This window comes from Puma concolor, chromosome E2 (assembly GCF_028749965.1).
Source record: "Puma concolor isolate L17-30 chromosome E2, mPumCon1.1.hap2, whole genome shotgun sequence".
Classification (NCBI taxonomy): Eukaryota; Metazoa; Chordata; class Mammalia; order Carnivora; family Felidae; genus Puma; species Puma concolor.
Window position 1 is genome coordinate 4,919,047 of NC_141681.1, and position 69,665 is coordinate 4,988,711.

Here is a 69,665-nt window from a genome sequence, read left to right on the forward strand (position 1 = left end):
CGGCCCAGAGCCCGACGCGGGGCACGAACGCCCAAACCGCGAGATCACGACCTGAGCCCAAGTCGGACGCTTGACCGACTGAGCGCCCCGGCACCCAGGCAACTCTTAAATGGAACATGTTTGCCAAAGTTTAAGGATCAAGAGATTTCACAGAGAGGTCCGGGTATTCTGCTCTGCTTTCCCTAGACAATTGGGCTTGGCACCCGCCATGCCAAGGTTCCTGCAGTGGGAATGCCGGTGAGGGCAAAGCGGACAACCCTGGATGTCAGCTCTGAAGCTGAAAGTGACCGCCAGGGGAGGGCGCAACAGAGAGGATCACCTTTCGCAGAAACACTGTTTTTGCAGATTGCAGGAAGATCTTAGCTCATTTATATTCCGTGCCTGCCCCCTGCAGGCGAGTGAGTTTGCGATCCCTTTGGAACCATAATGGGCCCAGGGCCAGGAATGAATGCATGCATGCATGCGTGCATGCAAGCATGCATTTATACCACTCCCTCAATTTTTGACGCAGTACATTAAACAAGGTGTCAAATATTGTCATTTGATTTCTAAAGAAACATGAATTAGCTTGCTGGGTATAGGGTGCGGATTTCAGTTTAAACAAATACTGTCACAGTATTTAGTTCCGGCGTACCGTTTTCCTTTGCCGCCTTTGCTGGGCCGAGTTGACCTCGCGGTGCTCAGAACCGCGGTTCCCTTGAAAACCAGCCCTTTACGCTTTCCGTCCAATAGGGGGCGACAGCAACAACGAATAGAAGGAGAACAATAGTTAAAGGCGAAATACAGTCAAGGTGCTTCCTACAGGGATGCTGAGCCCGTGGAGTCATATTCTGGATGGGAGCCACTTTTGCGGGGGGAGGAGGGGGAGATTACTTAATATATAATGCATTCAGATGGTTCAATCCCCATCCGCTGGTATCTGGCCTCCCACTCATTTCCCTCACAGGTATGACTTCTTTGACCCTTGTGCGCTCTCCCAAAGGCTTTTAAGCGTGTCCGAACAAATAGAAATATCTATTTACACCCCCAACTTTACCCCAAAAGGGAGCAACACCGTTCTGGACCCTGCTTTGTGCGCTCATGACGTATCGGGTTAGAATGTTCCATATCAGTCCATAGAGAAGGTCTCTCCCCACCCCAGACTCCCCTCCCTCACCTCTTTCACGGCTGCATTGGTTCTCCTTGGCAGACCTGTGTCATACTCTATTCACCCAGGCCCCTACCGATGGGCATGTTAGGTCGCTCCTAACCTTTTGCGGCTGGAAATAAAGTTCAGTGAATAACCTTGAACAGATTTACACACACGTGAGCCTGGCTATAGCAGCGGCTGTAGCCCCACCTGCACAGGAGAATCACCCAGGGGGACTTTAAGCATCCCAGCCCCCTGGCTGGACCTGAGATCAATTGCATCGGCACCTCCGAGTGTGGGGTCAGGGCACCACGCTAACTCCAGGGTCCAGCCAGCCCTGGGCACCACTGACCTCTAGGGCAACTTGACTGGTCAAGAGCACGTAGGCTTGTAAATCTGCTAGACATTGCCAAGTGGCCTCTGTTGGGGGTTATGCCCACGTGCACCCCCACCAGTGTGGACAGGGGCTGAGTCTCCCTAGCCTCACCACAGAGCAGGCTTGTCCAACTTTGATCTTTGCTGACCTGCTAGTTTATTTTGAAGGGATCTCTGTCCTGCCTTAATTTGGGCTGAAAGGGAGCATATGTTTGAGAGCCATTTAATCTATCTGGTCGTGGCCTGGGCTGGTTTTTGCTTTCGTTTTTTTGCTTAGATTGGCTTCTGTATACATCAGCAAGATGAATTCTTTGTGATTTGAGTTGCAAATACTGTTCCCTGCTTTGTCTTTTGTTTTCACACTTTGCACGAGGCACTATGTGTCGTTTATGTTGTTTCTCCTTGAAGAGCACTCTTTATCCATATAAATGTGTCCTTGTTTTGTTCTAGGTTTGGATTTTGAGTCAAGCCTGAAAGACCTTTCTCATTTCAGACTTCTTCCCGGGCTTGCTTCGGAAACTTCTGCGGTCTCCTTTATTTACATTCAAAGCCGTGATGCTTTCGGATTGCCCCTGATCAGTGGTGCGAGGTACGAATCCAGTTTTTTGTTTCTTTCCAACGGTCAATTGTATCATTACCTTTATCAAGGAGTAAGATAGGAACTGCTTTGGGCTGCCTCAAACTGGAATTTGTTTTTGACTTTTTATTTATAGCAACACCTGCTCCTCCTTTTCTTTTTTACCTGCCTTGACACTGTTACTAGTCTTTGTGGTCTGGCAGGATAAGGAATGAATGAGTGAGTCAGCCAGGGAGGGAGGAAGACCGAATGAGTCAGCTTTTGCACTCAGAGGAACCCAAAGGGGGAGATAACCAGAATACAAATAACCAGAATACAAAGTAAACAGTGATCCCACCAGCGTTCTGGAAGCAATCCACTTGCTATCCCCTCCTATTTGAAATGCTTCCTTCTTTCCAGTCCCTCCGCACCTAGAACCCAGAGTCAAACACGGGGTGGGGTCAGTTCCTTTGGTCTGCTGCGTTAAGTCACCCGCTTGGAGGTCCCCTTTGGAGGCTAGGAGGTCTGCAGCTCTGCGGCCTGGGCGGGGGGTGGGGGGTGGGGAGGAGGAATAAGGAAGAGGGAGAGGCAAGGAGTGGGTGGGAAGAGGAGGGCAGAAGACAAGGGAGGAGGGGGAAGGGAGGAGGAAGAGAGAATAGGGAGAAAGGAGAAGGGGTAAGTGGTGGAGATACCGGGGAGAGTTAAAAAGGAAGAGAGAAGGGGGAAGAAAGGAAGGGAGGGGAGGTAAGAGAAGAGGCGGAGGAGGGGTTGGGAAGTGGGAGGAGCAAGGAGGGGGAGGGGAGGAGGGGAGCAGGGAGGGCGTAAGGAGGGCTTCCACAAGGAAGGGGAGGAGGGAGGAGGGAGAGGGAGTAGGGAAGGGTGAGGGAAAGGAGAAAGAGGGGTTGGGGAGGAGGAAGTGGGAGAACGAGAAGGGGGTTGGGAGGGAGGAGGGGGAGAGAGGAGCAGAAAGCCCCTCCTCCAGCCCCTGCCACGGAGTTGCGCAACCCGCCCGGACTGGGATTGGTCGTAGGCGAATCAAGAGGCCCCGCCCCCACGGCCCAGCGGCCAATGGCCGGAGGGGGGCGTGGCGGCGCGGCCTGGATCCCAGCGCGCGCCCTGTGCGCCCTCGGAGCCGCCGCCGCGCTCGCAGCTCGCAGCTCGCCCCTCGCAGCCCGCGCCGCTGTCGCCGCTGCCACCACCGCCGCCCGCCCTCCGCGCGTCCCCGCCGCGCTCCTTTCCCTGCGGCCGGCCCGGGGAGCGCTCGGTCGCTCCGGGCAGAGTGTCCCTGCTGCGACCCTACGGCGATGGCCACCAAGATCGACAAAGAGGCTTGCCGGGCGGCGTACAACCTGGTGCGCGACGACTGCTCGGCCGTCATCTGGTGAGGAACTTTCCATTGCTCTCCAAGCCCCGCTCCCCGGGCTCGCGAGGGGCCTGGTGCACTGAGCCGGCTTCCAAACGGGACGGATTAAGGGTCATGCCGTGCTGTCTCCCGCAGCCTTAACCCAGGACAGCGTGGAAAGCCAGCGCTGGCTTCTCCCTATTCAGAGCATCCTTTAGATTGTCCTGCTGGAAGCTTGGCACCTGGCTGCTACCATCGCTGATGTGTGTATGTGTGTGTTTTTTCTTCTCCCAATCCAAAGGGTGACTTTTAAATATGACGGCTCCACCATCGTCCCCGGCGAGCAGGGAGCACAGTATCAGGACTTCATCCAACAGTGCACAGGTAGGGAAACGCGCCTTCGAGGGGGGTGGGGGGGGGAGATTGCTGATCTTTGGGGGAAATTGTCAACGCGGGAAAGAGGAGCTTCTGTGGAGGCCAAGCTGGGAGGAGCCTGGCCACCCCCACCGCGCCTCTGGCGCTGGGGGGAACCAGATTTGAGGATTTTAAAGCCTCGTGAAACGTGCTCCCTCTGGACATCCAGAGCAACCAGGGGGGACTGCCTGGCTCCCTTGCTCCCACAGTACCCTCTCCAGTAGAGATGGCTCCTTTGGCTCCTCTGCCCCCTGCGGGTCACTGGTTTTCCAAGGGTCAACTCAGTGTGGTTCCAGACTCGTCTTCCGCCCTCCCCACCTTCACCAGTCAGTGAGCCGAAATAAAAACAATCCTGGAACTTGCAGGAGAAAGAAACTCAGCTATATCCTCCTTTCTCCCGAGATCATTGTCAGTGTTTTGGTTATACGTGTGTTTTTTACTTGTAGGAAATAGAGTCAGATAGGACAGAGTACACGCCATATGACGAGTACAATTTCATTGATGTGAAATTGTAGAAAAGGCAAATCTGATGTGTGGTGTGAAAAGTCAGAAGAGTGATCTCCTTTTGGGGTAGATAGCCACTGACTTGGGAGGGGCACATGGAAGGCCGCGGGCTTTTGGAAATGTCTCCTCTTTCCGTCTGGGAGGTGATTACACAGGTGTGTACCTAGGTAAGAAATCATTGAGCAAAATACTTCTGATGTGTAAACTTTGTGCACTTCCCTGGGGGTGTGTTAAACCATTGAAAGGAAGGAATGCATGGTGTATATAACCACAGACCCCTCGGTAGAGGCAAAAAGCCCAGCCCCTTTGGGCATGGGACCCATTCCAGGTCTCTGGTGTCTAGCTTTGAAACAGATGTGCAAACAAAGGCAGTGTGGTCTGGAGGTTAGAGCAGGAACTCTGGGCCAGCTCAGCAGAGTGGGTGTGAATCACCGACTGGCCACTTCCTGGCTGTGTGACTGGGGGCAAGTTGCTTAACCTCTCGGGGCCCTGGTTTCCTTACCTGTAGTCTCAGGGGACTGCTGTGAGGGTAACTGAGTCAACGTGTGTAAAATGCTCAGGGCAGTGCTTGTACAAAACTACGCGGCCAACCGTAAAATGAAGAAAACGTACGAGATTGTGCCACAGGATCACGTGGCCGCGCCTTTCCTTCACTGTTTCCTTAAGCAAATGGTATTTTGCCTTTGGTTTAATTGAAAGAGTATTTCTGAAGAGTCTGCTGTGGGCTGGGCGGTCCTAAGGCGTACAGATTGCTTAAAAATTAAACCTAAAATATCAGAGGTATGAAATGCTGCAACAGCTCACGTTGAATAAGGCACCGAGGGTGTCTCGTGGAGAGCCGCTGGGGCGGGATTTGAACCCAGGCCCCTGACTCAGGATCCCTGCCTCTGTACCACCACTACTCTTCCTCCGCTGTGGTGGATGCTTTTGCAAGTAGCCTAAGTACAAACCCTTGGCTTTCCCCCCAATCTGGTGGACAACCAGGAGATTTAACAATATTTTTTGTCTGGTCGGATCTGAGGCTTTGTCCGACCGGCCAGCTTCCCTCCTCGCTGAATTCAGGAACAGAAAACTAGCAGTTTCTTTCCTCCCTTTGACCATCCATCACTTCCCACCCAGCCCCCCTCCCCCCGCCCCCCCCCACCCCCCCCCCGCCCCCCCCCCCCCGCCCCCGCCGCCGCTGCCATCAGACTGGGTCTTGCTTCTGAAGCTATTGTTCGCTCCAGCAAGTAGGAGAAGGTGACCCAGGGACGAAAGTGCATCCTGTCAATAGAAGAGACTCTGAACAGATGCTCGCGGCCATTGGAAGGGCTTGGTGCGGTCAGAGAATACTTCCTTCCTCCCCTGGGGCCTTGCAGGCGTGTTACTCTGACCCTTCCCCCAGTGGCACGGATGGGAGTGGGGAGTGCCTGGCGGGGGAACTAAAAATGCTTTCCCTGCTGCTCGTTGATCTTATGAATGGGCTGTGGGATCCGAAGGCTCCGTCTGCTTTGGCTGGAAATCTGCCTGCCTTCCCCAGCCATCTGTTGGACAAATGTATAGACGAGTTATGGTTGCTGTGTCTGCACTGGTTCCCCTCGGAAAACCACGGCCGTGTCCTCGTGACCCAGTGACAAAGGACTCAGAACGCACGGGCCGGTAGCTTTCTACACGCAAGTCGCTGCACTTGGCGTGCCTTGTCCCCATGACTGAGATCGTTCCCCTTCCACAGGTGAGTACCCCAAGGCCCAGCGCAGTTAAGTAACTTGCCCGCCGTCACGTAGTTAGGACGCGGCAGAGCTGGGACTGGAACCCAGGCAGGCTGGCTCCAAGTCCCATGTTCGTGGCCTCGTCTCTCTAAGGAAGTGGGTTTAGATTTTTTTTTTTTAAGTTTTATTTATTTAAGTAATCTCCACACCCCACGTGGGGCTCGAACTCACGACCCCGAGATCAAGGGTTGCTCACCCTTCCGACCGAGCCTGCCAGGTACCCCGGAAGTGGTTTAGATTCTCATTTTCAAGCCAGGAGGCTTCTTTAGTGCTACAGTAGGTTCCAGTTTGTTTGCAGGATACATCACTTATGTGATGCGGGGAGGGCTCTCTGTGGCCCTAATTCCCAGGCAGGTGTCTTGCAAGCCTGAGGGGCCCAGGCCGTGGGGACAGGCTCTCGCTCTGGCCCAGCCTTCCCCTTTCCAAACATCTAACAAGGTGCAAAGGGGACTTAGAAGCCAGAAGCCATCACTCCATCTCTCCCTCCAAAGGTGCTGGGGTGGGGTGGGGGAGGGGCGGTGGGGCGGGGCGTTTCCTCCCGGGGCTTTCTCTCCTCCCAGACAGCCCGCTTCTGGCATTCTCTCCGAACCAGCCCTTCTTTCCCAGCCCCGTGCCCTCTGGCTGCTGCCATCCTGCCCGCCCAGCTTCTGCCTCTCATCTCTCCTCACCCCCAGGCCTGGCCTCTCCTTGGCTGCGGCTGTTTTCTGGAAGGTTGCTCATCTTCCTGTTTCTGGTGGCAGGGTTTGGAGCCCTCTGTGTTCTGTACTGGCTCTTTGGGTGCTGGATGCACCTGCCCACCCCCCCCCCCCAACTGCTTTACTGCCTCCACTCTTGGCTTTTTGCCCCACACCTCAGTCCACGAGAGATGGTCCGAGAGCTCGCATAGTGGGGTGTGTTTTTTATTTCCACAGCCCGGAGTTAGAAAATCTCTAGAGTCACATCCCAACTGTGTCTCTTGCTTGCTGTGTGGCCTTGGGCAAGGACATCCCCTTCTCTGTGCCTCAGTGTTCTAGTCTGTGAAATGGGCGTCCTGGCGGTGCTCACCTCTGACAGTGACTGGGAGGGTTGGCCGAAAGAACACATTTAAAAGGAGAGCGCAGGCCGCCGATGGCACGTCGACTGTTGGTACTTTTTATGGGGTTTACTCTCGTAGCTCTTAGGAGGACGTTGTGTTTTCTGTTCTGAAGCTCCCGGTATGTACCTCAGCACCGTGCCCAGTGGGCCCAGAGCTCCAGATTAGCCCCAGTAGCCACTCGACCCCAGGGCGGCGTGGCACGCCTTGGACCTTTCGCCTGGGTCTGTGCGCAGTAACGCTCAGTCCATAAGCACCGACTGCGGAAGAGACGGTTGGCACAGCGGTTCAAGGTTTAGGCTGCATCGGGCCGGCCTGGCTTCCAGGTCGGGCCAGTCATGTGACCTGGGGCAGTTGCGTGACCTACCTGCGCATCCTTTGCTACAGTGTGGTCATTAGGAGGGTTAAGGAAGCAATTCACCATGCTGACAACGTCCTAAGCGTTCCTTAAGTGTTAATGACTGTGATTGTCATCTCCTTCATCTCCTTGGTGGAACTTAATTGGTGTGGCAGGAGCCTGTGTGGTCTGACAGCACCAGAGAGGTGGGAGGGTCAAGAAGCGATGGGGAGGAAAGGAATAGCCAGCTGTGCTGGAGGGCGGGGGGTGCCCCCCACAGAGCCTGGGGGAGCCGAGGGGAGCCACTTGCCAGGCCGAGTGGATGTGTGATCTCTCTGATTGCGGCAGAGAGGGCCTGTGGATCATGGGTACGCGACGATCAGTGGCTCAAGCTGTCTATGAAATCACGTTTTGTTTTTGTACTTGATAAGTAATGTGTGTCCCTGGTGGAATATTGAGAAAGCCAGACTAAGCAAAAAGAAGACAATAGAAACTGGATATAGTTCAGATACGCTTTTATTACTCGGAAATGGGTTCATTAATTCGTGTGTCCTTCCTTCCTTCCTCCCTTCCTCCCTTCCTCCCTCCCTTTCTTCCTTCCACGTATGTGAGTGTCTCTTCTGCAGGGTCCTGTTCTGGGCGCTGAGGATAAATATAGAAACAGAGAAGGTCCCTGTCCTCAGAGAGCTCATGTTTTATTGTCATTGCCCAGCCTTTAAAATGGCTACGTAATGTTCTCTCATATAAGTGTAACATTGTTTAACCAATTCTTTGTTGATGGACCCCAAAGTACTCTGTCGCAAGCCCGTTTTATTTTGGAAAGGATCCAAGCACCTGGGAATGAATCCAGTTTTCTGTGGGTGCGTATTTTAGAGCCGATCGGGTGCGAGCATCGATGGTCAAGCCAGGATATCTTGCCTGGACTTGTAGCCTTGAGGTGCTGTGTGACCTTGGGCAAGACTCCTGCATTTTGTTTCCCCCTCTGTAAGAGGGGGATAATGACTGCACCGCTTTGTTGTGAGAATACATTGACGTGATATATACAAAGCGGCACTTGGTATGGCCTCAGGGCTCAAAACTATGGTTGTTGCTAATGTGGAACCTTCTTGGAAGGTGTCACACATCAATGGATAGGTTGAAATAAACTTGGAGGTCAGTGTCCGCGTGAAGCTTGATTGGGGTAGATGCCCTGTGATGTTGGCTAGATGAGGGTCTGGGTGCAGATGATAGTCCCACGATGCTTTGTTGACCCTGGAGTCTTCAGCTCAAAACCTCACTCACAGGGAAAAGCGGGGTTTGATATTTTTGTCCATACTTGGACGTCCCATCCTTGGGGTGGGGGGCTTTTCTCATTTCAGAGTAATCCCCGCTCTGCCAGTGTAGTTCCGGGGAAGCTGACTTAACTCCGTACTGCCCCACTGGGAAGACGCTGGCCACTCAGAGTAAGCCGTGTCCTCTGTTGGCTGATTGGTTCGGGGTTGGGCCCTCGTGACTCAAGTCGAGCCAATCGGCTGCATCCCTGATACTTTGGACAGAGTTGCTGGGCGAGCCCATTTTGCTCTGGGATTAAGACCTGTTAGCATAGTGAAGGCCTGGAGCTTTTGGGACCCTTGCACCCTGTGGGGACTCGGGAGCAGAGCCAGAGATGGGGAGCGGGTCCTAGAGGGCGTGGCTTAAACTCTCAGGTGCAGCCACGCGCCTGGAGCTCTGTCCTGAGGCCGTTTGCTTCCAGGGGCCAGTTCAATTTCTTTTCCTCAAGCCAACTTGAGTAGGCTCTTTATCATTTCCATCGAAAAGAGCCGAGGCCATAGCCCCCAGGGTAGATGGCTGGGCGGGGCTGAGGGAGGAGAATCCAGGCTGGCCCGGGAATTCAAAAGCTCTCCTATGAGGATTAGGTGAGGTATCCGGGCATTTTTAGCTTGGAGAGGCACCTCAGGGGACTTGAGTGTTGTCCTTGGTGTTTGAGGGGCTGCCGTGTGGCGTGTGCCCACTTCACTTCTTCACACCCCAACCCCACGTGGTAGAAGGACCAGACAGTAGGAATTTCAGGGGTAGATTGTAGGTTCACGTGAGGAAGGACTGTCCTTGGGTTAGAATGGGCTGTCACTGAAGGTAGTGAGACCCCCATCGTGGGAGGTATGTCAGGAGTGGTTGCCTGACCACTTAGCACAGATGTTTAAGAAAGGGTTTGAAAGGGGCCATCCGTGACCATGCACTCTCCTCTTCTGGTCTGTTCTGCTCCCAGGAAGAGAAACAGAATGCATTAGTATAGGCGCCGGATGGGGTCAGCCCTACCAGGGGCTGAGAGCGGCAGTCGGGTGGTTTCTAAGGAAAATGGGGCGTTTATAGTTAGAGAAAATACTATTTATTCTGACACTTGCCCAAGAACAGTAAGGCAGGCTTTATTCAGGGGGACTGTGTGACAGGTGTAGGGACCATTACCATGCGGGTTTGCAACGGGGGAGGGGGATCAGGCTCAGTTCTGAATACGACAAGAAAAAGTCCGAATTTATAGTCAAGAAGCAAGATGGGGGCCAGTGGATGGGGGGTGGCCAAGAGGAAGTGTCAGGGCTGAGGGCGATTCTGGCCGAACTGCTAAACTTAGCAGGATTCTTGCTGAACGCGAGTAACGCACAGATGAACACAGAAGTCCGAAAGTTGAGACCTAGGTGAAGAAGCGTTCAGAAGGCCAAATTAGAATTTGGTCAAGGACGGAAACTTGGCTGCTACCAAAAGAAAGCGGACGGGGCGCGAATAAGACAAATGCCCTTGTCTGGGGCCTCTGCGTGTCCAGCTGCACAACGCACGTACAATTGGCGGTCAGTTTATCGTGCTGTTCTGCACTTGGCTGTTTCCTGACCCCCTTGTGGCCCATGCATGTACAGCCTCCAGAAATTTCAGCCAAAAGGTCAGGAGAGAAACGTCTAGTGAGTCTAAGGGAATAGGAGGTCGAAAGGAAGCTTTAAATCTGCAGCAGTGCTGTGAACGTGGCAAAGCGCTAAGCAGTCTGTCCGCCCATCGAACGAATGATGACGGAGCACCTCCTTTGTTCCAGAGACAGCGTTGGGTTTATGATTTTTAGGCGGCACTTTGAAGGCTAGTGAGCCACTACCTGCACGGCTCTCTGCGATATACAGTGTCTCGTTGCTTTGTTTTCCCACACGTGTGTCGCGGAGGGGTTTCGAGCCGCACTGCCTTGCTTCCTTGTGTCCTAAGGTGCATGGGCGCGCTTGAGATGGCTCGTCTGGGTTGCCTCTGGGGTGATAGTGGTGCCTGCTTTTGACTTTGTGGTCTTTCCCCTTCCATGGGGAAGGCTGCTACCTGTCCATCTGCCTGGTAAGTAGCGTGTCCTTGTTCAGAAAGAGTCTTCGATGAATTGAATTGAATTGAATTGAATTGAATTGAATTGAATTGAGTTTTTGCTCCTTGAAAATCGCTGGGAGTTGGTGCAGACTTTTAAAGTTTTGCTTGTGGAGCGACTAGGTGTTCCCTCCGCCCCCTCATCTTCCATCATTTCTCCACCTGTTACGTTCTGGGGACTGTCCCCTCACCCCTAGAGCACGGCACCCCACGCATAGGTCTTTGGTAATCTGGTCACCAAAATTAGTGGCCGTTTCTTTGTCCTTATTCCACTCCGTGTTCTCCCAGCTTTTGTCGGTGAGCACGACTCACTGAAAAAACACGTTTCCTTCCCTCTGCTTCCCCCTGCAAACACACATACTTCTCCTTTTATGTCTCTTACCTCCTGTTCTCATTTTCTGCTCCTGCTCCTCTTTTCCCTTCTTGCCCCACAAGAGTGGGCGTTTCCCACCCTTGATCTTGGCTTTTCCTTCTGCAGGGAATGGGGTGAGCGCCTGCTGGGTGCCACGCCCTTTGACTGGTGACTGCGTAGCCCAGGGCCAGGTGGCGTCAACCCCTCTCCCCTTTGGAACATCTGGTGGCTTTTGCCCGTAAGGTCCAAATGCTTAGCGATAACACAGAATGCCCCTTACGAGCCCTCCCATTGCTCGTCCCCAACACAGAGGGTTCTGACCCCTTGATTGCTCAAAGGCCAGGCTCCGTGCGGACGCTTTGCACATATTGGCACAGATACTGTTTCGTATCCGTGAAGGATGTGTGTGTGTGATGAGTAACTAGGAGTTTCCCCGTTTCACTGATGAGGAGTCTGACCATTTCCTTGAAGAGTCGAAAGTTGCTTGCTTGAGATGGGAGAGTAGGTGGCCTTGGACCCCAGATCTGTGTCCAAGGAGCTTTGTCCTCCCGGAGGACTTCTATACGCCTGTCAAGGCCCAGTGGAAATGTCCCCTCCGTGCAGATGGCCTCCTTGCCTCCGTGATGCTCACCACATTGTGCGGGGTGAGGGGTGCCTGTTTCTTCAGCGCTGCAGCAAGGGCCTGGAGAGAGCGACTCGGGCCGGGGTGGTGGCCTCCTTGGTGGCGAACCCCTGCCCCCCCCCGTGGTTAGCCGGTCCCAATCTCTTTTCCTTACGTGGGCCCAAGTCGCAGGCTGCAGCACTCAACAGCGCCTCACGTCGTCGTCGTACCCACGTCTGTCTGTCGTCTGACTTTCCCTGCTGGAGGCTGAGCTCCCCCCGGGGCGGAATCCTGGTTGCTGTCCCGTCAGCACCTGGAACAGCACCTGGCATTCTCATCTGCTGCTTGTTGAGTAGAGGAATGACAGTCCCCTGAGATGTTTGAGAGCTGAGCTACCCCCCCCCCCCCCGGAACGCACGCTGTGCCCCTGCTGAGGTTGCAGCCCAGTGGCCCGTATGGACATCTGCAGGTGCCAAGGCTCCCTGGCCGCTGCCTCTGCCCCCACTGGCTTCTGGCTCCGGTTTCCTGCCCCAGGGCCCTTACATGGCTGCATTCCTCGCCCACCTGATTTTATGTGCTTGGCTTTTCAGATTCAGCTCAGTCAGTGGCCTCAGCAGGGGCAGGTCCCCCGAGGCCTGTGTCTGACCTGATGGCGGGGCTATGCCCTCAGCATTTTGTGTTTTATTTCACCAGCGCATTTTGAAATCAGCCTGCCTTACGTCCTGAGTTGGTCCTGGACTTGGTTTATCCTCCTCTACCTCATTTTTCCTGTGCCTTCTGGAACAAATTCCCACAAACCGAGTGGCTTGAAATAACGCAATTTTATCATCTGACAGTTCTGGAGGTCAGAAGTCCAAAATCTGTCGCACCGGGCTAAACTCCAGGTGTAGGCAGGGGTGTGGTCTTTCTGGAGGCCCCAGGGGAGAGTCCATTTCCTGGCCTTTTCCAGCTCCTGGAGGCGCCTGTGTCCCTCGATTCAGGGCCCCTCCTCCACCTTCGAGGCCAGTGAGAGCGGGTCGCGTCCTTGTCAAGCTGCTGTCTCTGTGGTTCTGATTCTTTTGCCTCGAGGCTCCTGATTACGTTGGGCCCACCTGCATCATCCAGGATGCTCTCTCCTATCCAGATCCTTAACAATCATCTCTGCAAAGGCCCTTCTGGGTCAGATGCTATAGTCGTGGGTTCTGGAGATTCCGACGCGGACATTGTGGCCAGCCGTCTTGCCAGCCGCTGTGGTCTAATGATTTCATCTCATCTACACCGTGGCCCAGTGTGGAAGGTCCCGCTGTAAGTCCCACTCCGTAGGTGGGAAAACTGAGGCTCAGAGATGGGAAGGCCCTGGCCCAAGGTTGCACAGAGGCCCCGCTCTGTTCCTTCCCTGGCGCCTGGGTTCCTGGCCACCACCCCCTGACGCCCTGCTGCTTCCCTACGCTTGCAGCTGAAATTCTTTTCAAACAAGCTCTTATGGGGGCGCCTGGGCGGCTCCGTCGGTTAAGCGTCCGACTTCAGCTCAGGTCGTGATCTCCTAGTCCGTGAGTTCGAGCCCTGCGTCGGGCTCTGCGCTGACAGCTCGGAGCCTGGAGCCTGCTTCTGATTAGGTGTCTTCCTCTCCCTCTGTTCCTCCCCTCCTCACACGTGCGCGCGCTCTCTCTTGAAAAAAACATTAAAAAAAAAAAATCTCTCTTAAAAAAAAACAAAAAAGCTTTTTCCTTCTCCCACCCCCCAGTTTTACTGAGAGATATTTGACAGACGTCATTAGCAGCGTAAGGCACAATGGTTTGCTTTCTGCGTGCTGCGGAATGATCACCACGGGAGGTTCCGTGGATATCTGTCATCTGATGGGGGGGTGCAATAAAGCGAAAGAGAAAGCATTTCTCTTTGTGATCAGAGCTCTTAGGACCCACACTCATAATAGCTTTCCGCAAGCTCTTTTCTGGAACGCTCAGGGGCAGCCCTAAGGCCTGTGTCCCTGGCTGGTGGCACGTTAGTGGGACTCACAGCTCAGAGGTGATTTTTCTGGAAGAAGTGGAAAACCTGCGATGGTCTCTGAAGGACACCTCTGTGATTCAAATGCCTCTGTCCTTCCCAGGGGACAATTCTGACTTTGCTACTTCTGTCTGAAAGGATGTTCCGGGAGGTCATCTGATCTGACCCGGAGGTAGTTTTCGTCCCTTTTGGGGGGCTCTAATTCTACCCCGATTGTAGACTGGAGCGTGTTGTTCCTGGTTTCAGATAAAAGGCGGTTGCCGCCTCGGGCAGGCCAGGGTTCCCCCTGGGTCACGCTGGGCTCCTGGGGAACACTGAGAAGAGCCGGGTCCTGGGCTGTGAGCCCCCCTCCGCCCCCCACCCCCCAACAGAGGAGGGCCCGTGTTCACTCCTGCGAGCCCCGCAGCCCTGAAGACGATGCCCCTCGCCCCGTTCTCGATTTAGCAAAACCCACTGCCACGTGTCCGATTCTGAGAAAATAGCTTACTCTCTCCCTCAGCGTGACTTCTCGTTACTCCCATCCAACAAATACAAATCGAGGACCTGCCGCATGCCAGCCCGTCTGGCCGTAAGGGACATAAGTCACAGAGCTCGCGTTGTTTTGGGAGCACAGGGACCGATCACAGACAAGCTGGCAAATTGGGTCACTCCCGAATGCCCCAAAGAGGGTGAAAAGAAGCAATGGCCTGGAGGTGGCCCGCAGCGGGGCCACCGTCAGCCAGGGTTTGGTCACGGGAGGCCTAAAGAGGAGGGGACGCTGAGGCAAGCCTGAACGCGAAGGAGGTGGACACTCGGGTGCCTGGGAGTGGAGTGGGCCCGGCACAAAGGAAGGCCCTCAACAATAAAAAAGAAAATGGACGAGGGGTTTGAACAGGCTTCTCTCCCAGGAGCCTGGCAATCCCACTCCTTAGTATCTACCCGAGAGAAACGCAGTCACGGGTCTACGTGAAAACTTGCGCGCGAATGTTCACAAGCATCGTTCACGAGAGCCGGGGAGCGGAGACCGCCCGGCTGACCGTCGTCGGATGCAGGATAGACAAAACGCGTCTCTCCACGTGGTGGGACGTTACCCAGCCGTAGCAAGGGAGGAAATCGCGATTTGTCAGCGCCGTGACGCTGTCGAGCCTTGAGAACATGATGCCAAGTGAAAGAAGCCAGACGCGAAAGGCCACGCGTTGTGCGATCCCATGTGTTTGAAGATTCCAGAACGAGGCGCTAGAGAGCTGGGGAGTAGTTGCTGGGGTGGGGGGCAGGGGATGAAGGAAGACAGACCACCGGCAAGTAGGAGGTCTCCTTTTGGGGCTAATGGAATGTTTTGGAATTAGACCTAACGGCCAATGAATTGTGCGTTTAAAAGGGGTGAATTTTATGATATGTGAATGATGTCTCAGTTTTTGCAATGTGTAGAGGCAAGGGGGTCCGGGGGGCCCCGTGGGCCGCGGCGATGACTCTGGGTTTTACTTGAGCATTTTCTTCCTATGCCTTTGTTCTACAGCCTTCTGGAAGTTTGCCTCGGTCCTTCTCGTGGAGAATCCCCTGCTCAGCATGTTTCACTCTTGTCACTGTTCCGTCTGTTGCAGACCTGCCCGTCCCCACGGCGACCCTCCACCCCCGTGGGCCCCTCGGATGCACTCAGCGCTGCCCTCCCTGCCCCCCCCCCGCCCCCCCTGCACGTGCCGTGTGCACTTGATGTCCTGGATTTCCATTCTCCTCGCCATTTCCATCGGCTCCGTGATAGTTGACCTCTTGTCATCGCTGTCTAGCGTTTTTTCACCGCTGGCTCTGTGCCAAGGCTCGCTTCTGAGGCTTTCGCTCTCCATTCTGGGGAGGATTGATATCCAGGGACATAGGTCCCGTGGCTGTGTTCTTGTCTTCCCGAGCCCGCGCCCAGGACGGAGCCGGTGCCCAGGGCGTGTGTATGTCATTGCCGTCAGCCCTGGCGTCAGAAATGAGCATTTAAAGAAAAGTAGGGGTTCCGTCTCGGATATTCATAGGGGTTAATAAATTGGTGAGTCGGTAAAAGTGAAATAAGTCAGCTGTGAACGTGTGGGCGAACTTGAGGGCTGGAAGGTTACCAGCCGTGGGGATCGGTGGGGGTGCAAACGTTTTGTGAGTTCTGTGCCCGGCCCCCAGGGGCACCGGAGTTGGAAGAGCCGCACGCCGCAGCCCGGAGAGCTGGGGATCGGAGTGAGAAGCCACTGGGCCGCAGTCACCCAGTGGAAAGAGGCAGAGCCGGGACGCAAGCCTGGGGCTCCTGGCTCCCTCAGGCTGCTGGGGTCTAGGATTTGCTTGGCTCCCCGAGACCCAGTTGAAACGTCACTTCCTCTTGGAAGCTCGCCCTGATCGCCACTCCCCAGGCAGAATGATTTTCCTGCTTTCTTTGACGTTCCCATCCGCCCTGTGGAAACTTGTTGCTGTGGCATTACCTGCCCTGTGTCACACGCTCTGTTTTTGTTTGCCGGGCTAGAGTGTACGTCCTTTGAGGGCAGGGATGGTGTCTTCTTCTTTTTTCAAAAAAATTTTTTCTTTAACGTTTATTTCTTTTTGAGACAGAGAGAGACAGAGCGTGAACAGGGGAGGGGCAGAGAGAGAGGGAGACACAGGATCCACAGCAGGCTCCGGGCTCCGAGCCGTCAGCGCAGAGCCCGACGCGGGGCTCGAACTCACAGACCGCGAGATCGTGACCAGAGCCGAAGTCAGACGCCCACCCGACTGAGCCCCCCCCCCCCCGCCACCGGCGCCCCAGGGACTGTCTTCTTGAGCAAAGTCCCTCTTCACAGATTGTTAATATGTGTCCGCGATGACCGACGGCAAAAACAGATGCAAGAATGCAGAGCAGGGCACGACAGGGGAGTGTGGTGCTTGGACAGTCAGACATTCAGCGTCCCCACGGTGTCTCGCTGCAGGTGCTGTAGGAGTGGGTTCTGCCTCCGGGACCTGGTTGTGGCCTCTATTCTCTAAGTCAGAAGGTCCCGTCGGGTTTAGCATGGTGACTTCCATTTAAGGAAGTAAAACTAACCATCAAAAAAAAAAAAAAAAAAAAGCAGCAAGAAAGTTCCGGTGCCTTGTCATTTGGGGAGAACCTTCAGCTACCCTGACAATTTGGGTATTCAGATCAGCCCGCTCCCGGAGGGTTCCACCGAAGTAATCACCTTGCCTTCCCTCTGGCTATCATGCAGTCCATTTTCTCCTGTTTTCTGCCTAAGTGGGAAAGCTGGGTCACTCGCGTGTAATGGAACCGCAGTGAGTCAGGAATCCCTGGAGAAGTCTACTGCCTTGAGGGGCGCCTGGGGGGGCTCCGTGGGTGGAGCGTCCGACTTCGGCTCAGGTCAGGATCTCGCGGTTCGCGGGTTCGAGCCCCGCATCAGGCTCTTGTGTTGACAGCTCAGAGCCTGGAGCCTGTTTCGGATTCTGTGTCTCCCTCTCTCTCTGCCCCTCCCCTGTTCATGCTCTGTCTCTCGCTCAAAAATACACATCAAAAAACGTTTTTAAAAAGCCTCCCTTTGACGAATGGGGGAGCAGATCTCAGACGGCAGGTGTGGACCCTCTGTATACGGACCCGCAGCACAGAGCACGTAATCAAATCCGGTCTCCATGCCTGCTCTGTGACGACCGAACCAAGATGTGAACAGGGGCCTTATTCCTAGGGCAATGGGCTTTCTTGCTTTCTTTCTTTCTTTCTTTCTTTCTTTTCTTTTTTTTTTTTTTGTGCTTAGTATTTACCCCCAATTTTTTGAGTGGGACAGGAGGGTTTTTTTTGTTGTGTGTTTAACCAATCGGGGCAAACAGTTAAGAACCACCTTGAAAAAGAGAGTGTGAGTCACTTTTCAGTAATGACACGTCTCCTGTCAAGGAAGGAACTTGTTCCTATCAGCCTCAGGCCTCAGTCCCCTTCCCGGGGGCAGCCACCAAGCCCCCTGTCCTCTGACTCCTAGAGAGGACGTTCTCCACCTCCCAGACCCTCGTCCGTTACTGCCTGGGCTCCCCTCCCTTTCCCCCACCACACCTGCCCCCCCACCCCCCACCCCTGTGAGCAGCCCCGTGGAAGGGAGGGCTGCTGTGGTCCCTGTCCAGCTGTCCCCCGGCCCCAGGCAGCAGGATGTTCAAATTCTTTCCCATTTCCTCCCGCACCCACTCCAGGGAGCTCTCTTGGTGGAAGCTGACAGCTCAGCTTTTTGGTGTGTGGGTTGTTTTCTTCCTTACATGAACCTTGTTTGCATAACTTCTTAGGGAGTCTATATAAGGTAAGGTCAGCTTTAGAGCAGGCTGCAATCATGTCGCGCTCTGGGGCAATTTCCTCCCCGCTTCTCCTTCCCTTTTCTTTTGACTCGCTCTTGAGAGCGAGTTCACTGTTGGATGGAGGTTACGAAATGACGCGTGTGCTCTCTCTGTCCCTCTGCTGGCCAGCAGATGTGTGTTAGTGCCCACGAAGTGCCTCGTGCCGTGGGAGATAACACCGAGTGGACAGATGTGGAAGTAGCTAAATAGATAAACCGGGCACAGAGCGTCTACTTAGGGGGTTACGTAGGTGGTGAGACCCTTATCGTTGGCTTATTTGTACTTCTCATGATTGTCCGCTTTGTGTTTTGTGTGAAATGGAAAAGAATTGTTCAAAGCGTTTATAAACGATCCTCAGTCTCCTCTGGGTTCTATCCCTTTCCAGCCAGGGCTGGCTTCAAGGAGAGGCAGAGGGGAAGACTAGGGTCCCTTTTGGGAGAAGGTGGGGGCCCTTGGTCAGTGTGGGCCCCATGTTAGGGTCACCCTGCTGAGAATGCTGGGTGGGGTGGTCAGAATCTGCCTCTCAGGATTACCTGAGCTGAAGGGAGGGGGGGGCGGGGATTTCAAATCAGTGGGGGGAGGGCAGGAGAGTCCCTGAGAGCTTGGTGGAGATTCTGTGCCATTCACAGTTTTTGGGAAAATACGGAATGGTTCATCCTGGTGGCCGTGGCGATGCCAGCGAAGTCTGACTCCTCCTTCCTTCCTCCCTCTGTTCCTGTGCCCTGTGTGGTCATCTCCCCTCTTTGTGTTTCCTTCCACAGCCGCCCTGCCTTAAGTGCTTAGCATCACACCCCCCGTCCTCTTGCCATGTCTACTCTCGCTCCTGACTCCTTCCTGCCAGTCCAGCCCCAGACAGAGAGCGTGAGAGGAGGAAATACAGGAGCAGGTGGTGAGGGGTGAAGGTGGTCAATGGGAGAGAAAGGAGGGAAATGCAAGGCCCAGAAGGGGGTGAGAGGGGAGAGCCCAAGGCAACGAGGGGCATGGAGGAGAGAGCCCAAGGTGACGACAGCGGCATTTCTGGGCGCTCACTCTGCACCAGGCCGTGCCCACGAACTTGGCAATGGCGGCCTCACGTTGTGTGTTAACTTGCTAAGTACATGAAAGCAAAGACCTTGAAGAGAGAACTGGAACATGGAACCGGGTGGACCCTGCCCGGTGTTGCTCTGCCCTGAGCTGGTGGGGCCTTAGGGCTGGTGGGATCTCTTTCACACTGTGAGGCTCTGTAGGCCACCCACAAGGTTAAGTTCTTCTGAGTGTGGGGTTTATTCACACCATGCGAGGGCCGTCTTTTCGTGGCCAAGGTTCTCGCTGGGTGAGAAGGAGTGGGTGTTCACAGCCCCACATTGGGGATGATGCCTGATGCACAGTCAGTCTGTAAATTATGATGATGCGAAGCCAGGCCATACAGGAAGCTCCTTCTCACGATCACTTCCTCAAAACAAGAGAAGTGTGGGTGGGAAGGGAGGGGGTGGGCTGGGCTCGGGGCACTGAAGCTTTTCTGCCCTTGAAACCTCCTGCCACCCCTTTCCCACCAGCGCTGGCACGAATGCTCCTCCCCTCCCCCACCCTCCCTAGGTCAGTGGTTCTCAAGCTTTGGAAGCACCCAGATCCCCCAGGGGCTCGGCTGCCACTCCCCATTCCCAGAGCTTGTGAGTCAGTAGGTCTGGGCTGGACCCGGGCAACCACGTGCTCATGGTTTCCTGGGGGGGCAGGGGTGGGTGCTGACTGGACTGGTCCGGGCGCCCCCGCTGCGAGAACCGTCCTCCGCTTAACCAGTGCTCCCACGGGCAGGGCCAGCGTTGTCTGGCTTCTTACCACTTTAGCTCTCTGAGCCTCAGTGTCTTCAGCTGTAAAATGGGCCCGGGAGCAGTGGCGACCTCACAGAGAGCTCGGCACGAAGCGATGTGCCAATACGCGTAAGCTTAGGACGGTACCCGGCCCGTCGTCGGCGCCCAGCAGACGGCTCCTGTTATCCTCAGGACCCTTGTTCATCTTATCTGCGCCCCCCGTGCTTAGCACTGTGCCTGGCACATAGTAGGCCCTCCGGAAATGCCCGTCGGAACTGGAAAGGTAGGGATAGAAAAAGAGCAGTCCCCCCGTGAGCCACGCCCGTCACGTGCCCTCTGTTTCCTGCAGCGCTGTCAGCCGCCTCATGACTCTGCACATGGGGAAACTGAGGCTTGGGGGCATTCGTGCGTCTGGTCCAGGTCACAGAGCTGGTATGAAGTCGGGGGAGCTTCTGTTGGATTCCGGAACTTGGACTCTTCGCCTGGGTGCTGGGCTGGGGAGCAGAAGGCTGAACGTGAGCGGCCGGTGTAGACGGCTGGGCTGAGGCCTCTGGGAGAGGGAGCGCGGGGGTCCGCGTGCTGTGGGAGCGTCTGGGCCCGGCTTCCCCCGCTGGGCTTGCCCACACCCTCGGCTCCCCAGTCTCAGGCCCCAGAGGCGTGCCACTGGCCCCCTGGGGACCGGCTGGCACCATGAGAGGGACGGCAACGTCGAGTACTAACGTTCTCCCGGCCAGTGGTCCACACACGTGTGCCCCCACACACACCACACACATTTACGATGAGGCTTAGCGCTGCCTTTCTGTGGATGCACCCACGTTTTCCTGTGCATGAGCGGGATGCCAGCGGGACAGAAGTGAGGGGTGTGGCGGTTTCCACGCCCCTGCGGTGCTGTGGCTGCGTGTGTGTGTGTGTGTGTGTGTGTGTGTGTGTGTGTGTGTGTGTCTCTCAGGTCGGCCCCGTGTGTCTGGAGGAGAGGAGGTGGCCCAGCCCAGACTACGAAGGACCGCCTCCCCCTGCACAAACCAGTCTGCGGTCAAGATGGGCTTAGAGCGGGGGGAGAGAGGCTTCGCGTCTGCGTGGGCAGCTGCGAAAACGTCGCCCCGACCAACCGCGTTTTCCCCGCGCAGGCTCAGCTGACTTCCCGGTGTCATGCCCGATCTGGAGCAGCAAACATTTGCAGGCGTAACGGGACTCTCGCATTTTCAAAGACGTCAGCAGTCTTGCTGGCCAGACCGGTGTCAGATAAGCCAGCGCCCAGCGGCCACCCGGGCAAACAGTCCCCCGCTGCCACGATGATGTAAATGACATTGGCCTGCGCTTCTGGAAGGTCCGCAGAGGCCGGGCTCCCCACGCCCTTGGTGACTGACTGCTCGTGGGCCTGTCTCACGCCAGGCCCCGGGCTGGCACTTGGGACAGGCAACTTTCCCACGTGGAGGCTCTGGCCGGCGACGGGGCGGTGGGGATCCAGCTGGAGCCACGCGAACCCAGACATCCCGTGTGGCTGCGTCCACTCGGGTCCTCAGACCCGCTGCCTCGTTCCCCGCACTCCGTCCTGTGGCCACAGCTTTAGGGAGAGGCTTCCGCCGTGGCGGGCCGGGCGGGCCGTCCAGCTTCCGTATTTAATCCCCGTGGGCGACTAGTGATGTGGTCCCCTGTTTGGGAGGATCCCACACATGCCTCAGCAGCTGGATGTGAGAGGAGCAGACCTTGGCCGTGGAAGGGACCCATTGGGCCACCGCAGGGGCTGAACTTGCTGAGGGAGAGAAGCCGGGCCCCAGAGGTCGCGGGCGGTGTGATTCCATCTACATGAAATGCCCCGAACAAGCAGATCCGGAGACAGAAAGCGGCTTAGTGTTGCTTAGGGCTGGGCGGACGGGGGCCGGGGAGCGACTGTCGTGGGCGAAAGGGTTTCCTTTTGGGGAAGAGGCATGTGTTCTGGAACGAGGTAGGGGGCTGTGATTGCACAACACTGTGAACGTACTAAATGCCACTGAAGGTATGCTTTAAAATAGTTGACGTGGTGACTTTTATCTTTCACTGTGGCTTTTTCTTTTTTTTCTTAAAAATAAAAAGGGGGGCGGGGCAGGCAGTACCCAAAACAAAAAACGGAGGAGGGAGCGGAGGCTCAGTGTTTGGGGATTAAGTCAGGGTCCGCGAGGGTACGAGATAGAGGTCTCACCCCCACGTGGGAGCCCCTGGACTCCTTCCTTTCCTCCCGTGGCCAGTCTGTCACCAAGCCCTGTCGATCTGACCATGCGGTGTCCCTGAGACTGTCCTTGTTTGTCCCCCTGGACCTCTGTAGGCGGGTCCCCCAGTGGGTGTCCGCCAGGCTCCCGTGGCCGGTGGGGGCAGTTCCCCAAAGGAAGGGGGCTGGGCAGGCATGCCCAAGCCACCCAGGCCTCGGCCTGCAGCCCCCTTGGCCAGGATGCGTTACCATGGGCACATCGCATGACCTCTGAGCCTCATCTTCACAGGGTGGAGTGCATGTTGATGAAGAAGACGCTGACGTCCCCTCCTGCCCCACTGCCCGCCTCACGGCATCATTATAAAGACCAAATGAGGGGCGCCTGGGTGACTCCGTGGGCTGAGCGTCCGACTCTTGGTTTCGGCTCAGGTCACGATCCCAGGGCTGTGTTCCGTGTCCCAGGTTCTGTGTCCTTTAAGAAATCGGCACCGTGGAGCCTCCTGACTTGGCCTCTAGTGTCTGGGTCAGGAGTCCGTGGCCTGCAGAGGATCGTGTTCCTTGGCTCCCTTGTGACAGGTGGTTGCCCCTCCAGACAGCTTCTTGGCCAACTTGTGCTCAGGCTTTGAGGTCTTAACGAGGCAGAGAACTTAATCAGCCCCAGACTGTCGTAAACCTATATACGCTGTGTGGGATTCAGCACAGAAGCACCTGGAAAGTCTAGGAAGGAAGATGCCTTGGGTTTTAAGAAAAATACAGGAAACTAAAAAAAGGCCTCAGATGTGGTCCTTTGGCCAGCAGCATTTGTGTCACCGGGGAGCCACTTAGAAACGCAGGCCCCGGGGCCCCACCCGAGACCCGAGGCCTCGGAATCTTGCACATTAGCAGGATCCCCGAGCGATTCAGATACACACGGACATGTCAGAAGCACAGCTCCCCACTGTTGTTGGGAACCTGAGGAATCCGACAGCCGGCAGCTAAAAGCCCCGCCAGGATGGAAAAGCTGATCGAGCAGCTAGTAGGAGAGGAGCCCCCTCCCGCCCCCGCCCAGAACAGTCCCATGCGGGCGTCTCCAGCCAGGGATTGAGATGAGCTCTCCGCGATCATCGCGATTAAAATATGAACCGTTTGGGAACCCAGCTGAGTAAGGATCTATGATTTCCTCAGTGAAAAAACACAGAATTTCGGTGGAAAACACAAAGAGGGGCTTCATCAAATGGGGACCCCGACAATCTAGAAGGTCATCGTCAGCCAGGGGTGGTTCCGCCCCCCAGAGGACGGTTGTTGTCCCTGGGGCGGAGGGGTGATCCTGCAACTAGCGAGTGGAGGCCAGGGATTCTGCTCAGGACGGTCCCCACCGTAAAGAGCGAGTTCCAGCCGTGAGCTAGACGTGGCCCGCGGTCCTGGAGCCGTATCCCACAGCAAGATCGGGGCCACGCGATCCCTCCCAACTCCCACCCCTCAGCTCAGTTCCTATTCCGAGCAGGGCCTCCGGGGCTCAGAAGACTTGAGGAAGGCCTCCCTACATAAAATCCAGAATTTGAGCCCTTCCCCGAGCGCGTGAGGGATGGGCGGGGGGGTGGGGGGTGGAGGTTGCAGGGGTCGTGGCCACAGAGGCCTGGGTTCAGATCCCAGCATGGCCTCGAACTGCCCGTGTGGCCGTGGGAGCGTCACGTGTTCCTTCTGAACCCCCGTTTCCCAGCTGTGAATTCGGCCTCGGAGGCTGTGGTGGCAATGCTGGGCTAAACGAGGGAATGTTGGGGGCGCCCGGTGGCTCAGTCGGTCAAGCATCGGACCCTTGGTTTCAGTTCTGGTCATGATCTCCCGATTCGTGAGATCGAGCCCCGCGTCGGGCTCTGTGCTGACAATGCTGAACCTGCTTGGGATTCTCTCCCTCTCTGCCCCTCCCCTGCTCGTGCCCTCTCCTCTCTCTCTCTCTCTCTCTCTCAAAATAAATAAACATTTTTTTTTAAATGAGGGAACGTTGGCCGAGGTCCGTGTTGAGCGCCTGCCACGTTGCCCTGGGTGCCTTCCGGCTCGTGGCTGCTCCCTGGGGACACCGTCTTGGGACGTTTTAACTGAGCCCCGTGCCCTCTCCTTGCTGTTCCGGCAGATGACGTCCGATTGTTCGCCTTCGTGCGTTTCACCACCGGGGATGCCATGAGCAAGAGGTCCAAGTTTGCCCTCATCACGTGGATTGGTGAGAACGTCAGCGGGCTGCAGCGAGCCAAAACGGGCACGGACAAGACCCTGGTGAAGGAGGTAGTGCAGGTAATTGGCTTTGTGCTCTTTCCAAGGTTGGGCGGGTCACGCCCCACTCAGGGTCGCCGTCCCCAGGGACAGAGCAGGCCGGGTTGGCGCCTGTGACTGAAAGCAAGCTGGGCCACATCTCTGTGCCGCCAAAGCCACCGGCGAAATGTCACCGCAGTTGTATGCAGGGTGCGGGCTCAGGACTTGACCACAACGTCGTGGAAACATGGCGGCCGGGGGCCCACCTTTGAGGTGGGGCAGGCGGTTCATGAGGAAGGGAGCTGGAAGGATGAAGAAGGGGGCTGGAAGGACGACCAAAATGGGGACCTCTACCTGCTTGGATCGCGGGTGATCATGGTTGGCTCCCAGTGGTGGCCATGACGACCCAACGGGCACCTTCATGCATGGCCTCCCTGAACGGTGCCTGGCACACAGTAGGTACTCAATAACACTTATCCCCCAGTCCTTGCTAGATCAGCAGGAAGAGGGGGAGGTGGGAATACCCTTGGTTTTGTCTCCGAGCTCCTGACACTTCCCCTAGGGGGTTTCTGTTTCCAAGCGGACACATCACAGATCAGTACTGGTGGAAACTTCCGAGGTGGTTCGTTTGGGGCTAAGGCTTGGGGTCACACTGAGAAGAGAAAATCTGAATTCCAGAAAGAGAATCCAGGGGAAGGGAAGCGAAGGAGTGCGCTCTCCTCCCCGGAGTGTTCTCCGTCTCGCAAAAGGGTTCCTCAAAGCCCACGATCGGGACATGATGGCGGACGGACGGGTATCAGCTTTCCTTCGGAGGGGATGGAAATATCCTTGAACTGACTGGCGTGAGGCTTGCACGTATCCACGAATGTGTGAAAAGCCACTCACTGCGTTGTAAAAACCCAGACCAGCAACACGCACAGAAACAGGCCGCACGGAACGCGGTATCGTGGGTCGGATCCTGGCACGGAAAAGCCAGTGGCATCAGAACGGGGCCAGGGGTTTCGTTAACGGTAACCCGTCAGTGTTGGCTTCTCAGTTGCGAGAAACGTACCGCAGCAACGGAAGACCGTAAGCCTCACGAAAACAGAGTGGGATGTGTGGGAGCTCTCGCACTGTCTCCTGCCGCTTTTCTGTGCATCTAAAATCATCCCTCGCGGAAAACTTTGATTTAACAAATTATATTAGGAAAGAGAAAAAGAAGGCCTTCCGTTGCATGATCGTGGCCCATTTCTTCCCACCGACCTCTGCGCATCCCCGCGGTCACAGCCCGCAAATCGCACGCGAGGGGGCATCTCCTAAATGATGTGGCTGCCGGCTCCGGGGTGCGCGTTTTTCTGGTGGCTGAGTGTTCCTTTGCCAAGTGCATCGTCATGGGCCGAATGTTCCCCTGGTGTCGGCCCATCGAGTTGCTGCCAGTTTTTATTTTCATAGATAACGTTCCAACCACCCTTTTCATACACACGGCTCCTCTGCCTCCCCCGCTGACTTATGTCTTTGGGGTACATGTTCAGGAGGCGGGGTTCCAGAGTTAATAGACATGAAAATCATTTAAAATTTTTTTTTTTCAAACGTTTATTTATTTTTGGGACAGAGAGAGACAGAGCATGAACGGGGGAGGGGCAGAGAGAGAGGGAGACACAGAATCGGAAACAGGCTCCAGGCTCTGAGCCATCAGCCCAGAGCCTGACACGGGGCTCGAACTCACGGACCGCGAGATCGTGACCTGGCTGAAGTCGGACGCTTAACCGACTGCGCCACCCAGGCGCCCCACGAAAATCATTTTAAAAAGGTGCGAGGTGTCAGATTACCTTCTAGAACCAGGTTAGCACCGTGTCTGGGACATAGTATGTGCTTAATGTACGTCGTTGATTTCACATTCTGATCCACATTACTGGTTAATACCACTGGCTGCACCCTGTCCGGTATGGACCCTCGCTTTGGAAAGCCACCTGCTCAAACCAGGGCCGTTGTAATGGTCAACCGCCATCAGGGGTCTCCTTTATGGCGGCAGCCTGTTCCGTGGCCAAAGGTCTCCCGCTGAATTCCTCCTTGCACGCTATTCCTCTCCCCTTGGCGGCCCGGGAGAGAGCGCCTTGCCTGGGTGACGTCCAGTGGGGCAATCTTCTGAATCTCGCAGGGCTCCGTTTTCCTTTCCACTTAAAATAATTGGGGTAAAAATTCAATAACATCAAATTGCTCATTTTGCCCATTTTAGTTTCTTTTTTTTTATTTTTTAAAGAAATCTATTTATTTTTTAATGTGTATTCACTTTTGAGAGACAGACAGAACACGAGCAGGGGAGAGGCAGAGAGAGAGGGGGACACAGAATCCGAAGCAGGCTCCGGGCTCCGAGCTGTCAGTACAGAGCCCGACGCGGGGCTCGAACTCACGGGCTGTGAGACCATGACCTGAGCGGAAGTCAGACGCTCAACTGACTGAGCCCCCCAGGCACCCCTCATTTTACCCATTTTAAAGCCTATGACTCAGTGGCCTGGAAGCACATTTCCAGCATTGAGCAGCCATCACCCCTGTCTAGTTCCAGAACTTTTCCATCACCTCCAAGGGAATCTCCGTCTCCGTGAGCAGAGCTCCGGGAGAGTTCCTTTTGGGTCTAGCACTCATCCCACTTTGGCTCAGTGAGCCAGTGACCGAGGGTGATTTGGGGAAATAGAATTCTTTGGTGGGGAGTTTCACTTGGGACTCTTGGCCATCATCCAGTGGTTGGCGAGCTCAAAGATGTGAAAGCGAAAAAGGGAATTGCCTGACTCTCTAAACTGGGAAGTGCAGGGTTACTGGGCTTTAGGTGTGGCTGGGTTCTGGGCTCAAGCAATAGCTTCCCCTCATCTCTCTTTTCTCTTGAGTTTAGCCTTCGGCGGCCTCTGTACAGCAGAAGTGGTCCAGGCTCTGGTGGTTCCTCTGGGTGTTGATCCCAAGGGAAGATAGAGCCCTCGGCGTCAATCATTCCCTTATAAAGGACCCTGATTGGCTCAACTCAGGTCACATGCACATCCTATGGGCAGGGAGGCGGGGCTTCGTGTTCAAGGGATGCCGATGAATGTCACTCGGGTGGGGGAGCTGGGGCGCCATCTTGACCTGCAGGTGCCATGTTGCATTTTGACCGTTACCTTTTGTGTGTTCCACTCTTGCATTTAAAAGGGTTTAGTATCTGAAGCTATCGCGATACGTCACACTTATCCTACAGTTTTAAATACAGCCATGGAAGTCCCAAAGGGTCAGTTATGCTGGCCTAATGGTGTCTTCCGACAGCCGCTAAAATCGGGCCGATCCTGGTGCGTGTACCAGCGTCCCCTCCCATCTAATAGAGACGCAGACAGATGCCGAGGGCCTTCCAGACGGGACACTCTGGATCCTGTGTCTTGTGGACTGTGTTACTTCCCCAACCGCCTCTTGCCGTGATTTCCACGGGAAGACTGAGCGTATTGACTCTAGGACTTAAGATTTTCGGTACACCCTTGGCTTGTACTGTCATGAAAGTAATATCCCCACGGCCTTGCACTTTGCACGAAACGCAGGCCTTGTAAACTGACACCGGGGCACTAGAATCGAGAAAGGTGGGTTCTTATGCTGCCTGCCTGGCCACAGGCAAGCCTGTCTCCCTTCCCGGGCCACAGCTTCCCCATGGATAAAGCGAAGGGTTGAGTGGGTTGATTTGCTGGGTCGTATTCTGCTTGGACGTATCCCGAAGTGTTTTCACTTTATTTTATTTATTTTTATTTTTATTTTTCTTAGTGTTTTCATTTTAAAAATGTGCTACTTGGTCGATGGCATCATACCTTTACAGGAACCTCATTTCGCTTTGTCCGGCGAAGGGGCGGAGCTTTTTGAGCTAGGCCCTGTGGGTTCAGATTTCAGCTCTGGGCGGCCTTGGGCACGTTGCTTACTTTCTCTGGGCCTCCCGGTCCCCTGAAGTCCAAAAACGGGAGTAAAATAGTATCTGCCTCTTGGACCACAGTCTCTGTCATCAACGACGCCGGAAGGTCCTGGCGCTGGGGCGCCTGCGTGGCGGAGACGAGCTTCCGGGCGGGTCGGGCCTGACAGTAGCGACGCCGGGGCTTGAGTCCGGGGGCTGCGCGGAGGGGACAGCACGCGTGGCTGCCTCGCCGCGGCTGTCGTCTGCCGCACAGAAGTGCGCGTTGTTCTGGCGCCTGTGGGGGATTACGGGGACAATGCAGCCACCATTGTCCGGGGCCCGCTGTCCGTGCTGGGCCAGGCTGTCTTGACTGGGAGCAGACTCTGTCACTGATGTGTCGTGCTTGCCTTGCAGAATGTCTCTATTCACGTGATCCTTTTATTTATTTTTTGATGTCCTCTGAACGTTCCGGAGCGGGAACAGCCAGAGGGCGCGTCTCCGCTCTCAGCCTGGGCAGAGGAGAGCGGTGTTGTTTCCCCCAAGGGGCGGGGAGGCAGGAAGGACCGACGTTTCAGGGACTCTGCAACCATCAGCTTAATGTGTATTCTGATGGCTCCTGAGCCCCGGGAGCGGGGTCGGCTTAAATTCTGGACCCCTTGGGGCGCCTGGGTGGCGCAGTCGGTTAAGCGTCCGACTTCAGCCAGGTCACGATCTCGCGGTCCGTGAGTTCGAGCCCCGCGTCGGGCTCTGGGCTGATGGCTCGGAGCCTGGAGCCTGCTTCTGATTCTGTGTCTCCCTCTCTCTCTGCCCCTCCCCCGTTCATGCTCTGTCCCTCTCTGTCTCAAAAATAAATAAACGTTGAAAAAAAAAAAAATTCTGGACCCCTTCCCACCCTCCAGATATACCTAACACTCAGACAGGAGGGAAAAGCCGCATATCGCAATCGTGTATTCTTTGCCGAACAGGCCGCTTCTATTACTGTCCCCATTTTAGAGATAAGGGGCCTGGGGCCCAAGGAGGCTGAGTAATTTGCTCAGGCTCCCAGCGCCTGGATGCGGTGGCACTCCATCCAGCGCCCAGACTGCCTGGCCCCGGAGCCCGGACGCTGTCACCTTGCCCTCCTGCACGTTTCCAAAGTCCTCAGCCCCAAGGAAATGTTCTGAGGCCACGTGCGGGTCGGAAACCCTACCTTTGCAGGATCACACGGCACATTAAACGCTCTGAGAAGTTGTGCAGGAAATAAACCTCTTAGATTTATTTTCAGACATACTTCATCTTCTTGATGGTAGAGACTTAAAAAAAATTCTGGAAACGGGATATCATGACTCAGCAAATTGCACCTGGCTGGCTCGGTCGGTGGAGCGTCCGACTTCAGCTCAGGTTGCGATCTCACGGTTGGTGGGTTCGAGCCCCGCGTCGGGCTCTGTGCCGACGGCTCGGAGCCCGGAGCCTGCTTGGGATTCTGCGTCTCCCTCTCTCTTGACCCTTTCCCACTCACGCTGTCTCTCTCTCTCTCAAGATAAACATGTTTAAAAAATAAATACATAAATAAAAATGCTGCTGTGTCCAACGGAAAAGATCATGGGCTGAAGGAGGAGGGAGACCCAAGGTGATACTCTAGCTCCACAACTCTTTGCTTTAGGACCTCGGGCAAGTAACTCTATCTTTAGAATCTGTGAAAAAGGTGTTATGAAAAAGAGAACGCAAATGCCCACAGAGCTGTTGCAAAGGATCCAGAAATGCAAAGGATGTAAAAAAAGTTTTCTGTTTTGGTGACTGGTGAACTTCTATTCATCCTTCAAAACCCTCATTCTTTATTCCATTCTCCTACCAGCCTCAGGCAGAATTTCTCCTTCACGTGTTTCTGCTATGATCCCATGAACTACGGGTCCCATTTAAGTATAATTAAAGGACCCTCGAAAGGAATCTCGAGGGCAGGGACCATGCCTGCTTTATTACAGAACACTCCTCGTACCTGGAAACGCACCCATGCGAAAAAGTAAAGAAACACATCTGTTCACACGGGCTGGCTTCGGACGGTGTCTTACTCTGCGTATCCCTAGGACAGAAGAACGTTCCTACATGTTCCATAACCGGTGTCAGGATTGGATTAAATTGTGGAAGCCAGTTACCCTCAGGGAGGGCTTTGGCGGTGGGGCTGGAGTTTCCAGAGGCTCTGCTTTCGTTGCAATAGAGAAGCTGGCTGGGTCGCCCGGGAGAAAGCCGCGCTCCTCCGTGGGACGAGATTCGTGGGGTCCCCGCTCTGCCTTCAGAGCCTCGGTGCCGCCCAGCACTCGGGGGACCGGCTCTGGCCGCTTCGTGGCCCTCCAGAGGATTTCAGCTGTTCGTTTTCACCGGGGAATGTGTGCGCTTCTTCAAGCTCGGGGTTTATGGAAAGGCCCTTTATTCTCGGAGCCGGAGAGGGCCTTCTGTGCCCCGTGCGTTTCACCTGGGCCTGGGCTCGGGCAAAGGGGCTTTCTGTGGCCTGTGGCCTATGTTTGAGACCCAAACGACCCGATCGGAAATCCAACGCCCCGGCAGCCCGTGAAGGGGGGTGGGTGGGTATCGCGGAGAGGGGCCGGGTGCGGTTATCACACCCAACATACAGATGGGGAAGCTGAGGCTCGGAGGGAGGAGCCAAGGCGAGCGTTGAGGCAGAGAAGCAGATGGGGGGGTCAGAGGCCGCCTTCAGGTTGGGGAGCCCCACGGCCCCCTCTGGGCTCTTGCTGCTAAGAAGTTGCAAGCTCCAGTCGGGAAGGGAGGAAGCTGTCCCACACCCGGAGCCTGGGGCAAAAATGGAAGCCGCCGTCACAAGCAAAGAGTGCTCCCCGGCGGGCTGGGGCCTGGGTGCCCCTCGCTAAGCCCCGGACGGGTCCCCGCCCTCCGCCAGCCCGTGGTGGCACGGCCCCTGCCTGGTCACCCTCCAGCAGCTGGCCTCCTGGTGCCCCGTGCAGCAATCCCTTCGGCTGTCACCAGCATGCAGTTTAACCCCCGTGGTGGGGACGGGGTCAGAACGCAGGCAGGTCCCGGAGCACCGAGTCCAGACGGTTCCTGTTCACGTGTGACACGTGTACCCCACGTTCTCATTGGGGTTCTGTGGAGCCACCTGTACTCTTTTTTTTTTCCCAGATGTTTTAAAAAATTTTTTTTTTCAACGTTTATTTATTTTTGGGACAGACAGAGACAGAGCATGAACGGGGGAGGGGCAGAGAGAGAGGGAGACACAGAATCGGAAACAGGCTCCAGGCTCTGAGCCGTCAGCCCAGAGCCCGACGCGGGGCTCGAACTCACGGACCGCGAGATCGTGACCTGGCTGAAGTCAGACGCTTAACCGACTGCGCCACCCAGGCGCCCCCCAGATGTTTTTAAAAAACGCTTATTTAAGAGAGAGAGAGAGAGCGTGCACAGGCAGAGGAAGGGCAGAGAGAGAGGGGGAGACACAGAATCCGAAGCGGGCTCCAGGCTCCGAGCCGTCAGCACAGAGCCCGACGTGGGGCTCGAACTCAGGAACCCCGAGATCATGACCTGAGCCGAAGTCGGACGCTTCACCGACTGAGCCCCCCAGGCGCCCCGAAGCTGTCTCTGCTCCTGGCGTCTTGTGTGTGTCGTTTGGATTTTTCCTCCCTGTTTCTTGTCCCTTCCCTGTACTGCTCCTCACTTTTGTATTTACCTTGTCATTTTCTGTCCCTGGATATGCTACCTTTCAGACTCCCTTCTGGAACAAGCCCCAGGCACCCTGGTTTCTCCCCCGTGGTGGTGCATCCCAGGGCCTTGTGGTTGTTAAAAACGGTTCAGAAGCACCTGGGTGGCTCAGTCGGTTGAGCATCCAACTTCGACTCATGTCATGATCTCGCGGTCCGTGGGTTCGAGCCCCGCGTCGGGCTCTGTGCTGACAGCCTGGAGCCTGCTTCCGATTCTGTGTCTCCCTGTCTCTCTGCCACGCTCTGTCTCTCTCTCTCTCTCTCTCTCTTACAAAATAAATAAACATAAAAAAATTTTTTTGAAAGTGGCTCAGCCAAAATGAAGGCAGAAAAGAACGATCAGCCGCGATCCCTCACCTCACGCAGAGATTTCTGATTGCTGCGGCTTCCCGTGGAGCCCTTGCCAATGGAACGCGTTTTACGAAGGTGATTAGTCATAGCAGAGGTACCTGTGTCCTCTTAACTCTTCGTAGGTGTGGTTTCATCATTTTAGCGTCTGTGTGCTGTTGTGTTCAGCGTAGTGCCCGTGTGCGTGCGCACGGGCACGCTCTCCCGGCAGGGATCTCAGCACGGGGTGAGTCGTGGCTCCCAGGCCCAGCCCAGCCCTCGGCAGGTGCGACCTTTGTCGGGCTACTTCCCTAACCTGAGTTTGAGCCTCCTCCTCTGAAAGTTCGGGACGAGCATCTCTGGCTGACGCGTGGAGTTGCAAAAATTAAATAAAATACCCTATCAAAGTGCCTGATGTGTATGAAGGGTTTGATGGCGATGCTATTTACTTATTCAGCTTTTGTCGAAAAGTGAAAACAGTCTGGTGTTTACGGACAACGAACATCTGTGCGTATATATCATAATTAGAGAAAAAAAATCTGCTGAATTATTTCCCGGGCAACATTCCCCCAAGTGGGCGTGGCTGGGGAACAAGAAATGACGGGCACGATTTTGACCGGGCGGAAATTGAACACCCCAGCCCGGATTGCACTGTGCTTGCCAGTTGGTCGACAGCTGGGGCTCTGGGTTAAGGAGGCTTCTGATGCAAAGTCTGGACTCGTGAGGAAAGTGCCACGATTGGTTATGTCTGCCGTGGATGCGGGAGGAGTGACGTGTGTTTCCCACATTCCTGATCTGGACGTAGGCGTAGTCAGATATCAGGCAGAGGGGAGTCGGGGCTTCTGTCAGTGTCCACGGTCAGGAAAGCGGGGGTCAGAACCTAGGCAGTCACCCAAGTTTTAAAATTTTTTTTTTTTTCAACATTTATTTATTTTTGGGACAGAGAGAGACAGAGCATGAACGGGGGAAGGGCAGAGAGAGAGGGAGACACAGAATCGGAAACAGGCTCCAGGCTCTGAGCCATCAGCCCAGAGCCCGACGCGGGGCTCGAACTCACGGACCGCGAGATCGTGACCTGGCTGAAGTCGGACGCTCAACCGACTGCGCCACCCAGGCGCCCCAATCACCCAAGTTTTAAAGAGGTGGGTGGCCCTGCCGGGGTCAGGATTCGAGGCATATGGACAACTGACCCTACTAGGTTTTGGCCCAGACCTACCCACAGCGTGTTCTAGGATGTCATGCCTCCTTGCCATCCGTCTGCGTTGGACGATTCCCTGAAAATCGTGCCCACCTGAAACCTGACTGCGTGCCTCTCTCGTGGCCTTTGTTTTCTCTCCCCCGCGAAGGAGGGTCACATCATTCACGAGATGCTCAGGTGACGTATGTGCCTTTGTTCCCGAACCTGCCCAACACTAGACTGTACCATTTTGGTGTTTGTTTTTTTCTTGTTTCTCTGATGACTCATGGCTGTTATAAGAACCTGTTCTTTTTGAGTCAATTACACTTTGCTGGAAGGATTTTGAGAAGCTGGGTCTTTGAAGCTCTTTAGAATGGTTGTAGGAGGGCAAGCGTGGGGGGCCCAGGAGGGGTTGCAGCTGAATGCCCAGCGGGTTCGATGCCGTGCATTTTCATCTGGCACGTGGTCCTTGGAGGGTGTCCTTTCTCCTAGCAAGATTCAGGCGGCAGGGTACCAACTGCTTTCCTTCAGCACCCTGAGGTCTTTGGTTTCTAATTAATCTCCACCCACTTGGGGGAAAGATACATGATTGTGGCCAGCGTGTGTCTCGTCTTGTGTCTCACACACACAGGAGGAGAGAGCCTATTCCCCACACGTCTATGCAAGGGTTTGGGACGGGCCACGTCGGGCCTTCCTTTTGAAGACGGGCCTTCCTTTTGAAGGCCAGGCTCTAATCCCATAGTTGGCTTTTCTGTGCCAGTTTTTTTTTTCCCTATTGCCCATCAGATTCTGACATCTGAGGTGGAATTTTGTCCCACGCGCTCCGATGGCTTAAGTGCAAACCCGGGATGGCTGGTGGGAAGGTGTCAGAAGAGCCTGTTGCCTAGCCCCCTTCTTTCACAAAGCTGGAAACCAGGGCCCAGAGCCATTGGCTGCTTCCCTTAGGGCTTTTTAGAGTCCTCTGCTTCTCCTTTTATGCTCTCAGACTCTCAGAGAGAGCCCTAGGTACCAGAATTTTGACTTCCCGGGACCTGGGAGAAGGTCTGCTGTGCAGACCTTCGTAAGCATGTGTTTGTTGTGTGAGTTGCATTAGCTCTCCTCATCTTTGGATACAATGAAGGTCCCCTCTCCTACCATGCCCTGCTCTGTAGGAATGTGCATTGCTGACATCACAAACCTCACCGTTAAAGACTCCACGTTCCTCTTCTATTCCCAGACCCTCCTCTGCACCCACATTGTCTGCACGGGTTAGCAACCCACCTTAGTCCTAATGTTCTGGGTACGAGACCTGACACTTCTACCCTGACAGGCTGTCCTCCCACAGCTCACCCCGTGTCCCACCCCAGCTTTTGGGTGTGCAGCTGGATTTGCTATCTTCTCCCTCCAAGGGCGAGGTGATGCCAGAGTCACTGCCTTGGTTATTCTCAGGAATTCCCCGGACTTTCCTCCACTAAAAGAAGGGTGGAGGTGAAGGAATCATCGTGGGTGAGAGAAGAGGAACGAGCCAGCTCCCTATGCCTTCACACTCGAGTGTTTCAGGAAACTTTGGATCTCGGAGTCCCCTGGCAATCTTGCAAACAAAGGTGAACCCAGCCAGGATCACTCAAACTATCACCTAACGATTCTTGGGTACCCTCATGGAGTGTCTAAGCCCTTTGCACACTTGTCGGATCCACCCGACCAGGAGATGGAATCTTGGGGGGACAGGGAAGTGGGGGGTGGGGAGTGGTAGTTCGGGATGGGGGAGGGGGGTAAGTCCCTGGGGAGGGCCGGCTGCTGGAGATTCAGATGGACAACTGCCCCTTGTTTGTGTTCGGGCCAAACCTGCGGCACCCAGCATGCTTCAGGATTGACGCAGGGGTTTAAAGCCAGCCAGTTGGGAGCTGTTTGAAAATGACATGGTTTAAAACCAAAGATAGGAAAACGTTTTAGTGTTTTTTATTTTTTTAAATGTTTACTTATTTTTGAGAGAGAGAGAGAGAGAGAGAGCAGGGAAGGGCAGAGAGAGAGGGAGACACAGAATCTGAAGGAGGCTCCAGGCTCCCAGCTGTCAGCACAGAGCCCGATGCGAGGCTCGAACCCTCGAACCTCGAGACCATGACCTGAGCTGAAGTCAGACGGTTAACCGACGGAGCCACCCAGGCACCCCAGCGCTTTTTAGACCAGCTTTGCAAATAGATTCTTGGCTGTGTACAGAGCCTGGTTCCTAACCTGTCCTCTATAGAGTTGCCTTCCTTGGAACAGACCATTGGAAGCTTCCGCTGGAAACAATGTCTGTCTTACATCTTTGAAATATGAACACGTATGCACTTGAGAAAAGTCTCAGGGACAAATGTGTCCTCAACTTGGTTATTGGTTTCTAAGCCATCCCGGAGTCAGATTGAGATGGATGGGCCTCTTCCTTGGAAAAGTCCTGCCATGGCAAAAAAAAAAAAAAAAAAGGTGGCGTGGGGTGGGGGAGTGACCCTTTCTGGAAGCTATCAGACAGGGACAGAGTGTTCTTAGATATGACAAAGAAGATCTTTCTAGAACCATAGGTAACCCTACCTGCAGACTGGCACCTTTTTTGCTTTGAAGTCTATGACATGTGGCTTTGGCAGCCTTGAGGGTATGACAGAGGCTGTCGTGGGGCGGGCAGTCTGGAGCAGAGGAAGGGAGAGGACAGGACAGACTAGGGTCAGGATCTGCCCCCAGGACCCCTGCCATGAGGCTGCTGTGTGCCCGGGGATGAATAGCTTCCCCTCTCTGGGTCTCATGCTGCTTTTCAATCAAAGGAGGGGGTGAATGTCGGAGTTAAGGTTTCTTTTTTCTTTTCTTTCTTTTTTTTTTCAACTCCAGATCAAGACGAACATTTCCAGGCCTCCAGTCAGCTCAGCTCAGCTATTTTATGATTAATGTTTCTCCTTGACTGAACACATTATTCTTTCAGACTCTTTCCTGTTCTAGCTAGACCTGCCCCGCCACCAACCACACGTGGCTGCTGAGCTCTTGAGGTTTGGCACATCTGTACCGCTTTGGGCCGTAGGTGGGCCATGTGCACCAGGTTCCCAAAACTTAATACGGAGAGAAGAACGTAGAAGGTCCCATGAGTGATTCTGTATGTCCGTAACCTGTTCAAATGGCAGTATTTGGGATATATAAAGTTAGATACAATCCTATGAGAGTATCCCCTGTTTTTTGTTTGTTTGTTTGTTTGTTTTTTACTGTTTTCACCGTGGATGCTAGAAAATGAAAATTTTCCTATGTGTTAGCATTGCTCTGGGCCCTGTGTCCTTCCTAGTGAGGACATGCCTCTGTCTCTTGCAGCTTCTGCCCCATGGGCTTATGGTTTTGCTGTTTCTGCCTCTTTTTGAAATGTCACAATGAAGCCCACCCCCCCCCCAGGGGCGCTGGTGTCCCCCCTCCCCAGTGGAAGGCCCGTCCTGAGGACTGCTGGAAAGGGACAGAGGTGGGGGAGGGAGGGGGTTGATGCAAGTTGGGTTTTAGATTGACTCAGACCTTCAGGGACTTTTTGTAGAGTCCACACCCTCAGGGGAAGTGTCAGCTCCCCTCTGAAGCCTCTGGGGGTGACGAGCATCCTGTGTGGGGGAGGCCTGTGAGGCCTGGTGGGGCCCCCTCCATGTGGCTCTACCCCCTCCCTCTCCTTTGGCCCCCCTGGAGGGCGGGTGCTGTTTCCATAGTGGGAGCGGATGGGGCTGCTTCTCTATGTACTTTTGTTCGGTATAATCATCGTTCTTACTAGCCTTTTGGTTTTTAAATCATGTCTCTGGTATGTAGCATAGGGTTTCGGGGGGTGGTTTTGGTAGTCTAAGACATAGCTGTGTTGGGGGAGGGTAATTTTGCTCATTTACACTTATTGTTATGTCGTATTTTTACTGGGTTCCATTATTCTGGATCGTTCCTCATTTTGGCCGTGATTTGGTTTGCCATATACCTGTGGTCTTAAGTTGGACGATGCATAGCTCCATTTACACTTTTACTGTAGATTTCTTAGGCCCTTATCAAACTTTTCTTAATCTAAATCTTCTAATGGCTAACAGACACAAACAGGAGTGTTCTTATTTCTTTAGATTGCCATATATAGCTATCACAAGGCAGGGGAACTTCGGACTTCCTGCTAGAGGCCTCTCGAGATGTTGGCTTCCTCCTCCTGGGTCTGCTCTCTGCCTCTCCCCCCCCCTCCCCCCCCCCCCATGCCGCTTGGGCTCAGGTTGAGAAACACGTTAATTCTCAGTTCCCCTTTCTGCCCCAACTCGTGTTCCCTCACTGTAGTGAGGACAGACGGCACAGGATGACGGAATGGGACTAGAGAGTGTCAGAAGGACGTCTCGTCCTTCTGGGCTACACGATCTCTCCAAACCCAACCCGTGGGTCTTATCTTAAAGGAACACAGCTAATCTACTGAGGGAGGATTAAGTGAGAAAATGTGTGAGCCTACACCTGGCACATATTAGTTGCTTGATAAATATTAACCTTCCCCTCTCACCTCCCAGTTAGTAGTCTTAGTTCCTTGGCCTGGCAAATGGTTTATCTTTATACTGTGAGACTCAACCTTGAGTGTTCCCCTGGTTTAGTCATTGTTCTTGGAGTCATGGTGACTTTTTTTTTTCCAGTAGAGGTGAAATTCACATAACCTAAAACTAACCGTTTTAAAACATAGAGTTCGTTGGTGGTTCTTCACAGTGTTGTGCAACCACTATCCCTGTCTAGTTCCAAGGCATCTTCATCCCCCCGGAAGAAACCCCGTCCCCATTACCAGTCACCCCATTCCACCCCCAGTCCTTGGAAACTGCCAATCTACTTCCTGTCTGTGTGGATTTGCCTTTTCTGGACATTTCATATAAAAGGGATCATAGAGTAGGCGGTCTTTCACGTCTGGTGTCTTTCACTCAGCGTGACGGTTCTGAGACTCATCCATGACGTTCGTTCCTTTTTGTGGCTGAATAATATTCCATTGTGTGGATAGACCGCAATTTGTCGGCGGACGTCTGGGTGGTTTCCACTTTGGGGCTGTTACGAGTGATGCTGCTATGAATATTCGTGTACAAGTATTTGTGGGACCGTGTGCTTTATTTCCTCGTGTAGAGCTCTGGGGGGTGAAATGGCTGGATCACACTGAAGTGTTTTAAGTTTGCCAATGCGTGACCGCGTCTGGTACCCGTAGGTGCTTAATAATGGCGGTAATTGTTAACACAATTTCCTTGTGGATTTCTTTTTTTTTTTTTTAATGGGGATGATTTTTCTGACCTTCAGGCTTGTTACTTGTACCTCGGTAAGTTTCTCTGTATTCGTCTCTTTCACCATCCTGAAATTTTCCTTGTTTATCGAAGTCTTGTGACCCACATACCACAACAGCCGTGGATTCGTTGATTCTTCATGGCTCGGAGTTATCGGATAAGCCGGGTCACCCGCTTCACGCATTCATGCCACAGGCATTTACGGAGTGCCCCACGTGTGCCTGGCCTGTGGGATATTATGGTTGAAGCCTGTGTCCTCTGGGAGCGGGGGTGGGGTGGGGGGGGGGACAGTGGCCGTACCCATTTAGCTCTTTGCTGTGGCTGAAACCAGCCGTTGCGGGAATATTCACACCATGGAAATGAGCAAAAGCTACTCACCACTTGTCTTTCTTCCTGTCTCTTTTTTGTTCTGGAAAGCCTGGTGTTCCAGCCGGGCTCTCCAGCCTCCTCTCCTGGTGTTCTCCTGACAAATTGGTCTTTCACAGACAGGGCAACTGAGGCCCGGGGAGTTGAAGGAACTTGCCCAAGGTCACGCAGCCAGAAAGTGGCAGAGCCAGAATTCAAACCCAGGCTGACTTTGGCCCCACGTCCTTGGCCTCGGGCCTACACCGTACCCTGATGTCACACGTTTTGTGATCTCCAGTCACGGTTTTTCTTTCTCTTGCCGAACCACGCTACCACGCGATTGTCGTTTTGATCATTTCTTAGCGTTTTAGGTGCCAGGACTCGCTCGTGTGTCGTCTGGGCAACATGTAGATCCTGTCCCTTCTTCACGGGAACTCTGTGTTTTATTTTGTTCTTTTCTTGCAGAATTTTGCTAAAGAGTTTGTGATCAGCGATCGGAAGGAGCTGGAGGAAGATTTCATCAAGAGCGAGCTCAAGAAGGCGGGGGGAGCCAATTACGACGCCCAGACGGAGTAACCCCAGCCCTTCCCCTGCCCCTTGCAAAGTCATCTGCCTGCCCCCTGGGGGAGGGGACCGCGGCCTCAGCCACCAGCCCACCAGCCCGCCAGGGACGGGAGACGCAGTGAGAGGCACGCGCCTCCCTGTCTGCCGCCTGCCTCCCCTTCCCCGCTTCCCTCCCGAGCCCTGTTGCGCCCTATCTCCCGAAGCTCGCGGAACATGTTCCTTTTATCTCCTCTTCCTTTCCCCGCTCTTTCTCGTTCCACGGAAAAATCATTTTGATCCCAAGGCCACGCACATCATCAGATCTGAGGCTCCCCCTGCGGTGAGCCCCCTTTCCTGGCATTCTCTTACACCGTAGCCCGCCTGGCTTCTCCACCACCACCTTGCGTGGCTTGGGGGCCGCGCCCGTCGGGGGGGCCGTCTCGGGAGCACCCTCGTTCATCCCACGCGTCAGGCTCGGACCCCCCCAGAGCGTGCTCCGGGGGTCCCTCACCCCTGCATTCAGAGTTGCCTAAGCTACCCATGCCCGGCAGTGACACATCGAAGCCTGACTCCGACCGAAGAGAAGAGACAAAATTTGCCTTAACGGTTGCCCAGCAGCGGCTCGTTCCTACCCTTTGGCCCGGAACCCCACTGCGCGGCGCGGAGCGGGGACACGGGTCCGAGTCCAGCTGTGACCTGGCATCTCTCAGGGTTCGCTTCAGGGGCCCCCAAGGTGATGAGGACGCCAGGGAGGGAGGCCGGGGTGCCGAGTGGGGATTCGGGCAGAGCCCGATTCCTCGCTTTCGGGGGGCCCCCCGCCGAGCCGCCGGTGGAACGGACCCCCGCCCGCGTGGCCCCAGAAAAGTCAGTGGTGTTCGTCCCAGGTCCACACCACACGTCCAAACGCAGTTTTGTTTTCAAAGGAAGATGAGATTGGCTTGTTTCCTCATGCGCCCCATTCTTTTTCTTTCCTTCCGTGTTCATTTCATCTGGGGGTAGGAAGTCTGTGCTGTATCGGGGCTGTGAACACCTGCCCTCAAACAGTTTACAGAAATAAATGTGGTTTTGTTTTTGTTTTTCAAAAAGAAACGAGTTTGCCTCATTTGTCTCAGGAAGCGTCTTCCCTCCCTCTAACAACGGAGGCAGTTGTCCTGTTGGGACCGAAGAGGCATTTATGGGGCTACTGGGGACAGAGGCACGTTCACATTCAGCAGTAGCTTAATTTTTTTTTTAATTTTTTAAAATTATTATTTATTTATTTAAATCTAATTAGTTAATTATTTTTAAAAGAGACAGAGCGTGAGCGGGGGAGGGGCAGAGAGAGAGGGAGACACAGACTCCGAGGCAGGACCCAGGCTCCGAGCTGTCGGCACAGAGCCCGACGCGGGGCTCGAACTCACAGACCGCGAGATCGTGCCCTGTAGTCGGCCGCCCAACCGACCGAGCCACCCAGGCGCCCCAGTAGCTTAATTTTTAACCACAACCTGAAGAACTAGATGCCATTTGTGTCCCTTTCATGGAAACTGAGGCTCAGAGAGACTGAGTGGGTCACCTGCGGCCGCCCAGCTAGAAAGCGGAGCTGGGATTCGAACCTCCGTCTCCCGGGGCCCCAGGCGCCGCCTCTGGGAGGGCGGCGGAGAGGCCCTGCGTTTGAGAGGGTGATGAAGCATCAGGGTTGTGACATTTGCCGAGTGGCCAGGACCGTCCACGCTGGCTTTTCAGGAAAGGCTGACGGAGAGCGCCTCCTCGGCTGGGCTGCGACAGCCTTTCGGAGGTTGTCCTCGAGCCAAAGAACCGTACTTCCGGGACGCCAGCCCCAGGGGGCACTCAGAATCAGGCCGGAGGAATTTCAGACACACAGCGGGCGCAGAGGAGCTGAGTGTGGGGCCGGGCAGGGCAGCACCCAAGACCGGCGCAGGGCTGAAGGCAGCCCGCCGCACCCCCTCCCCCACCACCCTGCCCCAGCCGCGACGGGGTTCGAATGCCTGCCCGTCTCCCTAAAGCTCAGGGGCTTTAGGCAAGTTACTGAACCTCTCTGGGCCCCAGTTTCCTCATCTGCAAAACCAGTAACACCTACCACCCACCGGGATGGGTCGGAAGGCAGAAGGGGCGGGAAGGATTCTGCCCGTGTCCCCGTCGGGGCTCCGCTCTCATGACGCCAGGCCCACTGCTAGGTCTGGTTAGCTCTGCGTGTCCCAGATTTTTCCCACACCCGGAACGGAGCGAGCCGAACTAGGTCTCCGGCTTCGCGGCACATGGGTTTTAACTCTGGTGAGAGAGCTGGGGACACTTACAGGTCAGGACAGGCCCCCTCTGGAAGCAAAGCCGGGCTCCAGGAGGGCAAGTTACGAGGGCCCTGGGCTTGGTCAGAGGCATCAAGGAGGGCTTCCCTGAGGAGGTGACGCCTGAAACCTGAAGGAGAGGAGCAGTGAGGTGGGTGAAGGGGGCCGGGGGACAGAGGCTCCGTGGGGATGTGTGCCCGGGGCAAGAAGCAAAGGGCAAAGCTGGGTTTATGTGTCAATGAGCTTGGATTTAATCTAAAGTGGCAGCTCCGGCCTTTGCTGGGATTTCAGAGGGCACCTGAGGGGAGCGTGAGGTCTCGAGGGCAGAGAGAGGCTTTGCCTCTGCGTCTCTTTATCCCCTGTAACCAGTGCCTGGCAGGGGGCCAGTGACACTGCCGGGGATGACCTCCAGCAGCTCCTGTCTCGGCAGAGGCCTGGACGGGCCCTGATTCCTACCCCCCCCCCCCGGGTCAGGGCCTGGCAGGGGGTAGGGATGGGGTTCTAGCGACTCAAGTCTCCGCCTCGATGCGCTCTGAAACCCTTCGCTTGGTCATTCGACAGCTGTTCCGGGTTCCCCCGAATCGCACGGTGGAAAACAGCCACCGTTTATTTTGCCCTTGATTTTGGGAGCCGGGGATCCCGGAAGGGCTCAGAGGGGCGGTTCTCACCAGCAGGGTGTCAACGTGGTGGTGGTCAGATCCGCCTGGCTGGTCGTGCTAGCCGGCCACAGGCCCCTCTCCTGTGGCCCCTCTCCTGTGGCCCCTCTCCCGTGGCCCCTCTCCTGTGGCCGGCGGCTGACACAGGCGGCTGTCCGGGCGCTCGGCGGGGCGTGGATGTGAGCACTCAGCCTGCCCCCCCCCCCCCCCTGGCCTGGCGGGGTCAGCGTTCTGGACTTCTTCCCCCAGAGCGAGCGTCCCTGAGGACCAGGGGGAGGCTGGGTGGCCCTCGGAAGTCACGTGGCAGCCTATCCATTGGATTCTATTGGGGCAGCGGTCGTGAGCCCCCCCACCCAAGTTCAAGGGGAGGGGACATGGACCTCACCTTTCAGCGGGGGGCGTGCCAAGGCCTGTGTGACCCTGTTAGCGGCCAGGCATCTGCTAGGGCAGGGGCAGCCTCCCGCTCAAAGACCGTGGAGGTGGGGGTGGGGCAGAGGCGATCCGCAGTCAAACATGTCACTTGTTGCCCTGGTGTTTCTGGGCCCTCGGGGAGCACGGCGCTCGCGGCTCCTGGCTGATTGATCCTCAGGGGAGGCCCCTGTTTCTCTACTTCACCCAGGGCTCCTGATCAACGTGGACCCTAGGGGCCCAGCCCCCGGGGTGCCCCAGCTGGGGCCAGGCCTCCTGCGGCCCCTCCCCCGCCCAGGAGGGGCTGTCCTCATTACTGTCACTCCACTGCTTCCCGGCCCCCCGCTTCTCGGTGAGCTGCAGAAGAGAGGCAAGAAACAGATGCCAAAAGGGCGGCTGTGAGGAGGTGACCGCTGAGGACAGGAGACACCTCTGCACTCGGGCCGAGCCAGGTTAGAGGCGGCCGGTGCCTTCACCTCTCCGAGCCTCAGTTTCCTCCTCTCTACAGCAGGACCGTGGGGCGTCCGACTCTCGAGTTTGGCTCGGGTCACGATCTCAGGGTTCGTGGGATCAAGCCCCACGCTGGGCTCTGGCCTGACAGTGCAGAAGCTTGGGCTTTTTTTCTCTTTCTCTCTCTCTCTCTCTGTCCCTCCTCCCCCCTCGCCAAAATAAATAAATAAAACTTAAAAAAAATAAATAAATAAGAAACCAGGACCGTGAACACAGTACTTACCTGTCTTCGTCTGCTGAACTCCTACACAAAATACCGCGGACCGGGAGGGCTTATAAAGAGCAGAGATTGATTTCTTACAGCCTGGAGGCCGCGAGTCCAAGGTCAGGGCACCGGCGTGGTCGGGTGAGGGCTCTCTCCTGGTTCTCACTGTGTCGTCACAGGGAAGGGGTGAGGGAGGGAGCTCCATGGGGTCTCCTACGTGAGGTCTAGTCCCACCTCACGACCCTGTCTCCTCCCCAAGGTGCCACCTTCTAACACCATCACGCTGGGCGTTGGGGTTCCGACGCGTGAATCGGAGGGACACACACTCAAGACCACGGTGTTCCCTCATGCATTTATAGGACAGCCACATGGATGTCCCGTCCGTGGGTGAACCGTGCCAACAGCTCAGCACAACGACGTTATCTTCGCGTTAAGTTGGCTACTCTCTGAGTGGTCCCAGAAGACCGTCCTTGCTCTGGGAAGGGCTGGGCCGTGAGCAGCTTCCGGCCGGACACCGAGGCACAGATAGAGCGTCCAGATCCTTCTATCCCTGCTGCTCGGCGGATGGGAAAACAAACACCTCCCGAGCTGTGTTTCTCCAGAGCAGGGAGACATCTGGATGGGGCTTGGGAGGGGCTCTCAGCCGTCCCGATGGGGATGGATGCCGGTGGTGGGAGCCGGCACCGGGTGAGGTGGGAGGGTTCCCATCCCAGCTCTACCGATTATAGCCTGTGTGACCTCAGGGAGGACACTTCACCTCCCTTTGGGGTAGCCAGGGCAAGGCACATGGCCAGGCTGGAGTCCAGTGGGGCAGGGATATGTCCCCAAATATTTGTGAACAGAAATACAGCCAGGCAGGATTTGAACCCAGGCCCATGCTGTGGGTCTGCCCCAGGAATGGAGGGAGCACCAACGTTCCGCCCAACAGGAAGAGGCTGCGTGGCCTCACGTGGGTCCCCAGCTGCCTGTTGGCCGGGACAGGGCCCCTTAGCAGGTGGTCCTTCCGGGCAGGGTGTAGTAGGAATTCTGGCAGCTGGGCTCCCATTCAACGAAAGAGAGACGGGGCGCCTGGGTGGCTCGGTCACGTAAGCGTCCGACTCTTGATCTCGGCTCAGGTCACGATCTCACAGTCACGAGATCGTTGGGCTCCACACCGAGTGTGGAGCCTGCTTGGGATTCTCGATCTCTGTCTCTCTCTCTGCCCTCCCCCCACTTGCGCTCTCTCGCTCTCTCTCAAATGTTTTTTTTTTTTTTTAAAGAAAGAGGGATAAATGCCAGGCATTCGAACTCCAATATGGCGCCATGGGGCCATGGGGCCATGACAGCGTGAGAACCATGGCCACTTTTTCCCTGTAGTTCAAGATAAGAGCAAAGAAAAACTGAAGGTGTCTTGGGGGAGACCGCATGACGCTCTACCTGGCGGGCCTCTTTGATGTGCCAGAGGACCCTTGAAGGCAGACCCAGAAGCATCTTCCAACGGGGACAATCGTCCGAGCCTGGATTCTGCTTGTCTTGGTCAGGATGGGTCGAGTCATAGCCTTTTAAACTGTAACCTCAGAGGGGAGCTTGGGGGGCCCGGTTGGTTAACCATCTGACTTTGGTTCCAGTCATGATCTCACGGTTCGTGGGTTCGAGCCCCGCGTCAGACTCTGTGCTGACAGCTCGGAGCCTGGAGCCTGCTTCGGATTCTGTGTCTCCCTCTCTCTGCCCCTCCCCAGCTCCCTCTCTTGCTCAAAATAACTTAAAAAGAAAAGAAAGAAAAGCTCCTCCTAAATTTAGAAGAGAGTTTCCCTCCCCAGACTACAGCTCCTTATCAGCCCTTTGCTAAAAGCCCCCTGGGAGGGGGGCTTCATTGCCCTGGGATCAAGTTTAAGTTTCCCACCGGGGGAATAGCAGGCCTTGTTTGTCTCTCCGGCCAGGACTCTGTGCACTTCCCTCCTTGGACCGCTGATCCGGCCGTCCTCCCCTCACTTTCCTGAAGGCCCCACCCCCTCCCCCTGGACAAGAGACTGGTCTGCTTCTTCTAGAAGGTCCTCTGTAGTGGGGTGAATAGCAGTCCCCGAATGATGTGTCCGTGCCCTGGAACCTACGCACGTGATCGAATTTGGCCATAAGGCCTTTGAGATGTAATTACATTAAGGATCTTCAGATGGGATCATCCTGGATTTGGGAGGGACTCCGAAACCAATGGCAGGTGGTCCTTATAAGAGGAAGCAGAGGAGACTTGAGACAGAGCCACAGAGGGGGAGGCCTGGTGAAGACAGAGGCAGGGATTGGAGCGACATGGCCACGGGACGAGGGACGCTTGGAGCCACAGCAGCTGGAAGACGCAGGCAGTGTCCTCCCCAGGGCCTCCAGCATCTGGAGGTCCCCCCACCCTGCCACACCTTGATTTCAGCCCTCTGGCCTTCAGAACCGTAAGAGAAGACGTTTCTGTTGTTTTAAGTCCCCAGGTGGTGGTCAAAGTGACAGGAGCCCCAGGACCCGTCCTTACCTCTTTTGCATCTGCCCCCTCCCCCATTAACTGTCACCCTCTCCAGGGCAGGGACAGCGTCCCCAGAGCCTCTCACATAGGAGGTGCTCGGGCGACAGTGAATGGGGCTGCACTGCCTTCCAGGCCATACACAGGACCCACCCCTGCTCCCATCTGTTCTGTGCTGAGCCAGGCAAAGCGGCGGGGAGTGGGGGGTGCTTCCCAGCTTCCTCACCTGGACGCTGGCTCCCACCTCTGGCTGTGTCCCCAGATGGCCCCTGGAGGCCGAGCACAGGCCTTATGTGTCCGTCCACCTATCTGGTGCACCTGCCCAGCTTCTCTACCTCCAGGAGCTTCCCACCATTACCCAGACTGCTCCTCCCTTCTGATTGTCCCTGGGGGCGCCTTAAGGTTCCACTGGGGAGGCGCCCAGGGCTGGGAGGCTGGCTCCCTCCCAGGTGGGGGAGGAGGGGCAGGAAGGGGGCCGGTGTTGCCCTGAGCCCCAGAGCCACACCAGTGAGTCTGGGGAGACTGGGAGACCAGGAGTGTGGGGAGGGGGCTTGCAGCCTGCAGGGGGGGACCCCATCCCTGGTCTGGGGGAGCTGCCCAGCAGCTGGGGGACAAGGGAGAGAAGAGGGCTCTTTGAACCGAGAGCTAATTCTGACACGGGTTGTTTTGGCAAATTGGAGAGAGCTGGGGCAGACCGCGACGCGTTCTTGGTTGGCTCGTCCCCAGCAGTCCCCGAGTCTGATGTCACTGGCGAGGGCACGCAAAAGCTGCGACGGCGTGCCCGGGCGACATGGAATGTGATTCCGCCGGTAAACCCCAGAGCATAAAGCGTAAAGGCGGGCATAAAAGGCAACTCGCAAAATGATAAGGATATAGGATGATTACACCCGAGCTACCTTCTTAAAGAGAAAAATGTACTGGTTGTGAATATATACGTATCGGCAAAACCGTATGAGACGCTGGGAGAATGAATAGTGAGCCCTGGGGGGCGGGGAGGGAAGGAGGGAGATGGGTCACAGAAGGATTCCAGCTGTATCCTTTTGGTTTCATTTATTTATTTTTTTTTTAATTTTTTTTAACGTTTATTTATTTTTGAGACAGAGAGAGACAGAGCATGAACGGGGGAGGGTCAGAGAGAGGGAGACACAGAATCTGAAACAGGCTCCAGGCTCTGAGCTGTCAGCACAGAGCCCGACGCGGGGCTCGAACTCACGGACCGCGAGATCATGACCTGAGCTGAAGTCGGACGCTTAACCGACTGAGCCACCCAGGTGCCCTGGTTTCCTTTATTTTTATTTATTTATTTATTTATTTTTAATTTATTTTTGAGACAGAGACACAGCATGAATGGGGGAGGGGCAGAGAGAGAGGGAGACACAGAATCGGAAGCAGGCTCCAGGCTCCGAGCCATCAGCCCAGAGCCTGATGTGGGGCTCGAACCCGCAGACCGCGAGATCGTGACCCGAGCTGAAGTCGGATGCCTAACCGAGTGAGCCACCCAGGCGCCCCTGATTTATTTTTAAAAGAGCTGCAGACAATATATACAATAAAAGGTCAGCATCCGTGTGGTGGACAGGTGGGGGTTTGGTAGATTATTTGCCCTCTTTTCCTGTCTGTTTGGAATACAGATGTTTAGAAAAAGTTTAAAAATTAATGTTTTTATTTATATTTGAGAGAGAGAGAGAGAGAGAGAGAGAGAGCGTGCGCGCGCGTGCGTGCGCACTTGAGCGGGGGAGGGGCAGCGAGACAGAGGCAGAATCCGAAGCAGCCTCCAGGCTCTGAGCCATCAGTACAGAGCCCAACGCGGGGCCTGATCCACGAACCGTGAGATCATGACCGGACCCAAAGTCGGACGCCCAGCCGACTGAGCCACCCAGGTGCCCCCAGCCTTTCAGACTTTTTCACACAGAGCACACATTTTTATTTTCCAAAACAGAGCTTACGCTCTGTTTATGTTGTTGTAACCTGCTCTTTCCACTTATTAGGACATGGCGAGTGCTTTTTCCCATCAGCAAAAACTGCCAGCCTATTGTTGCTGTCTTCTGGACGGTTGTATAGTCATTAGCAGGTGACCCCTGAGTGATGCAGTGCGCCACCTGCACACCAGTCCTCAGAAGCCCCACTCCAAATGTTGAACCGGTTGCCAATTTTTTTAAGATGCAAGATTTCACAGGCAAACCCAGCTCTCAACAATTCTTGACAAACCCAAAAAAGATCTGTAACGCCGGGATTACATGCTTGCAGAGCAAGGAGGCGCTGGGCCTGAGACGGCTGCCCGTACAGATGGGAGTGGGGGAGGTGCACTTGGCGGGGCCCTACAGGCCCCAACTTTTGGTTAATCCCCTGCCGTCTTTTTACAAAAAGTCCTTTCTGTTAACCGTCTGACCCCCGTAAGCCTCTGAGTCGGCCACCAGAGGCCTCAAGATGACACGTGTAGATAGGTGTTGAATGAATGAAGGGTTCACACTTCAAAGCCACGATAGGCTGGAAGCCGAAGATGCTTTCTATATTTCATTTAAATAGCCCAGATGGGGAGTTGCTATGGCAACTGCGGGACCGTATTACGATCGCTTCAAGAGTGATCACAGAGGGTCCTCCAAGAAGCAGCACCCCCCATCCCTCCCCCCACCCCCTGAGTCTTCACCTCCAGGGTGGCTAAGATCCCAGGTACGGTTTCACAGGGGAAGGAGGCTTGCTTTTAGAACGGAATGTTCTGGAAGGGAGCCCCGGGCCCCACAGAGTACTGCAGATTCTGGCTCCTCCCCCCGCAGGAAGGATTCCTTTTATGATTTGCCGCCCCGGGCATCCCAGGCTTTGAACATTTGCCTGCCGAACAGGCTGCATTTAGGAAGCACAGAGTTGTTCTCTCACTTAAAGAGAAAATGAGGGGCGCCTGGGTGGCTCCGTCAGGGAAACCTCTCCCTCGTGATTTCGGCTCAGGTCGTCATCTCCCGGTTTGTGGGATCAAACCCAGAGTCGGGCTCTGCAGGGCCAGCGTGGAGCCTGCTTGGGGTTCTCTCTCCTCCTCTCTGTGCCTACCCTGCACACACGTGTGCCTGCGCACGCCCTCTCTCTCTCTCTCAAAATAAATCAAAAAGAGAAAGAAAAAAACAAAATCAAAGATGAATTGTGCTAGCCGAATTGTGGTTGTCATACCGTTAATTAAATGCCATGTAGTTAAATAAGTGGGTTCTAATCCTGGCTCTGCCATTCAGTTGCTGTGTGACCTTGGGCCAGTTACAAACCTCCTCTGGGCCTCTGTTTGGTCACTATTTATTTATTTATTGAAGGTTTATTTATTGAGAGAGAGAGAGAGAGAGAGAATCCCAAGCAGACTCCATGCTGTCCGTGGAGAGCCCCACTTGAGGCTCGATCTCACAAACTGTGAGATCATGACCTGAGCCGAAACCACGAGTCCAGACGCTTAACCGACTGAGCCACCCAGGCGCCCCAAGTGTAGTCCCCATCTTATGAGTTTGCTGCAAACTGTCCATTATATGGCAAGGCCTTTAGCCCTGAACACAGTGCTTGGCTGATAATGGCAGCCACTCAGTCGTGGCCACTACAACTTAGATGACTGAGAACAATCAGAGTGTGAGTTTAGCGAGAGTTTATCTGCGCAGCCGCGGTGAGAGTAAAGCAGAGAAACCCGGCCCCCATTACTATACCTAAGGAGCACTGGAGTCATCCAAGAACCCTAAACTGGGCGCCGTGGCAAAGTGTTTGCCGCTGGGGCCGCGAACGTGGTGTTGGGCCTTCGAACCGGATTCTGCCCTGACTCTCCAGCCCCCCCATCCCCGGCCCGGGTCCCTGACCTCCTGGGGTGTACTGCCCCCTCCTGGGTAACCAACCGCCCTTGGACCCAGCACCCGTTCCAACTTCCTTGAAAAGTTAAAAATGAATTCCCTGGGGCGCCTGGCGGGCTCCCTGGGTACAGCACGCAACTCATGATCTCAGGGTTGTACGTTGTAACCCCACGTTGGGCACAGAGATTTCTTAAAAATAAAATCTTAAAAAAAAAAAAAAGAAAGAGAGAGAGAAAAGAATTCCCCAAGCTCTCGGCCAGGGCTCTCTGGGTGGGAATCTGGTGGTGTCCATTAGATGCACTCGTGTGAGGTTCGGAAGGCAGGGGCGGGGGAGACGGAAGCTGTCTGTCTGTGGCCTGTTTCCCCCTGACGCGCATGGCGGGTGCTGACGTCCGGTCTCCAGTTTTGTGGGTGTGTCGAGGCAGGTGCAGGGCAGCCGTGGGGGCTGATAGCCTGGACGGCAGCTCAGAGGGCGTGTTCTTGACTCAGTGGTCTCCTGCACCACTTTCTGATTCTTAGTCCTCCCGAGGGCGGTGGTTCCCCCGGCGGGTCAGTTCGGTGGCATCTGGGGGTCATTACGGCGGCTGGGTCCGGAGCTGCTTCTCCGCCAGCCATCGCTTCTGTAAGCACCTAATACCCTGTACTAAGTTGCTTTCTGCTAGAAATACTTTGAATCGTTTCTGCTTTCTGTACAGAGCCTGACTCAGGCCACCTGCCTGGGTCCCCACCCCTGCCGGCCCCTGGTGTGTGTGCCCCTCCCGACCTTCCATTAGTGGCTGGGTCTTGATTCTGAGAGCCTGGCTTTGATCTCAGGCTGCTGCTTACCTCCAGTGTAGACAACCCACTTCAGACTGTGACCCGCCTGCACACAAGCATTCGGTCCCTGCTCCTCGAGAAAAACGCAGTACCGGGGGAGTGGTTCCAGGTTCTTGCTACACTCTGATTTCTGGAATCTCGCACTTAGCGATGAGTAAGTTCAGGAGTCACTAAGGAACATTTCAAAACGACAAAGAACGAGCCTGGCTTGGAAATGACACCCAGTGTCATCACATCAAAGGGCCTGGGGGGGTGGACCGGTTTTCCTTTACGTGCCTTAAGAAATGTGGAGATTAAATTAGTGATTACATCGTGACCTTTTTCTTAGTAGTGTTTCAATCTTTTTAAACTACAAAAGTAATAGATTTCCGATGTAACTAATTCTGGTAGTTTCGAAGGGTATAAAAGAAAAAGTCTGGAAGAACACAGACCAAAGTACAAACTGTGGGCGCCTCAATCATCTGTATTCTTGTGGCTTTGTGATGTGCACAGACAGACACACACACACACAGACACAGGCGTGCATAGATAGAATTTTTTTGATACAATGAAATTACATGTAAGTGGGGTGCTTGGGTGGCTCCGTCGGTTAAGCATCTGACTCTTGACCTCGGCTCAGGTCACGATCTCACGGTTGGTGGGATCGAGCCCCGCGTCACGCTCCGTGCTGACAGCACAGAGGCTGCTTGGGATTCTCTGTCCCTCTCTCTCTGTCCCTCCCCTGCCCCCCCTTAAAATAAATAAACTTACAAAAATAAAAGAAATTACGTTAAGTGACGTTGTACACATACGTGAAGCCTTATTTTTACGTGTGCATGTGTATAGTTTTGCAATGTTCTATTTCCAGTTAATGCATCAAAGAAAATGTTCGTCGTCAGTTCGCATAGACGGATCTCTTTTTACTTAAATTCTCCTTCCCTTTCGAGATCATGGAGGTATCCCTACTTGACTGGTCCCCCGCGATGGACACTGTGGCAGGCAGAATTCTGTGACGCCCCCCAGTGACCCACACCATGCGTATCCCCCGGGCTTGGGTGCGGAGGACCGATAAAGGGGAAGGGGCGTTGCTCCTGTGGCTGGGGCGTGTTCTACGGCACCGCTGATTTTAAGAAAGGGCGATGCTCCCCGGTGGGCCTGACCTAAAAGAGTGAGTCCTCTCTGGCGGGGAAGTCCAAAGTGTCCGAGGGTTTGGTGCGATGGGGATACTCCATTGCTGGGGGCGGGTGGCTGAGAGAGACTCCTGGCCGATGGTCAGCAGGAAAACGGGGATCTCGGGTACGAAGCCATGAGGAAGCACATTCCGCCACCAAGCTGAACGCGCTTGGAACCGGCCCTGAGCCCCAGGCGACTGCACCTTGCTGGCCTTGGGGTTTCGATGCCCCGAGGACCCGGCCGTGGTGCTCGGTGCCGCTGACCTGCGCGGCTGTGGGGGCGTCCGTGGGTGGCAAAGGCTCGGGAGGGTCTGGTTTTAAGGTGGCGGAAATGTGTTCCCCAGCCGTAGAAAAGGAAGATGGCATTTAGGTTGTCCCCAGCTTTTGCTTCTTTGTCTTGAACTCCTTTGGTTACACGTTCTCACTCCAGAGTTTCTGCAGGGTTTTTAAGCTGAACCTTTAGATGATGACAGGAACCAGCAGTCCGGAAGCCCTGGGCTTGTGTGCGCCCCACCCGCTTCCCCACGCCCTCACCTGCACTGGGTCTTATGATTTTTTTTGTTTTTTGTTTTGGTGGTAAAATACACATAACATCTACCACTTTAACCATTTTATTTAGTTAAAAAAATTTTTTTTAAGTTTATTTATTTGGGGAGAGAGAGAGAGAGGCAGAGAGAGAGAGGATCCCAAGCAGGCTCCGCATCGTCAGCCCAGAGCCCGCCACGGGGCTCGAACCGAGGACCTGAGCCGAGATCAAGGGTCAGACGCTTGATCGACTGAGCCACCCAGGTGCCCCCATTTTAACCATTTTAAAGTGAATTATTCGGCGGCATCACACACATTCATCATGTGGCTCAGCCATCACTGCTGTCTGGTTCTGGAACTTTCCATCACCCCCAAAGAACACCTGCTACCCATTAAGCAGCCCCTCTCTACCTCTACCCCCACCGCCCCAGCCCAGACCAGCCAACTGTGCTTTCTGTCTCAAAAAACAAACAGGGATGAACATATCCCTGCCCCTCCAGTCCCCCCCCACCCCCCCACCCCCCGCCCCCACCTTCCTTGTTCTGCAGCCTGCTGATCCCAAGTGGGAGAGCCGCCTGTATCTTGTCTGGCCCGGGCCTCCTCAGGCCCTCCCCTCTCTGGACAGGGGGCAGAGTGGCGAGGGGACAGCATGGAGGGGTGGGGACTGCGGCCAGGGAAGAGGTCCTGCCCTGTTTCAGAGGGCGGCTCTCACCCCACATCACAGTGGCCGTTGTGTTCTCGGATCTCATGATGTTCAAAGGAGGGCCCGGATCGGGATATTTATGGAACAGGGGCTGGCATCTCATGCAGAAAGCACGTTCTAGTTGTTCCGGACGACATGGAGAAGCGGGGGTGGTCGGGAGCTGGGAGCCATTCTGCCCCGCGGGCCGGCTCCCTTGCCAAGGGAATGAATGACAGGTGCGGGAACAGCGGGTCCCAGGTTGCTGGAGGCTGGAAAGCCCCAGACAGACACCCCCGGCTCGGTCTCCAGGCCCAGCTCGTTCCTGCCAGGCTCTTTAAAGATTCTAGAACATTCTCTTCAGCTGCCTGTGTGCCTGGCTGTTTCCATAGCACTGCGGAGCATCTGAGGAAAAGCAAGCCTGGGTGTGTTGCTTTCCTGGAGTATCTTAAGGCCCCCTTTGGGCCGAGCACCCCCTCCCCATGTGACCTGGAGATGTCCCCCGGAGGGAGTTGTTGGCTGGATTTATGCTCGCCCTCAGCAGATGCTGTGGGAGGGCTCTGACCTCCCCAGCCGGGTGCATTGTGCTGAGTTGGCCTTGGGGGCTGGGGCTGTTCCTGGGCTGAAAGAGGGAGAGAGGAAACCCCACCCCTGCAGCCTGCAGCCCGCGTGGGCCTCTGGGAGGAGGCTGGGGGCACACCAGCTGTCGGGGGGGGGGGGCTGGAGAGCTCTGGGGGTGCAAGCAGGCCTCCCTAGGGCTGCCTGGCTGAGGGGGGACGTGCTGGTTTTAACAAGCCCACAGGGGCCTGAAAACCTGGCTCCCACTTGGAAGTTTTCCTAAAAGGCTCTTCTAGACAAAGGCCGTTACACCCGAAGGTCTGCAGTCGCATTAACTTAGGATCTCAGGTTTCATTTATGTGTGGGAAAGCCGTGGCTCTGGGCCTCCCATGCAGCCCCCCGCCAGCGCCCCGGTGCCGACATGAGAGAGTGAGGGGTGTTTTGGGGAAGGGGGGTGGGGGCCCTCCCCGCGCAGGAGGGGGGGCCGTTGTCACTGAGGGCACACCCCGCGCTCGTCTTTGAGGGATGCGGTATGGTTAAACCATTTTACAGGCGAGGAAACTGAGGCTCAGAGAGCCGAAGCTGTTTGCCTGAGATGGCAAAGCGAAGCGGTGAAGCTGGGACTTGAACCCAAGTCCGTCGGCTCAAAAGGTTGCGCTCACGTCTTTCTTTATCTCCCCACCCGGAACCCATCGTAAAGACAGGACGAGATAGCTATTTAATTATTCATGATGCACAATTTCAGTTAAAAAAAAAAAAAAAGCTCCAGAGGTCATTTTCTTTTCTTTTCTTTTTTCTTTTCTTTTCTTTTGTTTTCTTTTAATATTTTTTTAAAGGCTTACGTTTGAGAGAGACAGAGAGTGAGTGGGGGAGGGGCAGAGAGCAGGAGGCACAAAATCCAACCCAAGCTCCAGGCTCCCTGCTGTCAGCACAGAGCCCATCGCGGGGCTCAAACTCACGAACCCGTGCTTAACCGACTGAGCCACCCAGGCGCGTTCCACTTTGAAAGGCTGCTCTGGGCTCTGGTTTCTGAGATTCTGATTTCTACCCTGGGCTGACCCCGGGGCCCTTTCCCTCAGGGCCCAGGCTGGCTGAGCGAGAAGGGCCCTCCTGTCTCCATCTCCCCCACACGCGGGGACCGCCAGCCTCCCTGCAGAGGCTACACAGCCAGAAGGGTAGAAGCCACATCTGAAGAGCAATCTGACCCCCAGATGTAGGCTTTCTCATGCAAAATCGTGTGCCCTTGACCCAGGGGGGCTTTGAAACCAGGAAAACTCAGGATAGGATCACTGGATGGGAGGTCCTTGGGCAGAGACAGCAGGCCGGGGAGGGGGGGGACCTCGCTCTGATTCTGGTTCTGCCCCGGGCAAGCTGTGTGGCCCCCTGGGCTGACGGTCCCTCTGCTTCCCTGGCTCTCGGTGTCCCCTGGTCAGTCTTCCTTAACGCGATGGATAAGAGACTGGAGATTTTGCGGGGGTGACGTTAGGGCTCGTGTTAATTGCTGTGTAATCACTGGAATGTTAAAACATCCACGGGGGAAGCTCACTCTTCCGTCGGGGGTCCTGACGCTTGAGCAGGCGCAGAACCACCCGCAGGGCATGTTACAGTGCAGATGGCTGGGCCCACCCCTAGCATTTCTGATCCAGCGACTTCGACTTTTTTTTTTTTTTTTTTTGAGAGTGACAGAGAGAGCGAGCAGGGGAGGGGCAGAGAGAGAGAGAGAATCCCAAGCGGCCTCCACACTGTCAGCGCAGACCCCGACATAGGGCTCGAACCCAGGAAACTGGGACATCAGGACCCGAGCCGAAACCGAGAGTCAGACGCTTAACTGACTGAGCCCCCCAGGCGCCCCGTGGCTTTGACTTTGGAGCAAGGATGCCATTGGCGCTGCGCTGACCATGCAGAGGCTGCTTGGGATTCTCTCTCTGCCCCTCCCCTGCTCTCTCTCTCTCCGGTGCCTCTTAGGGGTCAGGAGGGCCAGGAGGGGATTTTAACCTTGGGCTAAAAATGTGGTTTTTTTTTTTTTTTTTTTTGATGAGGGTGGGCGCACAGTCTCAACTTGACCTCTGGAGGGGCTGGAGGCTGAGGTGGTGGTCCGCCACGTCCTCAGTGAGCGAGCCCCGGGAAAACTAGACATCAGGGCTCCGGTGAGCCGCTCGTTTTGGCGATACTCCGAGCACATCAGTGCTGCGGGAATAAGCTCCCCTTTGGGACACCTGGAAGCTTGTGCTCCGTGTTTCCAGAACTCTGCCCTATGCACCTCTTCCCTTTGCTGAATCAGTCTGTCAACTGTAATGGCATGGGTCCAATGGCTTTTCTGAGTCCTCCTGGTAAGTCGTCAAATCTGAGTGTGTCAGAAGTGAGGCGGTCCTGGGATTCCCAAACTTGGCGAGCAGCCATTGGAAACCACGATGCCGTGCAAAGGCCCTGTGGTATGAAGGCATGCTATGCACTGGGACTTTCACCAGGCCGGTGTAGCTAGGATAGATGGTGAGGGGGGTGGGGTGTCAGCCATGGACACATAGGCACAGTGCCTGGGCTTGCTTGTCACCCTACACCGATGTGCGGTTTCCCAGCAGCTGTCCCCTGCTGGAGATAGACAGCTTGGATCTCCAGAGCCGAGCTATTACGCACAGATCCCTCACCTCTGCCTGGCTGTTTTCCTGAGAACCAGGAGCTGTTCTGGAATGTTCCCTGGGCTCCTGTCCGAACTCTGCTTATGCACTGGTCCCCGGGACGTATTCCCAGAGTCAACCTCAGCTTGTCCTCCGGGCGCGTTCACCTTGAAGGAGTACTGGCTCCGTCTGGTGGATGCGCTTTAGCCCCTCGGGCACCAGGCAGCGTGAGTCCGAGCCCCCAGGCACCTGCCTTCCGCTGACAGTCTCGCTGTAGGACTGCGGGGGTCCTCGGGTCTGGGTAGAGGAGATGCCCGTGGGATCAGCAAGGACCCCACACGGTGCCACATTCGGGGAGTGCTCGCTTGTGCTGTGAGTGTTCCTGCATTAACTCCTTCGTCCTCCCAACCACGTTTCGGGGCAAGTGGTGATTATGCCCATTTCACAGATGAGGGGCCTGCGGCCCAGAGGGGCGGTAAGTGACCCCCGTAAGTGACACAGATGTTCCGGAATCGGGTCTGACTCCAGAGCCGGGCCCTGGGCCCCACTTCAGCCAGCAGGAAGGCTTACCTAACATACCCCTTTGGCTGATTTGCTCAAAGATGCTTTCTTGAGTGCTCCCCAGGCCAGCCTGTGCTGGGGATTTCGTGGCTGACTTAATTCGGGTCCCAAACCAACAGAACCCAAGGCAAGGTCATTTGGGAAGTTGTCTAAGATACGGGAGCAGGAGGGTCGAGGTGAGACAGGAGGGAAGAAATAATGGGAGGGTTGTGACCATACGAGGCAGCAGGGACTCGGTCCCCCCCGGGGCACCCTGGAGGCTGTCGTGTTCCCTCTAAGGTCAAGGCAGCTGATACTTGCCCTCCCCTCCCTCACACTGGCCCAGGACATCAGGCCTCTGCATTTCCTTCCCTTACAGGTGGGCAGAGTGGTCCTGGCCAAAGACAGCAGCCACTGGGCAGAGAAATGCAGGTGTGGGTGGTGGAGGGCAGGTGGGCGCATCACATAAGGGCAAAGGGGTCAGGGACCAGAGTGGCAAAAGAGAGGGCATATGGTCCGTATATGATTATATTATTTTTTTAGTATTTATTTATTTTGAGAGAGAGACAGAACGAGTGCGAGTGGGGGAGGGACAGAGAGAGAGAGGGGGAGAGAGAATCCCAAGCCGGTTCCATACCGTCAGCACAGAGCCTGACTCGGGGCTCGATCCCACCTACCCTGAGATCATGCGTGGTCAGCATATTATTAACATATAATTCACAAGGGGTCTCAGACTCCAGTTCCAGGGCCAGACAGGGACCACGAGCGAGCACATGGTCTGGGTGGGGACAAGGGTGGCCAACCGCCCAGGTCTGGCCTCAGAACTGTCTGGTTTTAAACCCGAAAGACCCACGTCCCAGGCAACTCAGAATGGTTGGTGGTCCCCGTGTAGACCGTAGAGCCGTGCAGAGCAGGTGTCCCCCCCCCCCCCCGAAAGCAGCAGTGGCCCCCTAACTCAGTGAACTTCACCGGTTAGGGGTGTCATGAGCGAACAGTTCAAGAAGCGTCAGAAACCTGGATTCTATGTGAAATTTACCAATTCTCATTGGAATGAATCCACATTTATTTATTTATTTATTTATTTATTTATTTTTTAAACATTTATTTATTATTGAGAGACAGAGACAGAGCATGAGCATGGGAGGGGCAGAGAGACAGGGAGACACAGAACCCGAAGCAGGCTCCAGGCTCCGAGCTGTCAGCCCAGAGCCCGACGCGGGGCTCGAACTCACAGACCACGAGATCGTGACCTGAGCCGAAGTCGGACGCTCAACCGACTGAGCCACCCAGGCGCTCCTCGGCTGGGTAGGTCTTGAACTCTGTTATCCCGAAAAGCTTCTGAGTAGCCTCGTGGATGCTTTATCTTCTTAAATGTTTCTACCTCTTCTCATTATGAGAGAATTATAACTGTATTATAGAAAATTCAGAAAATGGAGGAAAGAAGAAAAGCAGCCCGAAGAGATCAGCCCCCCAGAGCGAGGCCAGTGGGATCGTTTATTGCGTCTCATGCTCCCCCACCATTGGGTACACAGGTACATGTATTTGTACCTGTTTCTTCGCACGTATCTGTGATGCTGCTGAACGTAAATTACTTATCCTGCCTTTTGACTTAAGCCTGAGCATTTGCGCGTTACTACACGGTGTTGATCACCGGCTATGGCTGGTTTTAGCTTCATTTGATTTTTCTGGTGGAGGGGCTTTCTGTCCTGTAGTAATAAGGCACAGAGGAAAGTGGTTTTAAGCGGCCGCGACACCTTGGGTTCAGAATCCAGCTGTGCGGATTCCCCACGGCGTGACCTCTCCAGGCCTCAGTTTGCCTCGCCTGGAAAATGGGGATAATGAATAGCACCGCCTCCGAGGTTGCTGAGAGGATGAGCGCCTCTGTAATACGCGTGTGTGTGTCCCCGGGACTCGAGATCTCGCACAACATACGGGCTGTTTCGTAAACCGTTTCCCTGCGATGCCGCGATTTCTCTGCGTCATTTTGGGGGGACCCTTCTCCATGGCCGTCTCAGGTTTCTGCCTGTGTTGTAAGCAGAAGCATTGACTGTCTGTAAGGCTGTTTAAGTAGCAGAAGGCCTTTGGTTGGACGTGTTCCCCCGAGCCAAAGGCAGCTTTGGTTCTCTGCCCGCTAAGACACGGAGTCTTGCCTCAGGACAATGGCCAGGCAGGCTTCCAGCCCAGCAGAAGAGGTTTGGATTTCCTGAGCACAGGGTTCCTCCGTGGGGAGGAACATGCTGGGCCACGGCTCATCGCCCCCGAGGGACCTGGGACACAGGGAGCAGAGGCAGACCTAAGCTCACGTTGCTGCTGTGCTGTGGGTAACGAAGCCCTTCTCTGACCCAGAGAGCTCGTGTCTTCCTTCAGCAGCCTTGGAGCTGGTAGGCCACTCGTGGGCTGTGTGCAGGGAACGATGTCTGCTCACCGCAGTCCCCGGGTCGCTCGGTGGTCCTCTCGGCGTATGTACTGCTCATCCATGGTCCCTGGCCACTCCGTGGTCCTCCCCAGCATACGTCCTGCTCATCCACAGTCCTGAGCCACTCGGTGGTCCTCCCGGTGTATATACTGCTCGTCCACAGTCCTAAACTGCCTGGTGGTCCTCCCCAGCCTGTGTCCTGCTCGTCCACGATCCTGAGCCACTCAGTGGTTCCCCCCTCCCTGGCATGCGTCCTGCTCATCCACGGTCCTGGGCCACTTAGTGGTCCTCCCCAGCATGCGTCCTGCTCGTCCACGGTCCTGAGCACTCGGTGGTCCTCCCGGTGTGTATACTGCTCGTTCACAGTTCTAAACCACTTGGTGGTCCTCCCCGGCATGAGTCCTGCTTGTCCACGGTCCTGAGCCACTCAGTGGTCCCCCCCCCCCGGCATGCGTCCTGCTCGTCCATGTTCCCAGGCCACTCAGTGGTCCTCCTGGTGTATGTACTGTTCGTCCATGGTCCCAGGCCACTTGAGGGTCCTCCCCAACATACATCTTGCTCATTCACGGTCCCGGGCCACTCGGTGGTCCGCCCTGGCATGCGTCCTGCTCGTCCATGGTCCTGAGCCGCTCGGTGGTCCTCCCCAGCCTGTGTCCTGCTCGTCCACGGTCCTGAGCCACTCAGTGGTCCCCCCCTCCCTGGCATGCGTCCTGCTCATCCACGGTCCTGGGCCACTCAGTGGTCCTCCCCAGCATGCGTCCTGCTCGTCCATGGTCCCAGGCCACTCGGTGGTCCTCCCGGTGTATGTACTGCTCATCCACAGTCCTGAACCTCCCGGTGGTCCTCCCCAGTCTGTGTCCTTCTTGTCCGTGGTCCTTAACCACTCAGTGATCCTCCCCAGCATGTGTCCTGCTTGTCCACGTTCCCAGGCCACTTGGCTGCCCTCCCCGGCATGCATCCTGCTCGTCCACGGTCCTGGGCTACTCATTGGTCCTCCCTAGCATGCGTCCTGCTCATCCACGGTCCTGAGCACTCGGTGGTCCTCCCGGTGTATATACTGCTTGTCCACAGTTCTAAACCACTTGGTGGTCCTCCCCGGCATGAGTCCTGCTTGTCCACGGTCCTGAGCCACTCAGTGGTCCCCCCCCCGCCGGCATGCGTCCTGCTCGTCCATGGTCCCGGGCCACTCAGTGGTCCTCCTAGTGTATGTGCTGTTCCTCCATGGTCCCAGGCCACTTGGGGGTCCTCCCCAACATACATCTTGCTTATTCACGGTCCCGGGCCACTCGGTGGTCCGCCCCGGCATGCGTCCTGTTCGTCCACGGTCCTGAGCCACTCGGTGATCCTCCCGGTGTATGTACTGCTTGTCCACGGTCCCGGGCCACTCGGTGGTCCCCCCCCCCCCCCCGGCATGCGTCCTGCTCGTCCATGGTCCCGGGCCACTCAGTGGTCCTCCTGGTGTATGTGCTGTTCCTCCATGGTCCCAGGCCACTTGGGGGTCCTCCCCAACATACATCTTGCTCATTCACGGTCCCGGGCCACTCGGTGGTCCGCCCCGGCATGCGTCCTGTTCGTCCACGGTCCTGAGCCACTCGGTGATCCTCCCGGTGTATGTACTGCTTGTCCACGGTCCCGGGCCACTCGGTGGTCCTCCCCAGCACCACTCCAGCGGGTGCACAGCTTTCCCTCACTTCTCTTTCCTGTCACTCTTCGGACCAATCTCCCGCTGTCGGAAACATAGGTTATTTCCAATGTTTTCACTATTTATACAACACTGCAGTGAGCAGTCTTGTAACTGAGCTTTGCTCTCGTGTGACTCTTTCCAAACCGTGAGTCAGAAGGAAGCTGAGTGACGGGCCCCTGCTATTGGCTGATTATGGCTCTTGAGCCCCTCGTAGATTGAGGCCTAAGTGATCTGAGCTGCTGGGGTGTTGCTCGCCCCGTTCCCCGCTGGCCCATCTCCTTGGGCCTATGAAACCATTCCAGCCTTCCTGTCCTCCGGAATCCCCCTGGGGAGCACTTCACACGCTGAACTCTAAAGGAAGGGCCATCGGGGCGCCTGGGTGGCTCAGTCGGTTGAGCGACCGACTCCGGCTCAGGTCATGATCTCACGGTTTGTGAGTTCGAGCCCCACGTCGGGCTCTGTGCTGACCGCTCGGAGCTTGGATCCTCCTTCGGATTCTGTGTCTCCCTCTCTCTCTGCCCCTCCCCCACTCATGCTCTGTCTTTGTCTCAGAAATAAATAAACGTAAAAAAAATTTTTTTTTAAAGGAAGGGCTATCCCTCTGACTCTGGCACCAGACCCCGAGCTCTTCAAGAGAGAGATATCCTTAAGCTTGTGTCCCCAGTTACCTGGCACATAGTAGGTGCTCATCCAATGCTGGCTGAACCCCTCCAGTCAGGAGCCATAAATCAAACCAGGAGGATATCAAGACATCGTACTTCACGGTATTTAACCCACTGGCTCTCTCTCACTGAGTCCCCCGCGTGGTAAACATCATCCTAACTTCTAACAGCATGGATTTGTTGTCCTGCTTTTGTGCGCGAACCACACACACACACACACACACACACACACACCCCGCGTGCTCTTTTCATGTCTGGTACCTCTGACTTGGCGTCACATTCGTGAGACCTGGCCCTGCCGCCACGGGCAGTCGTAACTCATTCTTTGTTCTGCGGGTGTCTCTGTCCTGTGGACAGACCACCCTTCCCCCTCACCCTTCTACCGTCGATGGGCATTTGCGTCATTGCCAGCGTGAGTAGTGCTGCTAAGAACATTCTAGCACAAGGTCTTACACGTGCCCTGGTCCTGTGGGCGTGTTCTGAGGAGTAGAGTGGCTACGTGTGTCTAAGTTCGGCATTCGTAGATACTCTCAAGTGGTTAGAAACCGTTTATCCGAAGAATGACATTCTCGAATTTAGGAATCAGGGTGATGGATACATCGAAAGAGTAACTACGGTCAGGGCTGGTCTCTGGGGCTTTGGGGCCGTGAAGTCACACAGGGCCCCCTGATTGGGTGGGCCACCTTGGGATTTAATTTTCCGTGGTAGCTGGTTTGAAATTCTTAATAATTTTATCTTTGCATTTGTGTTGTTTTAATTTGCTTTTTTAAAGTTCGTTTGTCCATTAAAAACATTTTTTAAGGTTTATTTTTGGCGGGGGAAGGGGCCGAGAGAGAGGGAGACACAGGATCCGTAGCAGGCTCCAGGCTCCGAGCGGTCAGCACAGAGCCCGACGTGGGGCTCGAACCCACGAACTGTGCGATCATGACCTGAGCTGAAGTTGGGTGCTTAACCGACTGAGCCACCCAGATGCCCCCATGTATCCATTTTTGAGAGAGAGAGAGAGAATGCACAAGTAGGAGAGAGGCAGAGAAAGAGAGGGGAGGAGAATCCCAAGCAGACTCCGAACTGTCAGCGTGGAGCCTGATGCGGGGCTCGAACCCACGAACTGCGAGATCACGACCTGAGCCGAAGTTGGACACTTACCCAGCTGAGCCACCCAGGCGCCCCTGCATTTGCGTTTTGTAAGTCAGGTGCGATGGGACAGTGGAGCACGCGTGGGGGCCTTGCTGGTGCCTCCCGCTGCCACCTCCCTGCCTCCCGGAACCCATCACAGCCGCCGGCTCCCTTCCCTCCCCAGGAACCACCGCGGCTCTCCACCCACTTGTCCGAGAGCGTCCTGTGCCCCAGGGGGTGTGTCCTCAAATAATACATTAAAAACGGCACGACAAGCAGCGTTGGGGGGAAGGGGGTGGCGGGGCGGGGGAGGGAAGGGTGGCCAGAAGAAAGGAGAAAGGTCTTTCCTGTCCTTTGAGCCAGGAGGCGCACCTTCTCACCTCCCCCCTGCTGGGGTTTATCCCGCTCTGGCTGTGGCCCCTGCCCTCTGCCAGCACGGCACACACACGTGACCATGTGTAGCCTCTCACCACCCCTGTGAGCTCAGCCTTGCTGTCACCATCCCCCGTGGGCAGACAAGGAGGCGGAGGCAGGGAGCTCGGGAGCCCCCCACCCCCACCCCCCCCAGTGGTGGCTGGGAAGCGGGTGCTGGGTGGATTGGAAGGCCGCCGTGTCCGCCCCTAAAGCCTGCGCTCATCAGGCTTTACCAGGCCTTCCTGCAGGTCAGGGTCCCCTCAGGGTGGTCATCTAGAGGAAGCCTTCCGGGGGCCTGGATGACAGCCAGGGTGACATCAGCAGAAGGCTTGGCTGCATTTATGGCTGGGGGGTGGGGTGGGGGTGGGGTTGGCAGGCCCCCGGGGCTAGAGGGGGGACAGTTGGGGGGGGGGGACGGCGGTCTGGAGAGGCCCAGCGGTCTCCTGCAGCCCGAGGGCGGGGAGTGGCCGTTTCAGAGCCTGGCAAGCTTTATGAAATGATCATGAGGTCACGGCTCATAACGCAGAAGAGGTCGGGCGGAGGCGCCTGGCCGGACAGAGGGCCTTTGTTCCCCCGGCAGGGACTGCGGGGGGCACTTTGCCCAGAATCGTCTCAGAGAGGAAGGAAGCCGAAGATTTATCTCCCCGAGTCTAATCAGCTTCCTTTGGAGAGGCCGCTCTCTGTCCCACACAGAACCCTGAGTGGCCCCCCGAGAACGCTGTGCCACACGTCCCTGAAGGCCCCGACTTCGAAGGGCCAGGAACACACGGTTCGCTCGGGGAGGCTTAGAAAGGCGCGTACGTGAGGCTTCTGTGCCAACCAGGCACGGTCACAGCTCCCCGTATCTGTCCCCCTCCCGGCCTGCTTGTCAAGTTTTGTTTATCGTGGTCGGCTCGTGTTGAAACGAGAGGAGCAAGAAAATGGCCAGAAGCCGGAGGATTTCCCCCAGATCGATAGCTCGGCTGGAAATGGACTGGAGGCCGAAGGTCGGCTCGTCGATCACCAGATACCCTTGGAGGACCTGCTCCCAGAAGGGCAGTTCGCGGGCGAGTGAGCGAGGAAATGGTTAAGCCGCGCACGCACGGGGGCTGCGGCGGCCAGGGGGCCGTGGAATGCGTTCTACAGCAAGTTGCAAGATACGCTTGTTGTCTGCCAACTGCTGACAGCGGTTTCTGCTTCCACACGGAAGCGTGTTGCTCCCGCGGGCCCCTGACCCCTTGGCCGGCAGCGGCCGCCCCAGGACTGGATGCCTGACCCCAGCGGGGCCGGTCAGCGTCTCTGTCCCGTGAAATGGCCGTCGAGACGGGTCCTGGGACACGGGACGTGCGCTCTTCGGTGAGGCCAGCCTCCGTGTGGCTCCCTCGAGGACTGGGTAGGGGCCTCCTGGGCATCTCCTGGTTGCGGGGCTCCTGGGCGGCTCAGCCAGTTAAGTGTCCGACTTCGGCTCGGGTCATGATCTCACGGTTCGTGGGTTCGAGCCCCGCGTCGGGCTCTGTGCTGACAGCTCGGAGCCTGGAGCCTGCTTCGGGTTCTGTGTCTCCCTCTCTCCCTGCCCTTCGCTTATTCATGTTCTGTCTCTCTCTGTCTCTCAAAAATGAATAAGTGTTAAAAAAAAAAATTAAAAGAAAAAGAATTCCAAGCAGAGCCTGTGGGCATCCAGGTTATGCCCTCATGGACCCGGCGCTGGGTTTACGTTACCTGCAACCAAAGGAACTCAACTGAGCAAGACAGACCTGGCTGGAAAGGTGGTCTTTCCACTCAAAGGAAAGAGCTTTCCGATCCTCCTAGAACTTCATTCAAGGGGGGCCACCACTGGTGGGGGGAACCGTAGAGGACAGACAAAGTCCAGGATGAATATTTGAGAGAAAAGGTAGTCCCCAGGGCAGATGTCTGGTGGAGAGCCCCATGCGTGCGGGGCAGGGGTCCATGGGAATTGGGAGCAAACTCCGGTAAATTCCGTGTTACTAGGGCGAGTGTAGACAGAGCCGAGCCCTCCAGGGCAGAGCAGGGCAGCTCAAGAACCCCAAAGGGGACCTCTGCATGCGCCTGACCGGGCAGAAGTCGGGTCTGGACCGGATTAGAACAAAGAGAACCTTCTCCTCGCCCAGTGCAGCCAAGGGGCCCCCTCCGCACACCTGCCCTTTGGTGTCGATTGTCGTGTTTAAGAAACCGTGGAATCGGCTGAACCTTGTTCTCATTCTCCATTGTGAGTTCGTGTATGTCCAGCCCACCTAAGCCCCCAAAGGCTCCCCATTTCCCAATGCCATCACATTGGGGCTTAGAGCCTCAACATATGAGTTTCGAGGGGACACAAACATTCAGTTGGAAAGGCTCTACCTGGGGGGTTTTCCTGAGGATCTGGCTGCGTATCCTGACCCCGTTGCTCTAAATAGATCTCAGCCATGAACACAACCACGTGTGCAAATAGGAGTCCTTCTAGTGAGTCTCTGAATGTGGCATGGTCTTGGTGACTCCCGACACACCGTGTGTGTGTGTGTGTGTGTGTGTGTGTGTGTGTGTGGCTTCTTGCTTTTTGTGTCCGGAAGGTCTTTATATTTCTTTGATAAGGAACGACTAAATGTGCTTTACGATGGTCGAACGAATGCACCACTGTGATATTTCAGCAAAGAGATTATGTTCTTGGGGTGGCAGCCTCAGGGGCCTTTCCAGCAGCCGCTCAGTTGGGTTTGTGTGTCTCCCTCTCTCTCTGCCCCTCCCCCGTTCACGCTCACTCTCTCTCTCAAAAATAAATAGAAAGAAAGAAAGAAAGAAAGAAAGAAAGAAAGAAAGAAAGAAATCAGGACTCCCAAATAAGAGATGAGATCTGAGCCACCGAGGAAGGAGCTTCCAGGGACGCTCCCAAGGTCCTCAGGCGTGTCTGGGGAACCCCTCTCAGGAAGAGGGAGCCATCTGGCCACTCTATTCTGGAAGGGTCACTGCGTCCACATTCACCGTCCCAGCCACCGCCCTCGTTACCCGTGTGAATGAGAGAATCAGAATGACGTGATTGCAGAGGACTGGGCGAAAGGACACAGCGCTAAAATATGCAAACCCGGCATTCCCTAACTGCCCATAAATTTGCAAGTTGGTAACATTTTTGGGTTTCTTTGTTTCGGTCCTGGCTGGTCTTGCTTGGAGGGTGTTTGTCCAGACTTCCCAGAGTGGCCCCGGGGTGGGGGGGGGGTGGGGTGGGGCAGGGCCGCCTCCCCAAGCTGCAGGTGTCTCTGGAGGACGGGAGCAGGGAGCGCACCAAACCTGGGGTCCCAAAGGGCGCAGGCTGAGGGACACGGGGAGGAGGGCGTGGTGATCAGAACAAGGGCTGTGGCATCAGACGGCGTCCCCCAGCCTGCCTCAGCCTCGGCAAACGTGGGCAAGTCACAGGACCTCTCTGAGCATCTGTTTGCTCGTCTGTCACATGGGACAATAGTTTCTACCCCAGAGGGGCCCCCCGGGAGGATGAGACCTTGTGCTCATGAGGTACAGACACCAGCCTCCGCCCAGGGTCACCACGACTGCAGGTTACGGACAAGGTGGAGGTTCTACCTTCCTTTGGGCAGAAAAGAAGGTCAAGGGGAAGGAGCTAACCTGTATCTAAGTCAATAACGTACAGGAGCCTTACAGTTTATTTGCTCCAAACGAGACTCTGAGAGGCAGGGTAGGACTTTTCAAAAAACGTAACGTGCCCGCAAATTCCCCGGAGGATCTCCAGCAAAATTAGCTTCTGATTCGGCAGCTCTGGGGGTGGTGGCCGAGGGTCTGCGTTTCTAACGGATCTCAGCCTTTGCTGGTGCTGCTGGTCCCTGACGCCACCCTGAGTGACACGAACGGAGGCAACTCTCACCGCGCCCATTTCACAGAGGAGGAAACAGGCTCCAAGAGGAAGCCTAGTTTTCCATCTGCCAGAATCCGTGTTCGGGGCTTTGGTGTGGAAATGAGAGAACTGACCCACAGATACAGCTGCAACCCTTTTATGACCTTGAAAAAAGTCCTGGTCATTGGGGCACCCGGGGGGGCTCCGTCGGTGAAGCGTCCGACTTTGGCTCAGGTCATGATCTCGCGGTTCGTGAGTTCGAGCCCCGCGTCGGGCTCTGTGCCGACGGCTCGGAGCCTGGAGCCTGCTTGGGATTCTGGGTCCCCCTCTCTCTCTGCCCCTCTCCTGCTTGCACTCTGTCTCTCTCTCTCTCTCTCTCTCAAAAAGAAACATTAAAAAAAATGTTTTTTTAAAAGTCACAGGCACACATCCTAAGCCGCCGTGATCCCCACGCGGTTGTCACAAAGCTGGCCTGGACAGATTCTGAGGTAGGGGGCTGCGTTATCCCCGCAGATTCACGCCATTCCACACCGAGGTGCGTGGGAGCGCTGGTGGTTTGTTGGGCGTGTCGAATTGAGCAGAAAAACAGGAATAACGAAAGCCAAGTTCTGCTGGCCACTGAGGAGCCGGGCGCTATTTTGAGAGTTTTCCTTAATGCCTAGAATAGGAGGTGGGTGCGATCACTGCCCATTTTATAGACGGGGAAACTGAGCCAGGCAGAGAAGTGGCCCGGTCACACAGCTAGTGGGTCTTCCCTGCCCCCTTTCTTGGCGTACTGCCCACAACGAGCCCCTGAGGCTGCAGGCTGAGGGCATTTCTGCCCTTAAATTCTGTGGGTTTGGGTCCTGTTCCTGAGCTGAGCTGGCTTCTCCTCTCTTCGTGCGTCCTTTCTTTTCTTTGCAGCAAAGGGCAGTGGTGGAGTTCACAGATTCCAGAAGCAAATCCCAGCTCAGACATTCTCATGGGATTTTGAGCAGGTCAGTTAAGCTTTCTTGGCCTCCGTGTCCTCGGGGCAGTAACGCTTGGTTAATGCCTGAACTCGCCTCGTGGCCCGAGGGATAATTAAACAGTTCTGAGCCGCGAAGCGCTCAGAACATGGCTGGGCACATAGTGTGATTTGCGTGCTTGGTATTGTTACGTTTTCAAATAACAACGTCCATATTTACTCAAAGAACAGAACTTGGTTGGAAAATTTTTTTTTTTTTTATTTTTAGCGTTTATTTATTTTTGAGAGAGTGCGTATGTGCACAAGCAGGGAAGGGGCAGAGAGAGGGGGAGACACAGAATCCGAAGCAAGACTTCCTGAGGCACCTCTGGGCAAGTGGTCAGCAATCCCCAGGACCTTCATGTTTCTGTACAAGTAAGGGACGCTTAGTTGTCACATGGAAAGTGAGTCGTTAAGGTAAGGGCTCTAACTATGAAGTTGGTGTCCATGGGACAGGGGAAAACATTAACCAAAAAGCATGCACGGGCCGCCCGGCTGGCTCAGTCAGAGGAGCGTGTGACTCTTGATCTCGGGGTCGTGAGCTCGAGCCCCATGTCCTCCCACGAAGCCCCAGCCAGCACGGCAACAGCTTCCGGTTACACACCCGTGGTTCTCGATGCTGCTGTGCACGGGAACCCCCGATGCCTGAACCCCGTCTCCCAGAGCTGCTGACTCCGTTGCTGTGGACGCAGCCTGGGCATCCGGGCTTGTATGAACTCCCCACGGGATCCCGCAGACCGTCTGTGCCGTCCGAGAGCGTGTGTCCGGGTGTGCGTCCCAGCTCCGGTGGCCTCCCGCACGTGACCGTGGAGGACTCGGGACACTCATCTGTGGGGCTCATCAAACCGGCTCCCGATTCTGTGGCGTCATGAGGTGTTTCCCCAAGGACCGCCAGATGAACACCCTTTTATTTGGGGCCCGTCCTTCCCTGTCGGTCTCCCCTGGATGTTGGGGCCCCGGTTTGCGCCATGAAATCAGCGGGCTGCCGGGTGGGACCAGGCCTCACAGCCACCTGGCTGCGTGTCTTTGGCCCTCAGTGTCCCAGTGGGTGTAAGAGCCGAGGGCTGTGGTCAGGGGGGTGCACAAGGCAGCGGGAGTGAACGCGGCCCCCGCCAGCTTCCGGAGGACTGACATCTCAGAGGACACAGCCTCTCTTCCTCCGGATGAGAGGGGGTGTGAAAAGCATAAGCTCCTCATAGAGGAGCGAACTGCAGGCCGACCTGTGGTGGTTTGAACGGTGGCCCCCCTGCCACCCCACCCCGAGGTTGGGTACTTCTCTCCCCAGATAACCTGCCAGCCCTTCTTCGCAAAGCCCCCCGCAGCAGGTGGGGGACCCCCCTCCCCGGCCCACTTTGTCAAGGTTACCTGGGAAAGCAGGCAGACTGCAGCTGAGAATTGCCAGCGGCGTGAGGGACAGTCTAAGCCGCACCCAGACGGGCTCTGTCAGAACCTTCCAGCATGGGCTCAGCCTTGGGTCGTTGAAAAACCCTGCAGGCGAGGTTTAGAGTATTGGCTGTGCATGGTGTCCCGGGGCCGCTGTGGCTCGGGACCCCAAGCTCTGGCTGAAACGGCACAAGCGTCCTCTCTCTCCGCTCTGGAGGCCTGGGGTCCACAATCACTGTGGCGTCAGCAGCGCTGGTCCCTCTGAGGCCGTGAGGATCTCTGTTCCAGGCGCCCCTCAGCCTGTGGACGGCCACCCTTTTCCCCGTCTCCTCGTGTCGTCCTCCCCGTGTGTGTCTGTCTGTGTCCAAATTTTTAATTTTTTTTTTTTAACGTTTATTTATTATTTTTGGGACAGAGAGAGACAGAGCATGAACGGGGGAGGGGCAGAGAGAGAGGGAGACACAGAATTGGAAACAGGCTCCAGGCTCCGAGCCATCAGCCCAGAGCCCGA

General features: G+C 55.6%; 1 protein-coding gene across 1 annotated transcript; it reads left to right on the top strand.

Moving 5' to 3' along the window:
* The first annotated feature begins 3,188 nt into the window (after nt 1-3,188).
* On the top strand, nt 3,189-40,539 carry COTL1 (coactosin like F-actin binding protein 1). The gene is made up of 4 exons (XM_025920894.2): nt 3,189-3,441; nt 3,704-3,786; nt 24,134-24,291; nt 39,373-40,539. Exons 1-4 carry the CDS (start codon nt 3,365-3,367, stop codon nt 39,481-39,483), a joined length of 429 nt encoding a protein of 142 aa, XP_025776679.2. The 5' UTR covers nt 3,189-3,364; the 3' UTR covers nt 39,484-40,539.
* Nucleotides 40,540-69,665: the final 29,126 nt, after the last annotated feature.

Coding starts and splice junctions, on each gene's coding strand:
- COTL1 (XM_025920894.2), top strand. CDS start 3,365: ATGGCCACCAAGATCGACAAAGAGGCTTGCCGGGCGGCGTACAACCTG. Junction 3,442..3,703: donor GACTGCTCGGCCGTCATCTG/GTGAGGAACTTT, acceptor CCCAATCCAAAG/GGTGACTTTTAAATATGACG. Junction 3,787..24,133: donor CTTCATCCAACAGTGCACAG/GTAGGGAAACGC, acceptor CTGTTCCGGCAG/ATGACGTCCGATTGTTCGCC.